General features: G+C 43.0%; 1 protein-coding gene and 1 non-coding gene across 3 annotated transcripts; both read left to right on the top strand.

Moving 5' to 3' along the window:
• Positions 1-660: 660 nt before the first annotated feature.
• Positions 661-47,430, top strand: LGI1 (leucine rich glioma inactivated 1). 2 transcript variants are annotated; one of them, XM_066239428.1, is made up of 8 exons: positions 661-1,162; positions 1,563-1,634; positions 24,958-25,029; positions 25,126-25,197; positions 39,379-39,450; positions 41,973-42,142; positions 43,008-43,172; positions 46,035-47,429. In XM_066239428.1, exons 1-8 carry the CDS (start codon positions 948-950, stop codon positions 46,868-46,870), a joined length of 1,674 nt encoding a protein of 557 aa, XP_066095525.1. In that variant the 5' UTR covers positions 661-947; the 3' UTR covers positions 46,871-47,429. The 2 variants fall into 2 exon arrangements, with proteins under 2 accessions (XP_066095525.1, XP_066095526.1); XM_066239429.1 differs by lacking the exon at positions 39,379-39,450 and having other exon boundaries at positions 689-1,162; positions 46,035-47,430.
• Positions 17,234-17,398, top strand: LOC136311264 (U1 spliceosomal RNA). Its single transcript, XR_010726702.1, has one exon. It is a non-coding gene; the product is annotated as a U1 spliceosomal RNA (small nuclear RNA).
• Positions 47,431-72,089: the final 24,659 nt, after the last annotated feature.

Consider the following 72,089-nt stretch of genomic DNA (forward strand, 5'->3'; position numbering starts at 1 on the left):
GCAGTGTTTCCTCTCACACTATCTCAGCCTCCTGGGCTCAGTAAACCAGGCCCTTTTCAGAGTCCTGAGAAGCCGAAGTTGGCTGCCTCCTGCTGGCAGGGAGTTCCTTCCAGGCTTCGGGTGCTACTGCTAAAGAAGAGAGAGTTCCAGAAGCAGGGAGGATAGATTATGCACAAAGCCAGTCTATGCTTCTATTCCACCCCCCCCCCCATCATGGAAGGAGGGGGACAAGGAAAACCAATAATTCATGACAGTTGATAAGTGTCAGAAAAGTATTTACTCAGATTCGTTCCCAGAAAGTCACATTCTTCCATGTGTTCCTATTTGTCTTTCAACGATGGCAAGATCAGGTGAACTCAGCGAGAGAGACCAAGGTTTTCGCTGAATGCTGCAGAGGGAGAGAGAGTTTCATTTCCCTTCATTTTTCCAGTCAGGGCTAGCTCCAAAGCCAGTTTTTCTGACGAGGTTGTTTGCCACATTAAAAGCAAATTCCCAGAGGTTTCTGAGATTGCCGAGATCCCATGCAAGATGACTGCTGCCACCCACCCGCCCACCCACCCACTAACAAGACATAATGCTGTCCTATTTTTGGTAACAATTAAAGGGCCTCCCGGTGCAAGCAGAAAGCTGTTTATTTTGTTACATCACTTCACTTTGCCTTCGAAGGCTGGCCGGGCTCAGTGTTTTCCTGGTGATGCAAGTCGGCTCTCTCCTCCAGCAGTTGGATCCCTCCCATCTCGCAGCACCTCACAGGTCTCTTCCCCGAGCAGTGCATTGCTGGAGCGAGGAGCAGCTCACGAATCAGCTGCAGGTCCCTGTTTTGAAAAAGCAGAGAGACAGAGGCAAAGGAAGAGGGTGGACTCCTGTGTGACCTGGTCTCAGAGCAAGACAATCATCAGCTGAATTTCAGAAGCCCTGTTCATGTTTGGGGAGATTTTTTCGACTGCATGGAATCAGAAAGAAGCCAAAGGATGGGAAATGCCTGCATCCCTCTGAAAAGAATTGCTTATTTCCTATGTCTCTTATCTGCGCTTTTGCTGACTGAGGGGAAGAAACCAGCGAAGCCAAAATGCCCTGCCGTGTGTACTTGTACCAAAGATAATGCTTTATGTGAGAATGCCAGATCCATTCCACGCACCGTTCCTCCTGACGTTATCTCATTGTAAGGCCCGTAAGCATTTGCTATCTAATTTACGGTTTAAAAATTCCAGCCGGTATATTTGGGGCTTTGTATGTAACTGGTAGAAGGGCACGGAGAGCGAGATTCCTCTTGCACACTTGGCCATTTGACAGTGCTGGCATTTTGCTGCATTTAGAAATTTTGGTTTTTATTAGCTGCTACGAACATGCTTAGATAACTCCCCACCCCTGAACATTAAATTATGAGAAACCTGTAGCAGATTCATTTCCTCTACCTCATCGGGGAGAAACAGTATCAGTATCTTACTTCATAAAATAGTGTCAAAATAGTAACTGTTTTGCTAAACTGGATTAACATAAGGTTTGTTCTCTGTGTGTGTGTCTCTTTGTGTGTGTCTGTTTGTTTGTTTATTTTCTTTCAGATCCTTTGTGAGATCTGGTTTTACTGAAATCTCCGAAGGGAGTTTTTTATTCACACCATCGCTGCAGCTCTTGTGAGAAATATTTATATCATGACTATTTTTAATATAGCATATATTTGGATAAGCCCTCTAGGAAAACAATCTTAATATAAATTTTGTCGAATGTGACTGTATTTCTGAAAAGAAAAAGAATATCAGTAAAGTGAGAGGTACATGGGTTTATGACTTGACGCCAACCATCCATGCAGGTTGATTCTTGCAATGGTCAATTTGCTAAACCTGTAATGCTGTCTACTTTCATGGCTATTAATGAAGTTGTGGGAATGTTGCAACAGTGATTCCAATTTCATTCCATTCCACTATTTTACTTTCATTTTTGACTTGAGAACTTTGGTTATTTTGCCCTGGAGTCTTTGAATTAGTCGATACAGAACCCAGCATAACATATGTGCTCAAGATGTTGTCTCCCGAGGATCTGGGGTAGGCTGCTACTCAGTACGATTTACCATGTGGGGAAAAAAATATCTTGGTTCTTTCTAGGTAATTCCTTAAAAGATTAATTCTGGAGAGATTGTTTTCTAATCTTATCTAATTTATAACTAGTCCCTTTACAAGAAGGGAAAGAAAATATTAATATAGGATAGGCAAAGGATTAGTCTTTGCTGTGTGTTTTGAGTAAGCCATGAGGAAACTACATATTCTGTCTATGTCTTAAAAATAGTCAAAAAAATAATATTTGACTCACATCTCCCCACAGGCACAGTATCACATGTATAATTTTTTTTTCTTCTGACGTGTAATGTTTGGCTATTGGAGTGCTAGTTCTCAGAGCAGGACCACGTAGAGGTCAAGAGGTCCCCCCGTGCTTAGGTGTCAAGCCACAGATTGGGGGTGTAGTTACCATGCTTCTAGGAAGGAATTAGCCAACTGTCGATCAATTGAGTTTTGGTTAACTGCATGATTTAGGACCCACGTTTTTTGTTTTGTTTTGTTTGCTTGCCTTAATTGGCTATTTTGGCTGTGTGGAATTATATACATACGTGGAGGCAAACAGCATGGGTTTGAAATTGGAGAGACCTGTGTATAAATTATCCCCCACCGCTCACTAGAAACTAGACTTGTAATCTTGTGCAAATGACTAAATCTCTCTGAGCCTCAGTCTCCTCATCTGTAAAATGGAGGTGATAGCACAGTGAAAGGTTGTTATCAGAGATAAATAAGATTTTAGTAAATAAAATGTTTGGCATAGGGTCAAATGATTACACATTTTATAAATGATAGGGTTTAAAATTTTTATGTAAAGCTTAAAAGCTAAAAAATCACTTAATCTGTTGTTTTGTCTATACAAACCCCAAAACTGGTTTACTATTTTATTAATTCACAAACTTGATCACAATGTTTTGACATTATGTAACAGTGTTGGCTAATGTCCTTCTACTAGCTAATGTCTTTGAGCAATTAACAATTGAGTAATATTCTTAAGGGTTTTATGTATTTGATTGATGGCTAGTGGTATGATTAGGAGAAGTGTTAACGCATCAAATTTTAATCCAAAAAAGATCGTCTTTTTCACATAAAGTATCAAGGTCTCCAATGCTGGGATCGATCCTTCCATACAATAAGAATTAGTTATATCTGAGAAAGTGATAAATTGTGCTTATGTTATTCATTTTTTAAAGAAATAAATGGCTCATTTAAAAAGCATCCTTTTGATGATCTAAGGCACCTCTTCCCCCCCCCCATAGTTAAATACTGTAGATCAGTCCTTAAAATTCAAGAAGTGTCAGTCGACATATACTATTCATATTCTGACACTAGATGGATTTTAGCTGTGACTCTGAAAACCTGAATTGATCAACCTAATCAGTGAGCACATCTCCACTTTGCTTCTGCTGGGCAAGCACAGATGCTGGACAATGTTATAGAAATAGTTCCCGGCTGCTGCGGGGTAATGTGATTACACGTATTTAGAATCACAGAGAGAAGCCAAGGAACTGGTTTTTAAATAGCCCACACAGAGTGTGTGCCATGCCCCTGTGTCCCATGCTCCGAGTTCCTATGGAACATTCCAACCCTTATTTCTAAAAGCAGTTCGAGTTTCAGAGATAACAAAAGGGAGAGTAATTCTTGCCCTGTGGTCCTTACTTAACTCACATTGTCTCACTTCCACATGGCAGATCTGTGACAGGGCTGATCTTATACAAAATTGTCAGAGGTCAAAGTTTGTCTCTAATGTCCAGGATCCTGTTTCCTAAAGATTTTGCTCCCTGTTCTTCTTGCCCAATGTCCTCTGCTTCCTCCCATCCTCAGGAAAGGGTCTAGTAAATGCTAATAAATGAAGAAATAAATGCTGAGGCTCCAAATGTGAACTGTGCTGTAATGATAACAGTGGTGAAAATGGATAGTTTACAGACAAAAATTTCCTCTGTGGCACAGGGCCACCCAGTGCTCTGAAAACCCCTCACGGGCTGCCACCACCCCCACCCATTAGAACAAAATGACCAAGGGGGCCTTAATTTGCTTTTGCATGACTTTCGCCATCAAATCAGGCCTGGATCACACCAGCGCTGCTTGGGGATTTGCCACGCATTCTATCACAGATTACCAAACTGACCTGTCATACCCTGCAAAGTGACAAACTTCAGAATCAATTCTGCTTGATTGACATACAAAGACAGTTGGTGTCATGCCTGTTGTTAGACAGGGGAAAAGAAATGTCCCATTCCCATCACCCACCCTAACAATCTGATAATTTCATGATGGCCCCAAATGCTTTTTTCAAACCTTCTGTAGAGACACGATGAGAAGTACTTTTCGAAATGCCAGCCTGGGGTACTGAAGGAAACAGCCACAGTTCCTCTTTAAATTACAGTGTCTGGGAAAAGATCCTGGTAGGCCGTGGCTGACAGCGTGTGTTGGAGATCAAGAAAAACAAAAGCCCACATTCTGTGGAGAGAGGAGAGAAAGGATAAAATGATCCGATAAAAATTCATCAGATTAGTTGTATAAAACATGGATTTTTAAAAATATATAACTTATCATTTTAAACAATAACAACAAAAGCTTTCCCAAGGGAAAAATGCAATTACATTGATGTTTTCCACAGGCTGGGTGTGAAACATAACCAATGAGAACAATTACTCATTCTAGTTTGCTTTTCACGATAGGGAGTGATGCTTGTATACATGCAATTTACAGAAAGGACTGTGTTTTCACACATTATAGCCTTGTTCTTTTTAACTACAGACTGAAATTCCCAATGATATAGGCTCATTACAGAAATAAAATTCAAATTCAAGAGTATAAAATGTGGCCACATTGCCATTTGTTTGTAAAATTTTTAATAACCTAAATGCCTCCAACACTTAAGAGAGTTGTATTTGCAGGAAGTAAATTATAAGGTTGGTTTTGGTATGATGCTCAAAAAAATCTGTATGTTAAAACTTCAGTGGCCCTGGCCAGTTGGCTCAGTGGATAGTGCATCGGCCCCACCTGCAGATATCCTGGGTTCAATCCCTAGTCAGGGCACACAGGAGACATGACCAACTGATTTTCTTCTCCTCCCTCTCCTCCTTCTCTCTCTCTCTTCCCCTCCCTCAGCCAAGTGGCTCAATTGGTTTGAGCGTCAGCCCTGAGTGCTGAGGATAGCTTGGTTGGTCCAAGCATCCACCTCAGGCATTAAGGATAGCTCGATTAATTTGAGCATCAGTCCCAAACAGGGGTTGCTGGGTGCATAACAGGGAGCATGTGGGAGTCTGTCTCGCTATCTTCTCTCATCTCACTTAAAAAAGAAAAATCCAGGCCCTGTCCTGTTAGCTTAGTCGGTTAAGAGTGTCTTCCCAAAATGACAAGGCTGTAGGTTCGATCCCTGGTCAGGGCACACACAGAAAGCAATCAAAGAATGCACAACTGAGTGGAACAACAAATGAATGCTTCCCTTCTCCTCCCCCTCTCTCTCCCTTCTTCTCTCTGTTTCTCTAAACAATCAATAAAAATTAAGCCCTGGGTGGATAGCTCAGTTGCTTGGAGCATTATCTCGGAGCATGAAGGTTGCTGGTTCAATTCTCCTCTCAGGGCACATACAGGAGCAGCTTGATGTTCCTGTCTCTCTCAAAGAAATTAATGTAGGCCCTGGCCGGTTGGCTCAATGGTAGAGCATCGGTCTGGCGTGCAGGAGTCCCGGGTTCGATTCCCGGCCAGGGCACACAGGAGAGGCGCCCATCTGCTTCTCCACCCCTCCCCCTCTCCTTCCTCTCTGTCTCTCTCTTCCCCTCCCGCAGCCAAGGCTCCATTGGAGCAAAAGATGGCCCGGGCGCTGGGGATGGCTCCTTGGCCTCTGCCCCAGGCACTAGAGTGGCTCTGGTTGCGACAGAGCGACGCCCCAGATGGCCAGAGCATCGTCCCCTGGTGGGCATGCCGGGTGGATCCCGGTCGGGCACATGCGGGAGTCTGTCTGACTGCTTCCCCGTTTCCAGCTTCAGAAAAATACAAAAAAAAGAAATTAATGTAACCAGAAAATTTTTCTATTCCATTAAGATTTTTTTTGTGTGTGGCAGAGATAGAGAGAGATAGAGACAGGGACAGATAAGGACAGACAGACAGGAAGGGAGAGAGATAAGAAACATCGATTCTTCATTGTGGCACCTTAGTTGTTCATTGATTGCTTTCTCATAGGTGCCTTGACCAGGGGTCTACAGCAGACCGAGTGATCCCTTGCTCAAGCCAGCAACCCTGCGCTCAAGCTGGTGAGCCTTGCTCAAACCAGATGAGCCTGCACTCAAACTGGCAACCTTGGGGTTTCGAGTCTGGGTCCTCCGCGTCCCAATCCGATGCTCTATCCACTGAGCCACCACCTACTCAGGCCCAATAAGATTTTATTATGTTTGAAGCAATAGAACAGATCCCTCTGAAAGAAAAATTATCATTTCTTTTATTAATACACCATCAACATATAAGTACATAGTCTATAAAATATCAAAAACTAAAAATGAAAAGCCTAATAACATGAACAAGATAAATAATAAGTTTATCCTTACTAAGATTTTATGCTTTAGTCTTTCAAAATATATTTTTTAGCAAGAGAGACAAAGACAGAAAGATTGAGAGACAGACAGACAGACAGACAGGAAGGGAGAGATGAGAAGCATCAACTCATAGTTGTGGCACTTTAGTTGTTCATTGATTGCTTCTCTTATGTATCTTGACCAGGGGGCTTCAGCTGAGCCAGTGACCCCTTGCTTGAGCCAACGACCTTGGGCTCCAGCCAGCAACCATGGGGTCATGTCTATGATCCCAGACTCAAGCTGGCGACCCTGCACTCAAGCAGGTGAGCCCTCACTCAAGCCAGCAACCCTGGGGTTTTGAACCTGGGACCTCAGCGTGCAAGGCCGATGCTCTACCCACTGTGCCGCCACCAGTCAGGATAGTCCTTCAAAATATTTTTTGTCCAGAAAAAAATATTCATGGCCTATCTCACCTCTGAAGTGATTGGCCTCTTTTTCTATTTCTCCTCATATTACAAGTGTAAGAAAATATTAGCAATCTTCAATGACTACTCAAGCCAGACTTATCAGCTAAGAGGACTTCTAGAGGAATTATTAGCTGGTTATGGATGAGCATGTTTTTAGTTTGTGCATAGCTGATGCACCCACAATTGACCAAAAAGTAGAAATTTTAGTCATCTAGGATGTTTTGTCCACAATTTTCCCAGTGACCCAATGCCCCGATTTGTTGTAACTGTGCAAACTAGTCCTGTACAATAAATACATATTTTCTCTGAAAATATTTCATTCTCTCAATTGTTCAGGCAAGAAACTTAGGAGTTACCTTCTCCTTCTCCCTCACTGTCCACTTTCCTGGACAAGCCCCCTCTCAAGCAGCAGGAGCATGTGCCGCCTCCTCTTGCCCTGGGGCCCTGGCCCTGGCTGAGGCTGCGTTCACGCGGTCACAGGCAGTTGTGGGAGCTTCCGCGCTGGTCTTTCTACTTCTGGCTCCCACCCTGCTCATCCCTCTCAGGGTGACCTTCCTGAAATATGGATCTCATCATGTCACTTTCATGTTTGGAAGCCTTCAATGGTTCCCTAGAAACAGGAAGTCTGAATACTAAGTTGGTATTAATAGAATTTAGCAGTAACAAAATCAGAAGCCTCTTACTTCAGCAAACACATGTCGGGGTCCTACTGTCCTGCAGGCACAGCGCTGGGCTTTGTGAGGGACACAGAAATAAGTGGCATCCATAGGCCCTGGCCGGTTGGCTCAGCGGTAGAGCATCGGCCTGGCATGCGGGGGACCCGGGTTCGATTCCCGGCCAAGGCACATAGGAGAAGCGCCCATTTGCTTCTCCACCCCCCCCCCTTCCTCTCTGTTTCTCTCTTCCCCTCCTGCAGCCAACGCTCCATTGGAGCAAAGATGGCCCGGGCGCTGGGGATGACTCCTTGGCCACCGCCCCAGGCACTAGAGTGGCTTTGGTCACAGCAGAGCAACGCCCCGGAGGGGCCCCTGGAGGGGCAGAGCATTGCCCCCTGGTGGGCAGAGCGTCGCCCCTGGTGGGTGTACCTGGTGGATCCCCGGTCGGGCGCATGCGGGAGTCTGTCTGACTGTCTCTCCCCGTTTCCAGCTTCAGAAAAATACAAAAAAATAAATAAATAAATGGCATCCCTTCCTCTCCACCTTGATATAACAGGTCCAAGCGAGCAGGGATCCCCAAAAAGGTAAATTATGTTTTTGCCTGTATTGGAAAGTATTGTAAGGTGGTTTTGATATGCTTTCTCATTTTGTTCAAAATAGTATTCAGTTGATTGGTGATTGTGGTAATGCTTGCCAATTATTGACCCCGTAGCTGATAAAGGCTACAAAATGACTGCAGGGGCTTTACAATGACAGCTGTGATATCAAAATGGCTAATCCTAGTGAGCTGGCAATGTGGCAAGTAGCAAAGAACACAGGTTTCTGTGGTCAGATAAACATGGGTTCAAATCCCCACCCTGGTTCTGTGATTTGGGGCAAGCTTAATCAAGTGTCATTATGTGTTACAATATGGGGAATAACCAAGTACCTATTGCACAAGATTACAGTAAAGATTAAGTGAAACCATGTATGTAAAGTCCTTGGCAGTTCCAATAATTTGATAGACATTAGTTTTTATTATAGTACTGTATCTGAAAATGACTTTAATTTGAATGACCATAACATCAAATTAGCATTTGATTGTATAGGCTGGGTTTGCCTACAATCCCAACTTTAAAAGTGTGTTGTTTCACACATAGACCTCCATGAGAATCTGCTAAGAAATGTTGTTTTTTTTTCAAATACCTACTTCGCACAGGAAACACGAACTATTTACCTTTTGTGGGGATGGAGAAAAGGGGAAGCAGAACTTTCTCACTTCTTCATCCTGGAAAAGAAAATAACTGGCAGCACATTTTGTAAAACACAGGAGATTTTTGTTTAAAATAATTAGCATTAACTGGTTTTCAGATGTGGTAAGATGCTAACAGCTCTGAACTAGAAGACATGGGTAGAAACCTAGGTCCGCCGCTAATTGGCTATGTGACCTGGGGTTGGTCACAAAATATCCCTGGGCCTCAGCTGTTATGTGTCTAAAGTACCAGAGCTGGACTAAATTATGGTTCTCAAACTCAAATCCCATTGGTGGTGGGGGGATAAGGTAAATGAAGAAAACAGTTGGAGATGAGACAGTAGAAAATGGTAGTGATTACAGTAAATCAGAGAAGAAATGTCCTGTATCTAAAAATGACATCCGCAGCCCCAATAGATTTTGCTGATGAGGATGTGGTACATGAACGTGGGGCCATATTTTCTTAATTTTCAGGAGAAGGCAGAAATCTGGAAGCAGATTCTGAAGGAGGATAAAGACCAAATGAAACATAAGTTGGCATCTAGAGCTTCACATTTAATTAACTACGGTCTCTCCCTAGTTTAAAATTGCATCATATTCTATTTTACAAACAGAGTTCTTTTAATATAATATAGAAAATGATATTAAGGAAATGGACACAATTTATTGTATCAATTCTAACAAACCAGTAAACTAGATTGTTAATTGAAAAGGCTCCATAATATGAAATTGGCTATTATAAAGTTATTATTAAAATAATAATATAATTCACCATTTCCCAAGCAGGTGCATTGGGACTTTACCAGAACCTACCCATGGTGGCTGATGATAAAACAATGTTTCAGTGTCCCTTCCACAGACAGGACAAGGGTTGGAAAGGAATTGTTGGGCCTGTTTATGGCAAGATGGCAGGCGTTTTTGCCTGTATGCAATGTTATTAAAAAAACAATGAGACTTTTAAAAAATAAACAGGCTAGAATTTATATATTCAGAGATCTCCTTGTAGGAGGTGACAGATTCTTCCCACCTGTGCTTGGACGGCTGAATATTTCCAGATCCTTCCTTGAGAACTCTCTTCACTGCCAGTTTAATAGCCATACAATAAAACCCAGGGGAATTTTTTGTTAGAGGACATTTGTCATTTTTATGTGGCCTGATGCCAAGCACTTTATAGATCTCGTTTTTTATTTCTCCATGGCAATAACCCTATGAGGGGGTATGATTATCTCCGTGTTGCAGATGAAGCACGGAGTCCCAGAAGAGTTGGGTAAACTCCTCAATGTCACACCCCGAGTGAAGTGGCAGATTCGGGTTTTAAACCCATATCCTATCTCAGTGTAACCACTTCTGTCTACTTCCTCCTGAACTTGAATCATTGGGCTTGACTTTGCATAGTTTTGTCCCCCAAATCAATTTCCCTTTCAAAGGGTCAGCCTCTGCCATTAACGAGGGTATTCAGGGGAAGGTGTCCTGATTCCTGGGGACAATTACTGAAAAGGAGCTTCAAAAGCCCTTTGAAAGAGCAGGAGCATTGCTGGCCAGAACATGCGGTTTCCCTAGGATTCGATTCTCATTTGTATGTGTAAGCTCTGGTCCCCTGAGAGAGAGAGAGAGAGAAGAAAAGACTTACTTACTTTAAAGTTACACCTGAGGCCAATGTTTTCTAGCCTGTGTCCTTTCATAGTTGTTCTGAGAGAAAATGGTTCTTTGCTCACATAAACTTGGAAAACTGCACGTTCTATCCCCGCTTGGCTATTCACAGTGCACATTGGCGTGGAATAGGCTCTGGACTCTTTTTGTTGTTGTTGACGTTGTTGTTTCACTTTTCTTAAAATCCCATGGAAAATTGGTTCTGTGGGCCATACTTAGGGAAGCAATGCCTTTGACAGTCATTTGATTTATTAGCTTAATTATTTATGCCTCAGCTGTTTGAGAAAGTCTTGCTGACAGAGATGAGGCAGGTAGAAGGACAGCCATCGTAAGACGATCTTGAGCCATCTGTCTCCATAAGGAGTGACTGACCGTTTCTGTTAGTGTGGGCTCAGTGAGTGTGACATCTGGAATTCAGGCCTCACCACCAGGTTATCCACCTGGGCAAGCAGCTGGGCACACCATTTCTTTGGGGACCTCGCAGGGGACGCTCCATCTTTCCGAGGAAGTAGACTATCACCGGCAGCCTATTCAACAGGAAACAGACCCCTGAGTTTAAATTTACAGTCTCACTGTTCTTGATTGAAGCAGGTTCCATCACAGCTATTCCCAGGCCACTAAACCAGCACTTCCCTGGGTGCATTCCATGGACTATTCATTTTGTATAAAGCTCAAAAGTAGAAGGATACCGTTATCAATAAGATTGGGAAACTGCATATTTAGTTTCTTTTTGGAGAGTCGCATTTTACTTAAGGACGGAAAGATAATGTGTATAAGAACCCTGATTAACATTACTTACCCACCTCTCCCAAATTTATTTTTTTAGGGGTTTTTTTGTTTGTTTGTTTTTTTAGTGAGAGGAGAGGAGATAGACAGACTCCCACATGCACCCCGACCAGGATCCACCCGGTAACTCCTGTCTGGGTCCGATGCTCAAATCAACTGAGCTATTTTCTGCTCCTGGAGCCTATCCTAGAACCAGCTGAGCCACTGGCTGCAGGAGGGGAAGAGGGAGAGAAGAGGAGAGAAAGAGGAAGAGAAGCAGATGGTTGCTTCTCATGTGCGCCCTGACTGGGGATCAGATCAACCCAGGAGTTCTGCATGCTGGCCTACGCTCTATCCACTGATACAACCAGCCAGGGCCAGTTTTTAGGATTTTTTGTTCATGTAAAACCTTTCAACACCATGAAAGTCTGTATTCCGGCCCTGGCCGGTTGGCTCAGCGGTGGAGCGTCAGCCTGGCATGCGGGGGACCCGGGTTCAATTCCCGACCAGGGCACATGGGAGAGGCGCCCATTTGCTTCTCCACACCCCCCCCCTCCTTCCTTTCTCTCTCTTCCCCTCCCGCAGCCGGGGCTCCATTGGAGCGGGGATGGCTCCTTGGCCTCTGCCCCGGACGCTGGAGTGGCTCTGGTCGAGGCAGAGCGATGCCCCGGAGGGGCAGAGCATCACCCCATGGTGGGCGTGCCGGGTGGATCCCGGTCGGGCGCATGAGGAAGTCTGTCTGGCTGTCTCTCCCCGTTTCCAGCTTCAGAAAAAAAAAAAGAAAAAGAAAAAAAAGAAAGTCTGTATTCCAGGGAACACACATGGAACTACTGGGCAAGGCTCTTCCAGATTTGCAGCAGATTCTGGGTTGATCTGATAGGACTAAAAAGAGGAAGCACAGCCTTGCCCACGGCTGTTAGCAGCCATGGTGGGAAGAGCATGCCTGAGCACAGAACCCCAGCTCTGCCAGTTACAAGCTTAAAATGACTTTACCCCTCTCACATCAGTGTTCTTTATATTGTAAGTGGAGAATATCAAACCTACCTTGGTGTTCATTTGAGGATTAAAATGAGTTTATTGATGGCAAGCTGCTATAGATGAGGCTTCATACAGAATAGATTTTAGATGAAATTTAAGTCCCTTCTTCTTAGTGTTTCAGAACCACTTACTGAATTTGTCAAGAGCCTGGGGAGATGGGCTGTGTTAGGCCAACTCCTAGAAAGGAAAAGCGTGACAGTCCTGGGATGAGAGGTAATAGACTAGAAAACCAAAGGAGTGGGGCCATGCTCAAATCTACGCTGGTGGGCACGCCAAGAACATCCCTAAAGGAATCTTTTTTTCTTTTTTTTTTTTTTTTTTGTATTTTTCTGAAGCTGGAAACGGGGAGAGACAGACAGACTCCCGCTTGCGCCGGACCGGGATCCACCCGGCACGCCCACCAGAGGCGACGCTCCGCCCACCAGGGGACGATGCTCTGCCCCTCCGGGGTGTCGCTCTGCTGCGACCAGAGCCACTCTAGCGCCTGGGGCAGAGGCCAAGGAGCCATCCCCAGCGCCCGGGCCATCTTTGCTCCAATGGAGCCTTGGCTGCGGGAGGGGAAGAGAGAGACAGAGAGGAAGGAGGGGCGGTGGAGAAGCAAATGGGCGCTTCTCCTATGTGCCCTGGCTGGGAATTGAACCCGGGTCCCCCACACGTCAGGCCGACGCTCTACCGCTGAGCCAACCGGCCAGGGCCCCTAAAGGAATCTTTGTAGATCTAACACCTCCGTTCTCATCTTGGCCCTGCTGCTAACAAAAGATGTGACCTTGGGTTAGTCACTTAACTTCTGTGGGTCTCACTTTCTTCACCTATAAAAAGAGGGATTGAACTAGATATCTCTCTGGGGGCCCCCACTTCAGATTTATGTGGAGCTGAAGTAAGGTTATTTATTCCCCATCGACCCAGATTGAAGAGGTGTTGGTCCACTTGAGGATCAGCTGAATTATCCTGAAGTATTTTTTCAAGGATTAGAGTCAAAAAGAACTGTGAGATGATGTGCTCCTGCCTGATGCTTCCCATTTTAGTACTTTCCTATCTTGAGAGCATATTTTAAAATATTCAAATGTCAATTATTCAAGTTATTCACACAACACCTGAACTTAGAATGTGCGTATTTAACGTGAGTCATCAGCCTATTATTAATCATTCATCCAGCTCTATTCTTTTGGGAAAAAGGAGAATATTAGTAACAACCAGAGTCTGAATCATTAAGCAGAGGCAGCTCTAAAGAAGTTGGCAAGCCCTCAGCTGTGCACCCAAATATTCCAACAGCTGTAACGTGTGCATCTTGCTCTTATCTACATATATATGCATATATAAACATACAGACACACATATGTAGCTGGAAGTGTGCTCACTCATGTTTATACACACTGCCTATGGCTGCCTCATTCCCGGTGATACCTATAACATCTCTTGGGCAGGTGACAACCTCGGGGAACCTGCTTCCCTAGCAGTAAAATGGAAGTCCTTCACTATATCTAGGGACTCATCCAACCCTGACATTCAATGTCAGTCTTTGCTTAGGTATCCTTTGGTAGAAGCATTGGAGACATGCTCATGTACATTATCTCATGTAATTCTTAGAATCTTCTAGGAAATCTTTTTGTTATTATAATACTTATTTTAACAGATGATGAAATATTGTAGATTCACCTACTTAATGCATCATGTGCATAATAAGTACCAGCTATAAGCTGAGAAACTAGATTCTTTATTCTATAGCTAGTCAATGTAGTCTTCAAGTGACAACCTGGTGCTCACTCTTCTTCATCCAGAATGGTCCTCACCAAGATGGGGGGAAAGTATTGTATGGGAGAGCCCCCTAAATTATCTCCCCTTCTTAGCCAAGAGAACCTGCTTTGGGTTGGAAGACAAGATGCAAAGCACCCATGAGTCAATGACAATTCTGATGGTAATCAAGATGTCAGAGGTGACTAGACAGAGTCTAAAGAAGTGGGTGTCATTAGAGCCATGAGCCCCTGCTGTGAGCAGATGAGCAGTTTGGTTTGAGGCAAAGAGAGATTTTCTCAGCAGGGTTACTACTCCCATGCAGCCATCTGCAGGCCTGCCTCCCCGCCATTCCCACTCCCACGCAGAGCCCATAATTACTATTCCATGAATAAAGCCCACAATGCTACAAGCATAGAATCATACGTCTTTCAAGTTGGAAGTGACCTAAAAATTTATCTAGTCTAGACCTCTTATTTTACAATATAGGAAAAAGAAGTTGCTTGTGAACGGCCACACAGAGGATTCATAACCACACGGGAATTAAGACACAGGCTTCCCAATTCCCTCTTCAGAGTGCTCCTTCCTGGTCCCTAGAAGAGGTGAGAAACAGAGCAGGAAACCACTTTAGCGCCCAGGCAGCCTTGGCATTGGCCTACGTGCCTGCCCAGTACCTTCACTTCTGTGGATCTCCGCCCATCTCTGTCTCTCAGCTGCACGTTGGGCAGCCTTTGCCCTGACCTCTAATGAGGCTGGATCCTTATTCTCTGATCCTCTGCTCCTTTCTCTGCCCCTGTCATTGCCTCCTCACGCTCCCTCAGACCTCTGTGCTCTGCACTGAACCCGTCACCTGCTTTTCTGCTCCTTTTGAATTAAATGCTGCTGGTCCTAGCCTCTCAGGCCAACCAGGAAGCCCCATAGCAACCTTATGGCCTTGTTAATTTATTGCTTCTGAAAACATGTGATTTATCAAGGTGGGTTTTTTTGTTGTTGTTGTTTTATAAATTTTTATTTATTTATCCCAATTTAATGTTAATAAAATCATGAAAAAAAAATTTTTAAAAACCCACCACCAAAATAAATAAATAAATAAATAAATAAATTAATAAAAACCTACCACCAATGGGGAATTTTAAGAATATTATTCTAAATACTTATTGAAATCAAATATGTAATTGTAAAAGATTATTACTTTTCTAGACTTACAGGATGCTTTATATAGAGGTAAAGTCCTATTTCTAAATATAAATACTTTCATTTTAAAATCAGAAAGAATAGGCCTGACCTGTGGTGGCGCAGTGGATAAAGCGTCGACCTGGAAATGCTGAGGTCGCCGGTTCGAAACCCTGGGCTTGCCTGGTCAAGGCACATATGGGAGTTGATGCTTCCAGCTCCTCCCCCCCTTCTCTCTCTCTGTCTCTCTCTCCTCTCTGTCTCTCCTCTCTAAAAAATGAATAAATAAAATAAAAATAAAAAAAAAAACTTTAAAATCAGAAAGAATAAATATATATGAATCAAGCACAAAACTAAATAAATATCCTAAGTAAACCAGAATAAAATAAGTAATATACAGTTAAAATAATAAATTAAGAAGCAGTGGGAATACTAAATAAATCCAAGATTTGGTTCTTGAAAAAACTCAGTAAAATAACAGGCGTTTGAAAAAAGAAACATTAACAAATAAGGAAGGGCCTGACCAGGCAGTGGTGCAGTGGGTAGAGCGTTGGACTGGGATGCTGAGGACCCAGGTTCGAGACCCTGAGGTTACCAGCTTGAGTGCGGGTTCATCTGGCTTGATCAAAATACAAAATGCTCACCAGCTTAGACACAAGGTCGCTGGCTCAAGCAAGAGGTTACTCGGTCTGCTGAAGGCCCGCAGTCAAGGCACATATGAGAAAGCAATCAATGAACAACTAAGGTGTCGCAATGAAAAACTGATGATTGATGCTTCTCATCTCTCTCCGTTCCTGTCTGTCTGTCCCTATCTATCCCTTTCTCTGACTCTCTCTCTGTCCCTGTAAAAGAAAAAAAAAATAATAAGGAAGGCATTAATTATTCAACAAAACACTTTGGATAAATTTGGGTAGATATTTAAGGAAATAATCAAGGCAGCATCTCACCTCACATCGTAGGTAAAAGTAAGCCCCAAATGGATTAAAAGTCAAAATTTAAAAAATAAATGGAAAGGGGGAGAGGTATGGGTTATATTTTATTGATCTCTAGGTAGTAAAGAACATTTTAAGAATAAAAGCAAAGAAAGAATATATAGTTTGTTAAAGATGTAAAACTTCCATGTGTTAAAAATTATGAATGAAAAAACAAATTGTAATTGGTAAAGTAAAAACTCTTTCCATAAAATAAGATAAAAAAATAATAAGTAATGTCATTAAAAATAAAAAAGTAGGCCTGACCTGTGGTGGCACAGTGGATAAAGCATCGACCTGGAAATGCTGAGGTTGCCAGTTCTAAACCCTGGGCTTGCCTGGTCAAGGCACATATGGGAGTTGATGCTTCCAGCTCTTCCCTCCTTCTCTCTCTTTGTCTCTTCTCTCTCTCCCTCTCCTCTCTAAAATGAATAAATAGAGAATAAAAAAATAAAAATTAAAAAAAAAAAAGTAGCCTAACCAGGTGATGACGCAGTGGATAGAGTGTCAAACTGGGATGCGGAGGACCCAGGTTCGAAACCCCGAGGTCGCCAGCTTGAGCGCGGGTTCATCTGGTTTGAGCAAGGCTCACCAGCTTGGACCCAAAGTCTCTGGCTCGAGCAAGGGGTTACTAGGTCTGCTGAAGGCCCACAGTCAAGGCACATATGAGAAAGCAATCAATGAACAACTAAGGTGTCGCAACGAAAAACTGATGATTGATGCTTCTCGTCTCTCTCCGTTCCTGTCTGTCTGTCCCTATCTATCCCTCTGTCTGACTCTCTCTGTCTTTGTAAAATAAAAAAATAAATAAGTGCTTATAAAGCAAAAAAATTGATCAAAAGGAGATAATTTCATAGAAAAAGAAACAAAAACGTTAATGCTAGACGTTGGTGGTAAAATACGCATTCTTACACTCAGAATTGAACATATACCGTAATTTGGTACAAGTTAGCAATAAAGAACTAGAGACTTAAAAAATCATCTCTATACCTACCTGGGAGGGGGAGTACCATGATCATTCAGGTGGTCTCCCCAGGGTGAAGCTCAACCCATTGCACTTCGGGAGTGCAGACCCCTGCAATTTCCCCAAATGTGGGAAACTCGTTTGCTTAGTTTATGGTAGTGGGGGACTGTGTTCGCCCTTACCCCTGAAAAAAACTCATCTCTAACCTAATAATGCTACAGCCTAAGTCTTTACTAAGGAAATAATTAGAGCTAGGGAAAAATATTTGTATGAAAAAATGGTTATGAGATTGTTTATAATAATAAAAGTTGGAATCAACAATAAAAAAATAAATCATGATAAGACACAAAACTCATCTGTTAAAATTATATTATATTAATTTATTGTCATGAGAAATTGTTTATGATTAAACAAATGTATGAAAAAGAGGACACAGAACAATATAAAAATTATCCCAATTTAACAAATATATACCGTATTTTTTGCTCCATAAGAAGCACTTTTCCCCCCCAGAAGTGGAGGAGAAAATGCCTATGTGTCTTATTGAGTGAAAAATATGATATTGTATTAAATATTTTAACACACCATTTGGTTCAGAATATTTTCTTTCTTATTTTCCTCCTTAAAACCCTAGGTGTGTCTTATGGTCAGGTGCGTCTTATGGAGCGAAAAATACAGTACATATTATGTATGCATGTCAATATCTTTATTCTTTAAGCTTTTCCTGTGCTTTCCAGAATTTCTACAATGAGCTTATAGTATTCATAAGCAGAATACACTAAACTGCATTCAAACTTATTAAACCCTTTACTTGGGGGAAAAAAAATACAGGTTGACATTATCTTAATGTGACTCTGAGACTACTTGTATCAATTCCTCAAAGAAAGAGATTATTATTTAATTAGGTTTCTTAAATCCTTATGAGCTGAGCAGCGTGGTTGTCTGACAGTGTGGATATTATGTCATTGTGTGATCTGGGTCCTAAACTAAGAGGCCACTGGTGTGTGAAATGGGCAATAGACCAGGAGTCTTGGGCTTCATGACCTTGAACAAAACTTTAAACAGTCTTCTGAGCCTCACTTCCCTTCTGTTAAAAAAAAAAAATATTAACACCTGTTCTAACCACTGACAGAGTTGTTCCAAAGACCGAATCAGATAACCCAGCAGGAGTCTGTGAAAGGTAATTGTGATGAACATATCAGTCATCATTTAAAGAATGAGCTGTTGCCTGCCTGGAATTGATTGTTGATGGGTACAGTTTTCCTAAATCTCCTTCTTGATAGGGAAACATACATAATTTTTTGGTTGCAGAGGGAAAAATCCTCCTCATTCCTCCCACGGTCTCTTTTCTTACTGAATTTGTGAGGCTGATGGCTAAGAGATGTAAGTGCAGAGCCCTTGGGGGGTTTGGGGGAATTACCAATAATAGGTCAAGGCATATCCTGTGTCCACCTCCACCAAAATTCTAAGAAAAAATGCTTAGCTTTTCCTTCCCTAAGAACACCGGAAGTGACAGAGGCCTTAAATTTTCCCACCGGATTAGGGGCAGAGGGGAAATTCTATACCATCTCTGCACAAACCCACAAGATGACTGTTTGGCAGGTGTATGGGGTCCAGATCTATAATGTGTAGCTCAGGGTACAAGTTCATTCAGAAAGTACATTGATCCCCACCAACCCCTCAGTTATGAAATCCAAGTCATATTATCACGGACTCTTGCTACATGTAATTATGTGGAAAGGACAGTCCCAGCACCTCCATACCTCAGCAACTGCTCCAGCCACACTTGCTTCAGGGAGCAGAGTCCCCCTTGGTCACCCCAGGTAAAGGGTGACTATAGTAACTGGAAAGCTTACCATATGCAGCCCTGGCTGCATCTAAGAGCCTCCTGGGGAGCTTTTAACTATCCCCATGGCCAGGTCACACCCCAGGTATAGAATGCAACCAGAATTCCTGAGGTTGGCCCTGGCCGGTTGGCTCAGTGGGGGACCCGGGTTCGATTCCCGGCCAGGGCACATAGGAGAGGCGCCCATTTGCTTCTCCACCCCCCCCCCTTCCTCTCTGTCTCTCTCTTCCCCTCCCGCAGCCAAGGCTCCATTGGAGCAAAAGATGGCCCGGGCGCTGGGGATGGCTCCTTGGCCTCTGCCCCAGGCGCTAGAGTGGCTCTGGTCGCAGCAGAGCGACGCCCCGGAGGGGCAGAGCATCGCCCCCTGGTGGGCAGAGCGTCGTGCCGGGTGGATCCCGGTCGGGCGCATGCGGGAGTCTGTCTGACTGTCTCTCCCCGTTTCCAGCTTCAAAAAGAAAAAAAAAAAATTCCTGAGGTTGAGAACCAGGTATCAATATTTTTCAAGCTCCCCAGGTCATTCCAAGTGCGACCAAGACTGGGAAGCACTGGCTTAGGATCTAACACAGATCTAGAGGTTAAGTCTAACACTGATCTGCTCCAGCCTTCCTACATACTTCCTTTTTGCACACACACTTCCTCCACATTGTACTCTCTCCTAAGTGTGTCTTGCACACACTTCTGCCTGCCATGGATTTAACTCAATCCTAGAGCATCCTTTCTCCTCCAGCTCCTCTGCCAGCTGGCTCCATCTCTGCTGATTCCAAAGCCCCAAGAAGGGACTCATGTTTAGCCTTACTCACCTTTTAGTGCCAGGCTATTTGGGGCTATACCATGCTGACTGACCTCAAAATTAGTTACTCTGGGTAAGAAGCGGAGTCCTTCTTGCCCCAATAATCTGAGGAAAGAGACAGAGGTTGTATGGTATAAAACACAGCCACCCCAGGCTACCCCAAGTCTATTGTATGTGAAGATGGGGTGGGTGGGCACAATTTCTCTTAACAGGGACTGTGGGATTCTTTAACATATCTGGCACAAAAACAAATCATAATATTAAAATCAAACAAATTCAGAGGAATTCAGAAAATGTGAAAGATCAGAGTTTCACCCACAAAGTCTTTTTGAGCTTTACATAGGATAATAAAATGGATAGCCCACTCAACTGATTTAGAATGTATGTGCCTGACCAGGCGGTGGCGCAGTGGATAGAGAGTCGGACTGGAACACGGAGGACCCAGGTTCAAAACCCCGAGGTCGCCACTTGAGCACCGGCTCATCTGGTTTGAGCAAGGCTCACCAGCTTGAGCCCAAGGTCGCTGGCTTGAGCAAAGGGTCACTCAGTCTGCTGTAGCCCCCCAGTCAAGGCACATATGAGAAAGCAATCAACAAATAACTAAGGTGTCGCAACAAAGAATTGATGCTTCTCATCTTTCTCCCTTCCTGTCTGTCTGTCCCTATCTGTCCCTCTCTCTGTCTCTCTGTCACACACACACAAAAAGAATGTATGTATGATTTTGCAAATCCTTGTCCATGGAATCCTGTTCACAGAAAACTATAACTGAATTTAGAATTGAAGGACTGGTATTCATTCTCACCTCAGCCAAAGGGAAATTTTTTTGCTTTCATTAGAAAATTTTTATTGAAATATACATAAAGAAAAACTCACATATCCTAAGTGTACATCTCAACTTTTAAAAGTTAAGACTTCAGACCCCAGCCTGACCACTCATTGGCACAGTGGATTGAGTGTCGACCTGGGATGCTGAGGACACAGGTTCGAAACCCCTAGGTCGCAGGCCTGAGCACAGGCTCACCAGCTTAAGTGTGGGGTCACTGGCTTGAGTGTGGGATCATAGACATGATCTCATGGTCGCTGGTTTGAGCCCAAAGGTCACTGACTTGAGCCCAGGGTTGGTGGCTTAAGTAAGGGGTCACTGGCTTAGCTAGAGCCCCTGGTCAAGGCACATATGAGAAAGTAATCAAGGAGCAGGTAAAGTGCCACAACTATGAGTTGATGCTTCTCATCTCTCTTCTTTTCTGTCTATCTGTCCTTCTTTGTCTGTCTGTCTATCTCTCTCTCTCTCTCTCTCTTTCTCTCTCTAAAAAAAAAAGGGGGGCCCTGACTGGTTGGTTCAGTGGTAGAGCGTCGGCCTGGCGTGCAGAAGTCCCTGGTTCGATTCCCGGCCAGGGCACACAGGAGAAGCGCCCATTTGCTTCTCCCCCCTCCCCCCCTCCTTCCTCTCTGTCTCTCTCTTCCCCTCCTGCAGCCAAGGCTCCATTGGAGCAAAGATGGTCCGGGCGCTGGGGATGGCTCCTTGGCCTCTGCCCCAGGCACTAGAGTGGCTCTGGTCGTGACAGAGTGACGCCCTGGAGTGGCAGAGCATCCCCCCCTGGTGGGCATGCCGGGTGGATCCCAGTCGGGCGCATGCGGGAGTCTGTCTGACTGTCTCTCCCCATTTCTAGCTTCAGAAAAATACAAAAAAAAAAAAAAAAAGGTCAGACCCTGGCCAGTTTGCTCAGTGGATAAAACGTTGGCCCCGTGTGTAGATGTCTTGCGTTTGATTCCCAGTCAGGGCACACAAGAGAAGTGACCATCTGCTTCTCCCCTCACCCTCCCTCTTCCCCTTCTCTACTCTTTCCCTCCTGCAGCCAGTGGCTCAGTTTATTTGAGCATCAGACACAGGTTGCCAGGTGGATCCCAGTCAGGGTGCATGCGGGAGTCTGTTTCACTGTCTCCCCTCCTTTCAGTAAAAAATAATTAAGACTTCATATTTTTAGAGACGTTTTACACTCACAGAACAATTGAAAAGGCATAGAGATTTCTTATATACCCCTTGCCCATGCATAGCCTCACCTATTACCAATATCCCCCAGCACAGTGGTACGTTTGTTAAAATTGATTATCACTCAGAGACTCTAGTCTACTTTAGGGTTCACTCTTTATGCTGTCTATTCTGAGTGTGGACAAATGTACAGTGACATAGATCCATCATTATGGTATCATACAGAGTATTTTCACTGCCCTAAAAATCCTCTGTGCTCTGCCTATTTACTCACCCCCAACCATGATTTTTTTTTATAAAGTGAAATCCTTGTAACCAACACCCAGAAACCAAACATCACTACCCCCAAAGACTGCCCTGTGTCTCCTTATGTGACTACCTGCCTAGTAAGGTAACCACTGTCCTGACTTCTGCCGGCATAAATCAGTTTTGCTGGGTTTTGTTTTTTATATACGTATAGTCATATGGGAGATATTTTATTATCTTCTGGTTTCTTTCCCTTGAATTAAATTTGTGAAAGTCATCCATATTTGTGGGTGTAGTGGAAGTTTTAACCAGAATTTTTAATCCTTGAAATCTAGTTCAATGAACAGAACCTGTACTTAGGGATGGGGACACAAAAGCAAATAAGGATAAGCCTTTGCTCTAGGGAACATTCAGTCTAGTAATGTAGCAATGCCCTGAATTCAATGTAAAGTGAATTCCTTTTCGTTTCACAAATATTTATTCAGTGTCCACTATGGTGCCAGCAGTATTACAGGTGCTAGGGATAAGCAACGAACAAGCAGATAAAAATTCTAGTGGAAATCCTCTGTTTCATTTCCCTGACATGTGTGGGCAAGTTCTGCCCACTAATATCCATTTCCCACTCTGTTTTGCATCTGATTCAACATAAGGGAAACTAGTGAGAGCAGCTATTTCTTCTGGTGACTTGAAGTGCATGATTATGAAGTCGCTGGTCCACCCACGGGACAGTTGGCAAACCAGTTAGTATGGGAAGTATTTTTCTGTATCTATTTCTGCCTTATCCCATTCTCTCCATCCCTGATGCTGTCTCTACAGAATGAAACAAAACTCTAAAGAGCCTCAGGAAGTCTTTGGATGTTAGCTTATCTTAGAGTAAGGCTGCATAACCTTCTTGGTTTCCAAAACATAGAGTAAGAAGAGGCAATTGCTAAAGTTGCGACTCGAATTATAAACATTTGAATTTGTTTCAATAAGTGTGGGCATCTGATATGCATGGCTATTCATCAGTGTTGACTTTTCAGAGCCTGGTGAATTAGTTGAGTATATAAAGCTATGATTTTGGAGGCAAGATGGATAGTAGAGAATACAACATTGCTTCAGGATTGATAGCTTAGGAAGAAATGCAAGAGATCATCTAGATTTGTTTGGTTGGTTCGTGTTTTCCTCCATCTTTATGGAAAATTTCAAGTATATAAAAAAGTAGAGATAATAAAATTCACTCACATGTACTCATCTTCTAGCTTCAAATATTATCACCTCATTCTCAATTAACCTCTAACTCACTGCTCTCTCCTCTCCTGATTTTTTTTAATTTTATTTATTTATTTTTTTTACAGGGACAGAGAGAGGGATAGATAGGGACAGACAGACAGGAACAGAGAGAGATGAGAAGCATCAATCATCAGTTTTTCATTGGGACTCCTTAGTTGTTCATTGATTGCTTTCTCATATGTGCCTTGACCGCGGGCCTTCAGCAGACCGAGTAACCCCTTGCTCGAGCCAGTGACCTTGGGTCCAAGCTGGTGAGCTTTTTTTGGCTCAAGCCAGATTAGCCTGCGCTCAAGCTGGCAACCTCAGGGTCTCGAACCTGGGTCCTTCCGCATCCCAGTCTGACGCTCTATTCACTGCGCCACCACCTGGTCAGGCTCCTCCCCTGATTTTTTTGAAGCAATCCCAGATATCAAATAAGTTATTCATAAATGTTCAGAAAGTGAGTTCTCCTAGTTTGAACCTCCTTAGATAATAGGCTTTGAGAGATGAGGTCACTAAGCTAGTTAGTAGCAATTATTTTTAATCCCTGGACTTCAAAAGTAAAAGTTTAAAAGTTTATAACAGAGCCTATTGGACTTCTCATGGTACAATTAAACAGCATGTATGAGATGTAAATTGGCAAACATCTGGTTTGGTCCATGACCATGGTCATATTTTGGACAACAGTTACAGGTGGAATATGAGATCCCCCACACAAGAACCTTAATATGTAGACTGAACATCATTTGAACCCATTCTAAATTTATCATCAGTACCTTTAAAACCTTGTTTTCAGCTTGTATCAACACTTTCCCTAACGAGTTCCATAAATTAATGCTCTAAAACAAAAACTTGCTTGGTATTATTCAGGCTATGATCACCTCTTTCAAGCCTCCCGTTCAGAAAACTGGCAAGTTCTCCAAAGAGTTCAACAGTGTGTGGGGACTGCCGGTTAATGCTCCCTTTCATCAGTAATTTCAAAACTAAATTCTGGTGGATTTTGAAATTGAAAATAAATTTGCCCAAGTTAGTATTCTTTTCAACTATTTAGTGATAAAATGGACCCAAGACTTTTCCTAAGCCTCATTATTTTACATCTTCAGCCTGTTTTATTTTCAGAGGAGATTAAGTTGACGTTCACTAAGCCAGAGCGAATGGCGTATCCACCATGAGATGTCACAGCACAGTGGGGCATAGAGCCACTTTTCTAGGTCTTCCAGGCTCAAAATCCCGAAGCACCGTTGTTTGGGCTGTTCCAGAATGTTCCAGAATTTATAGAACAAAAGGAAAGATTCTATTAGTGTATTTTATGGAAATGTGTAAAATGTTGATTTGGCTGTCATATTGCCCAAATTGTATCTCAAAATGTTACCCAGGGATTGTAACACCCAACAATGTGAATAGTGGTGCACCAAGCTCTCCTTCCTAGATAAGCATTTGGTGAGGAGGTAATTGGGGATTTTTAAAAAGCTACAAAAATTACTTGAATAAATAACACTGTAGAAGGCGGATATCCAGACATTTCTTCGGACACAACTCCCACTCGTTTCTCTGAGAGATAAAGCAGCATAAATTGACAATCTGTCGTTTTAACCATTTTCATTGTGTACTTTTTCTGGGCAGGTTATTCACATCGAACTCCTTTGATGTGATCAGTGATGATGCTTTTATTGGTCTTCCACATTTAGAATATTTGTAAGTAAAAAAAAATAGCTTTTTAAATGATGATTTAGGATAAGTGTTCTCAGATTCCTACAACTGCCTGACATAAAATATTATATCCTATTGCAGATTCATAGAAAACAACAACATCAAGTCCATTTCAAGACATACTTTCCGGGGACTAAAGTCTTTAATTCACTTGTAAGTATGAATATTGCTATTACTTTTTAAGTTTGCTAATAACCTGTGGTTAAAGTGCGCACTTTGTGGGTTTCCATGAAAATTTAAGAACCCCAAATGGTTTTTCTCCATGTACACTTGCCATCCCTCTCTCTATCAGCCAGTGTGTGTCCAGGAAATTGATTGCTATTAATATAATGAGTCTAAACCAGTGATGGGCAATCTTTTGAGCTTGGTGTGTCAAAATTCACCAAAAAACCGAGCATAACTCGGGTGGTGTGTCACTTCGAGAAAAACGGCCTAACCGGAAGTCCCAGAACCAGACGCTTTGTGCCAGAGTTCTGTTGTTTTGGCCTACAGACCTCCAGCACAGAGTGTCTACACTACAGCAAATGTTTTATCCTTGGCTACTGCACCTGGCCGTGCAGGAGCCGAGGATGAAACGGCCTCCTCAGCATGCAGCCCCATACTTCTCTGGTATGCGGCCGCATGCGGCTGTGTGTCATTGAAAATGGCTACGCGTGTCATAGGTTTGCCATCACGGGTCTAAACCAATGATACTTAGGAAAACCACCTACTACAGGGTAATTGTGTAATTGAAATAACTTTCTTATTATCTAAATCAGGGGTAGTCAACCTTTTTATACCTACCGCCCACTTTTGTATCTCTGTTAGCAGTAAAATTTTCTAACCGCCCACCGGTTCCACAGTAATGGTGATTTATAAAGTAAGGAAATTACTTTACTTTATAAAATTTATAAAGCAGAGTTACAGCAAGTTAAAGCATATAATAATAATTACTTACCAAGTACTTTATGTCGGATTTTCGCTAAGTTTGGCAGAATAAATCTTTATAAAACAACTTACTATAGTTAAATCTATCTTTTTATTTATACTTTGGTTGCTCCGCTACCACCCACCATGAAAGCTAGAATGCCCACTAGTGGGCAGTAGGGACCAGGTTGACTACCACTGATCTAAATTATTACTCACTTTATATATAATTATGAGTTGACTATATAGCTTAATTTGATATTTGCTGTTTTTCTTTTTCTGTATATACTGACTTATATACATTTAAACATATATCATAACCACAGGCAATGTATACATAGTATTTGACAAGTTGTTTATGAATTAAAATATTTAATTATTTAGTGAGTGATTAGAGTCAGTTGTTCTTAACAGAAGGCAATTTTCCTTCCAAGGGAACATTCAAGCAATACCTAGAGACATGTCTGGTTGTAGTCAAGACTGGGGGGTGTAAGTGCATCTAGTAGGTGGAGGGCAGCAAAACTTCTTAACATCCAACAATGCACAGAACAGCCCTGTACAACAAAGAATTATCCAGCCTAAAATGGCATAGTGCTGAGCTGTTTGAGAAACCCTGATCAGCATGAACCAAATAACTTGTTTTTACTTGCCTCTCCTGCTCCCCTGCAGACACACACACACACACACACACACACACACGTGCACACACAAACTCACATACATACAGATGTATTTTTAAGCAAACTAGAAGGGCATGGGAAGAAAAGGCACTAACATTTATTAAGTGCCTACTATGATGTCAGTCATTACGCTTTACATGAATTTTCATTTAATCTTAACAATCCTTCCAGGTAGGCACAACAACCCCCATTTTAGAAATGGGGAAGCAGAGGCTTGGAGGGGATATATGACTAGCAAACTGAGTAGTTATGGGATTATGATAATATCAATTCAATAGTTGAACGGCAATGCCTATTCATCCATTCAAGAACTATTTCTCAGTATCTACTGTGCGTCTCATTAGTGTTTGATAAGATGCAGGAGATTTAAGTGTCATTCTTCCAGCTTGAACCTGTCCCCTCACAGTACCTTGTTCCCAGCTCTGTTCTAGGCCCCGGGGGCAGCAGGGAACAAAGCAAACAACAATGTCTGCCCCATGAGCCTACATTCTAGTGTGTCCACCTGGTCATCATGCTACTGCTCCCAGGCCCTATCTCTACTGCTGCTTGGATTTTTATCAAGGGGGTACTGATGCCCCAATGTATTTTATAAAACCATTATATCTTCCAAGGCTTCTGTATATAGTCATTATGATAAAAAAACAAACAAACAATGTTTGCAGTGCTGGGTTGCATGTTAATGACATAATGTGATGCAAAAATGGTTTTGTTGGTGTGAATGTTATGCTGTTTTGTCACAGAGCCAAATGCTGCCAAACCTAACCTCTCAGACAAAAGTAAATAAAAGCCTGACCAGGTGGTGGGGCAGTGGATAGAGTGTTGAACTGGGATGCTGAGGACCCAGGTTTGAGACCCCGAGGTTGCCAGCTTGAACGCGAGCTCATCTGGCTTGAGCAAAAAGCTCACCAGCTGAGACCCAAGGTCGCTAGCTCCAGCAAGAGGCTGCTCGGTCTGCTGAAGGCCCGCAGTCAAGGCACATATGAGAAAGCAATCAATGAACAACTAAGGTGTCGCAACAAAAAACTAATGATTGATGCTTCTCGTCTCTCTCTGTTCCTGTCTGTCTGTCCCTATCTATCCCTCTCCCTGACTCTCTCTCTCTGTCCCTATATATAAAAAAAAAGTAAATAAAAGAAACAAATATATGGAAGGAGAAATGGCAGTCCACAACCTCCACTTGGAGATCTACTTGATTCACATAAATCCTGTTCAACATAGGCTCTGTCCAATGCTCAGAATCCTGAGGAGCTGAAGGAAGTATGTGAGAATCAGGTGTCCTCTTGGGGAGCCCCTGATACAAGCATTGCCATGCCCCATAGTTCACTCGAGTCTGTCTACCTCATCTGGCAGGAAGGAAAGAAGGGAAGAAAGGGGGCAAAGGGGGAAAGAAAGAGAAGAGGAGAGGAGAAGGAAGATAAGGGAGGGAGGAAAGAAGAGGAGGAAAGGAGTCAAGAAAAAAAATCTATACACACTCTAGTAAAGAACATCTACTTGTTTGACTAGAATTTGTTATATCTATCAAATAAAATGGAATTTAAGTTTGGGTCATAATGAGGCCCCTTCTTTGAAGGTATCAAGACTACAAGACTAGGGACACTAGTACAGCATGTACTTAATATTCAGAAAAGTTTAAGTTCATGAGACCACCAAAGGCAGCTGTAAAAGAAAGAGTCCTGAATTTTAAAGGTCAAATGGACAGTGAGTGGGAAGTTTCACCTGTCTGGTCAGGGGCTGGCAGTGGGAAAGAGGTATTAATGAGAACAGGTTAAATTGACTGAGAGAATATGACCCTTAGATCTCTTGCATCTTTATCTGACACATATGGGTTGACTCATATGGCGTTGCTAGTATTAGCCTGTTTTTGTCTATAAAAATGGCAATGCCATATGGCTCATCCAAAAAAGTCTCTAGGATGTGCCACCCAGAGATGAATAAGACACAGATCCCACAAGAGGAATTAGACAAACAAATATTTTCTCACTGAGTGCGTTTGTCTCTAATTATTTATTTATGTTCCTTCCTAATTTCCTCCTTCCTTCCTTGCTTCCTTCCTTTTTTTTTTGTTTGTTTGTTTTTCTTCTTTCTTTTTTTCCTTTCAAAGAAAGATGGGCAGGGAGAATATAAAACCCAAATGTTCCTTTGACTGCTCAGTACATCAAGTTCATTTTCCATTAATTATCACTTATAAATCATCTGACATTTGTTCGAGCCATTCATTTCCTTTTTAAGATTTTTCTCCACCTCAGCCTAAGTCTTCCCAAAGGCAAATATTCCAGGAGTGAGGAATGATCCTCTCACCCTCTAACCTACAGATGCTACGGGAAGAGTTTACAAAGCATTTTCATGTTCTTTTTTTTTTCTTTCTATTTTTTTTAATTCAAATTTTTTTTATTTATTTATTTTTACAGGGACAGAGAGAGAATCAGAGAGAGGGATAGACAGGGACAGACAGACAGGAACGGAGAGAGATGAGAAGCATCAATCATTAGTTTTTCGTTGCGCGTTGCAACACCTTAGTTGTTCATTGATTGCTTTCTCATATGTGCCTTGACCGCAGGCCCTCAGCAGACCGAGTAACCCCTTGCTGGAGCCAGCGACCTTTGGTTCAAACTGGTGGGCTTTTGCTCAAACCAGATGAGCCCGCGCTCAAGCTGGTGACCTCGGGGTCTCGAACCTGGGTCTTCCGCATCCCAGTCCTATGCTCTATCCACTGCGCCACCGCCTGGTCAGGCGCATTTTCATGTTCTTGACCTCGCATAGTCTCCAAACAACCTTAAGAAAGAGACAGAGCGATAGCACTGTCCCAGTTGACAGATGAGGACATGAAGATGGCCCCCTGAGTTTAAGGTGCTCCTGCTTTAGTAAGCAGTAAACCTGGAGGCGTCTGGTGGCCCCTTTGCCATGTCAGTTGTAGCGGGACCAGAAAGCCTGTATTGAGCTTGCAGGATCCTTCCACGGGATGTGATATGAGGAGCAAACATGGCTACAAACAAAAGAAAAGATCCGAAGACAGGAGTCCTACCCTCGCTCTTAGTTTTCAAATGCAAATATTTGGGATTACACATATACTTTTAAATCCAGTGGTTCCCACACTGGCCTAAACACTAAAGCTGCTCCAGGTGGCCTAGCTGAGTGTTTATATAAATTCAGATAGCTCCTAAAGAAACAATGAACAACAACAACAAAAATCAATGAACTAATCTCACATTCTTACACATTTACTTCAATAGACTTATCTTCTTGCCTGACCTGCGGTGGCGCAGTGGATAAAGCGTCGACCTGGAAATGCTGAGGTCGCCGGTTCGAAACCCTGGGCTTGCCTGGTCAAGGCACATATGGGAGTTGATGCTTCCAGCTCCTCCCCCCATCTCTCACTGTGTCTCTCTCTCCTCTCTCTCCCTTTCTGTCTCTCCCTCTCCCTCTCCCTCTCTCTCTCCTCTCTAAAAAAAAAATAATAATAAATAAATAAATAAATAAATAGACTTAATCTTCTAAAGAGACATTTACAAACAACTTAACAAACTATAGAAATGATCCCTGAAAGTATAGTCTTCTACAAACAACTTAAAAGTTAGTATATGGTCCCCTGCCCTTTAAACTAACTCTCAATAAAGGAAGAATTCCTTATATTTAAGTTCTTATAAAGCAAGTCCAGTCCTGGGACCTTCTCTCAATTATTTTATTTTGGAAACTTTCCTAATGTGATATATGATTAACTTAAATGTTTAAATAGTTTATATATTTCAGCAAGGTTTGATTTTTTTTTTTTCTGCTATGTATACTTTTGAAATCTGGGAAAAAATAAAAAAATAGTTAATGGCCAATGATGACAAAATCCCTCAACATTACATTCTGTTAATATCCATGAGCTTTTTAGTAATGATTCCCTTGGGCATCTCATAAGTGTCACCATGGCTGAGGCTCAATGGAGGCAAGATTTCTGCATGCATGTATAAAAATATTTGGGGAAAACTGTCTTCAATATATACATGCTGTGGAGCACCTGGTTGCTCAGCACTGTGGGAGGACAAGAGCCATAAATAGAAGTCTTGGAACTAAGGTGCCTGTGTGTGCCCAATCAGGCAACATGTCTTCCTTTCAGCCTTCACAATGACAGGCACATAGAGAAGCAGTGCAGTGTAGTGATTAAGAGGGTGATCTCTGCCACCAGATTGCATAGGTTCAAAGCCTGGCTTTCCTCCTTACCAACTGTAGAACATCAGAGGTCACTTAGCCTCATTGTGCTTCAGATTTCTTCTGTGTACAATGAGAGCGATAATAATCATCTGTAGAAATGGGGGCTGAGATAGAAATGTTCTTAGGAGCACCTAGATCAGGGGTCTCCAAACTATGGCCTGCGGGCTGCATGCGGCCCCCACTGCACTTCCAGAAGGGGCATCTCTTTCATTGGTGGTCAGTGAGAGGAGCACTGTATGTGGCGGCGTTGCTCACGTACAGTACTACTTCCGGTGACGTGGGACGCACGCATCACGGCTCCGGAAGCACGTCATATCACTTGTTATGGCTAGCAGTGACAAATATGGAACTGGACATTGACTATCTCATTAGCCAAAAGCAGGCCCATAGTTCCCATTGAAATACTGGTCAGTTTGTTGATTTAAATTTACTTGTTCTTTATTTTAAATATTGTATTTGTTTCCATTTTGTTTTTTTACTTTAAAATAAGATATGTGCAGTGTGCAGAGGGATTTGCTTATAGTTTTTTTTTATAGTCCAGCCGTTCAACGGTCTGAGGGACAGTGAACTGGGCCCCTGTGTAAAAAGTTTGTGGACCCCTGACCTAGATCCTAAGGTTCTCATGAGAGGAAATGAGTTCATCTTTGCAAAGTGCTTAGAGCACTGCCTAACCTTTATTGGTCCTCAATCAGGATTCCAAATGCTGCAGTGTATTTATGTCCTTTAAACATTTTGTATGGAATTAAAATAACTGCACTTGAAGCACTATAAATTTAGTGAGACACCAACTCAAACTGCGGATCCGCACTGCAGGGCGTCTGGGAGCATCCCAGATGGCCGTAGGCGATGCTTTCTTAGCAGCAGAGCCCAGTGGAACTGAAACAAACATGCTGTCTGAGCCAGTCGGGGCTGCTTTAGAGAGAAGACGTTCCAGTAGTTTTCACAATTGGAACCCAAGGTTTTCTCAGCTGGGCTCAGGGCAACTAGATGTTCAGTTGGGTTGGGTATTTTAAAGAATGTTTCTTAGGTAGACTCTTAATCAGAACCTAGAGCAAAGTGCTTAGTTGAAGGCACACTTTAAAGAGCTTCCACAATTGCTTTGGAATTATTGCCATGGTGAGGCTAAGAAGGAGGGACACTTTGTGAGTAGCAGGTCCATGTGACATGAGGGTGTGTGGCCATAGCAATTCACAGGGCTCTACTTTCTCCCCAGCTCGGTGCCTTGGTACCAAGGGCCTAAGAGAAACAATAGAAGCATCCTCTGCTCTCTTTGTCTAGATTGGTGCCCTTCCTCTTCTCCTCTCCAGCCTGCCCCATTCATTCATTCATTCATTTCAAAGTATCCATTGAGGGCTTATCTTGTGCCAGGCACTGGGGATGCAGTGGTAAAAAAAAAAAAAAAAAAAAAATCCTTCTGGTATCACTACAGAATCACCCTTTAGAAAAATAACATTGATGAAATATTTCTCAAACCTCTCCCTGCCTTGTCTTTATTCTTTTTCCAATTAACGTCACCCACCCATCCCCTTCAGATATTCCATGCCCCCTTAATCCTTATAAAAACCTGTGGCCAAACTCTCTGATGCTATCTGTGTGGCTTAAAATTATTACCTCTCCTAGTATCATTTTATTAGTATTAAAGACAAAACCATATGCCTCTTATGGTGAAAAGTATAAAGATGCGATCTAAGAGCTAAAATAGAACTTGGAGATCATTCTGACCAATTAATCATTCACTCTGTAGAAAGGGAAACAGCCAGAGCTCCAACCCAGATATGCCATTTGCACCCCACTCTGCTGCTGAGTCCGGGGAACCCTGAGGCTGGGCCGAGTGGCAATGGGCCCGCTGGGCAATAGCCTGGTTTCCTTCAATCATACCATGTGGAAAGCCTTTCCTAACAACTCTACTGTCTACCTCTATGTCCTTGCCTTTCTCTCCCTTGTTTTTCTAACTTTTCTTCATCTTACTCCTGATAATACTTGTATTCAGTTTTTTGGGGGGTTTTTTGTGGGTTTTTTTTGCATTTTTTTTTCTGAAGCTGGAAACAGGGAGAGACAGTCTCCCGCATGCGCCCGACCGGGATCCACCTGGCACGCCCACCAGGGGCGATGCTCTGCCCACCAGGGGGCGATGCTCTGCCCCTCCTGGGCGTCGCTCTGCCGCGACCAGAGACATTCTAGCGCCTGGGGCAGAGGCCAACGAGCCATCCCCAGCGCCCGGGCCATCTTTGCTCCAATGGAGCCTTGGCTGCGGGAGGGGAAGAGAGAGACAGAGAGGAAGGCGCGGCGGAGGGGTGGAGAAGCAAATGGACGCTTCTCCTGTGTGCCCTGGCCGGGAATCGAACCCGGGTCCTCCGCACGCTAGGCCGACGCTCTACCGCTGAGCCAACCAGCCAGGGCTGTATTCAGTTTTAATATCCAGCACCCATTTGATCCCTGTCCAGCAAAAGGACTTTTGCAGTCAGGGGCTCTCCCACACCAACTCAGGCTTACACTGCAGGAGCAAGAAGAAGATCTAAGGGTGTAGGGACCAGTAGAACAGTTCTCTGGAAACACCTGTTTTCTACTTTAATGTCCCATTGAGATGGGCTTTGTATTAATGATGAAAAGAAAATATGACAAAATCTTAACAGCGGTTGCCTCTGCCTGGATAATTATTGTTTTTTCTCCTTTAACATTTTTTCTCTTGTGCTTTTCAAATATTATTGAAGTAAGGAAATACTAATAGTAGTTATTGCACATGTTCGTGCATATATGTATGCATATATATGTAGAAGGGGGCAGGTGGAGGGAAGCAGGAAACAGGAAATTTGATGAATTTGATTTTCCGTTTTGCTTTCCGGTGGCAAAACTCAATGTAGAGATCGAATCTGAATAATCAAATAATCCCAATATCGACCCCAAAATAACACTCATCCTAACCCCAGAAATGCTCTCTCAGTATCTCCAGCTGTTGCTATAACGTAATAGGCGCCAGATCTCGTTCTATTCACCTCTTTTTGCATAAGGACCAAATTTAGCAGGCTGCAGGGATCAAAGAGTTTGCCTCTTTCTCATCCCTGTAGCCCTGCCCAGAAGCCTTGGCAGTTCTCCCCTGCATGGACTCTCTCTTAAGCCCCCGGATGCCTATGATGGTTGGTGGAGGCTCCAGACCCTCCTGGAAGCTGACTTTAGGCTGGCACAAGGAGCCCACAAGGATGGCTCCAAGCTTGGCCTGACTGCAGTTCTAAACTTTCCCGGGGGATGAGGGCCTGGGGCCATGTGGGAGTCTTGTGGGAAAGAAGGCAACTCCATTCTGAATCCCCTCCCATGAAAGAGGTTGATTATCTCTGACCACCCAGGCACCCAAATACTGACTGTGACATTCATTCACATTCCAGCCTGGACCTTTGGAGCTTTACGAGTGCAGTCAAATGATTGACTGAATCCGCACTGCACAGAACCATTACATATACAGAGGGGTCCTTTTAAACATTCAACTTTATTCTTTATTTCTTCTGAATTTAAAATAATAATACATGCTTAATGATAAAAATTCTCACAATAGGCCCTGGCCGGTTGGCTCAGCGGTAGAGCGTCAGCCTGGCATGAGGGAGTCCCGGGTTCGATTCCCAGCCAGAGCACACAGGAGAAGCGCCTATCTGCTTCTTCACCCCTTCCCCTCTCCTTCCTCTCTGTCTCTCTCTTCCCCTCCCGCAGCCAAGGCTCCATTGGAGCAAAGTTGGCCCAGGTGCTGAGGATGGCTCTGTGGCCTCTCCCTCAGGCACTAGAATGGCTCTGGTTGCAACAGAGCGACGCCCCAGATGGGCAGAGCATTACCCCCTGGTGGGCATGCCAGGTGGATCCCGGTCGGGCGCATGCGGGAGTCTGTCTGACTGCCTCCCCGTTTCCAGCTTCGGAAAAATAAAAAAAAAAAAAAAAAAAAAAAAAAGAAAGAAATTCTCACAATTCAGGCATTTATGTAGCAAAAGAGAAAGATTCCAACTATCCCAAGATGTGCGCTCCATCAATGGTTGTTATATCTCCTTTCAGACCTTTCTTTATGCATCTATAGACATATATCCTCCCTCCCTGGGGGGATTACAGTCTAGATACTATTCTCCAACTCCTTTTTTTTTCTTATGCATCATTTGATGTCAAATTGTAGAGGTCTACCTCATTTTTTAAAATCTCCTGCAATGTTAAGTATGGACTATCCATTTATTTACACAATCCCTTATTGATGGACATATAGGTTGTTTCCAGTTTTTGCTGCTAGAGGCAAGGCTAGAATAAATAAATGTCCCTGGGCCCTGGCCGGTTGGCTCAGCGGTAGAGCATCGGCCTGGCGTGCGGGGGACCCGGGTTCGATTCCCGGCCAGGGCACATAGGTGAAGTGCCCATTTGCTTCTCCCCCCTTCCCCCTCCTTCCTCTCTGTCTCTCTCTTCCCCTCCTGCAGCCAAGGCTCCATTGGAGCAAAGATGGCCCGGGCGCTGGGGATGGCTCCTTGGCCTCTGCCCCAGGCGCTAGAGTGGCTCTGGTCGCTGCGGAGCGACACCCCGGAGGGGCAGAGCATCACCCCCTGGTGGGCAGAGCATCGCCCCTGGTGGGCGTGCCGGGTGGATCCCGGTCGGGCGCATGCGGGAATCTGTCTGACTGTCTCTCCCCGTTTCCAGCTTCAGAAAGAAAAAAAATAAATAATAAATAAATAAATAAATAAATAAATAAATAAATGTCCCTGGTTGGGCAGTGGATCTCTAACAATTCCAACCTTTGTTGCCTTAGGAATTGCTAAAAACTCCTAACTGGCCACAGTAAAGATATGTGTGGGGACATGTCACATTCCTGAACTTCGCAGGCTCTGATGATCCCCTTCTGTGTGTCTGATGCACCTCTCACCCGAACCTATAAACCAGACCAGAAGATTGCTTTTCATCAGGGTGCTGTTACATATTTTTGCAGAATACTTCCCAGGCTCTGTTGGCATTCCTTTCTTAAGACATTCTCTGCTCAGGTCCCTGCTGCCTGCTCTCTTCTTTTCCAAACGCAGCCTAATGTCACTGAGGCTTCCAAGACACATAGGAAAGTTCTCTAAACTCCAATTCATTGGGCATCCAGAAGTCTCCCTTTCATTTCTGAATCTTACTTCCTCTTGTTTCTACTCCTTTTATGACTTAAGGCAGCTTTCTTATGCCCACCCTTCCCCAGACCTACATATGAGTTTCCATCTTGTCTCCTTGAGGAATAGTCCATTGTGAGTCAGTGTCTGATTGAATTTTGGTGATGAAGCAGGGAAGAGGTCTGATTGAGTGTGGTAAATCCATCCCCCATTTTTCCCTCTGACACTCCTCATATTGTCCTGCCTCCCCCGTCCTCTGACCCCTTGGGCAAGAGCCTCCGTGATGTCCTCAGGAAGCATAATACCTCATTTTACAGCACATCAGACCAGCCTGCCTTCATCATCTCCCAAATCTGTTAATTACAAATCCTTCATCTTAAAAAAATGACCATCTCTCTAATCCTGAACCCCCAGAGTTTCACGTCTCTCTCTGTCTCTGACCATCTCAGCAGCTGCTTCTGCCTTAACTTTCACCCTGGATATGTGAGGCCTAGAGCTCTACTGCTTCTGGCAGAAAGTGGCACTCCCAGATAACCCCGTGGTTTAAAAGAACCAACTTGGGCAGTAATGTAAACGTGGTGCCTCTTCTTATGCAACCTGAGAGGCAGCAGTAATTCAAGACTTGCTGTTTCGTTTCATGCTTATTGTTCTATGACTGGGCCTCCTCCAAGCTGGTGCCTTGCAGCCAGGTGCAGTTTGGGCTGGTTTCTGGGGAAGGGATGTCCATTGGGGAGATGTTAGCATGAGAACTTTATGACACATTATGCTAAATAATAAATTGAGACATAACTTGGCAGTGACTCTGGATGGTTCAAGACACCAGGAAATCTCTTCATTCAACCACTGGGCAGTAAGATGAATTATGGAGACATTCTCTTGAATAGTCTTCTTTAGCAGCATTTTTCCATTACTATATATATATAAGTGGACAGTTGTAGCAGTTCATTTGGATGGTCAGTTTTCTCAATCTTGTTTATTGGGCAATGGACAAGCAGAAGCCCCCTTTTCCCCCTATTCCTTCTCTCAGATACACTTAGAGTAAGGTGACCAACTTTTTTACAATGAAAAGGAGGACAAAAATAAATTGAAGAAAACAATATCATAAATAAAATAAACATTTTATTCATTGCAACAATAATACACTATAATATGATAAATGCATAATAAAAACATTTATAATATTTTATATTGTAATTATGCTTACATGCCTATTAATTTTTAACAATAATTGTAAGAAAAAAGTACTCATTTAGATACAAATACGTCACATCACACACAATGGATTGATTCTGCATCGATCAAATAGGACATTTACAGATTAGTCTTCCAATATCAAAAAGGAGAACATGTAGGAGGACACTTTTTGAGGGAGGATGGAACTTACAAAAGAAGGGCTGTCCTCCCTAGAGGAGGACGATTGGTCACCTTAACTTAGAGAGTAATCCAAAACCCAGATACCATCTTCAGTTATCTCATTTACTTCTTCTAATAATCTTATATCATGAAGTATTATTCCTCCATTTACAAATGAACTAACTGAGTCTTAGAGAAGATGCATAACTAAATCAGACCAGCAGTAAACAGTGAACTCAGAATTCAAACCAAGCCCAGAACGACTCCACATTTATACCCTCCACCATAAAACAGACTGTCACTGATATGGGAACATTCTGACTCAGTTCTCACTCTTATGTGCCAAGGTTCATGGAGAAATGTTTTCCAATCTAGCTGTAATTTCCAAAACTCAGAAAAACAACATAATTAACTTAAAAATAGGTTTTGAAAGTCTTGAATGTTTATACTTGGGAAATCTCATATTAATTAGAGGAGGTGGAAGACATAGAAGATTTTTGAGAGTGTTTTAAAGAGAATTTAAATTTTCAAGCATTTTGGTGACCAACAGCATAGGTTTTCTTGTTTTCGTTTTTTATTTTTATTGTGAAAAAAAGAAACCACTCTTGAGAAAAGTATATAAAACATGAATAGCCCGACCAGGCGGTGGCGCAGTGGATAGAGCGTTGGACTGGGATGTGGAAGGACCCAGGTTCGAGACCCCGAGGTTGCAAGCTTGAGCACGGGCTCATCTGGCTTGAGCAAAAAGCTCACCAGCTTGGACTCAGGGGCGCTGGCTCCAGCAAGGGGTTACTCAGTCTGCTGAAGGCCCGCGGTCAAGGCACATATGAGAAAGCAATCAGTGAACAACTAAGAAGTCGCAACGCGCAACGAAAAACTAATGATTGATGCTTCTCATCTCTCAGTTCCTATCTGTCTATCCCTCTCTCTCTCTCTCTGTCTCTGTAAAAAAAAAAAAAAAAAAAAAAAAAAAAAAAAAAAAACATGAATACATACAAGGCTGGTTAAAAAATAGAAAACTGTCCTGGTTAGCTAGCTCAGTTTGTTGGAGCATTGTCCTGATATGCTAAAAGTTGCCAAGGTTGTAGGTCATTCCTTGGTCAAGGCACATACAAGAATCAACCAAGAATGCATGAATAATTGGAACAACATAAATTAGTTTCTCTCTCTCTCTCTCCTTCTTCTCTCTCTACAATCAATCAATAAAAATTCTTTAAATAAAAAATTACCAGTACCTAGAACCCTTCCTCATCAGACAGGATCCACTCTTTATGTCCATGTTTCTGCAGTATGGACACATTTCCCTTTTCTTGATACTGTCAGGACTGTCTCATACTGTCTGACCTTGACTAGAATCATTCTAGTGATTCATGGAAGAACAATAGAAGGAGAAATAGAAAACAATTGTTGGTGGTAATAGGGTAAGAACTGGAAGAAAGAGAAAGGAGGTGATTAAAGAGGAAGGATGGGTGGGTGGATGGATGGATGGATATTCGTTAGAAATCTATCTTCTGAGATGAAATGAATGGAACTCAAGGGGGAAAATGTAGAAAGAGGGGTGTGTACTTTGGAAAGAAGAAAGGATGTGCTGGTAAAGGGATAGATTAGACAAGCCCCCTAAACTCTGGAGCTATTAGTACTTTCAGTTGGAGGTTTAGCTGCTCTTTGGAGCAAGGGAGGAGAGAAGGACGAGAAGGGGAAGCCTGAGTGTGAGGGCACAGGGCATTTGGAGATGGGCACTGTCACCCATTTAGCCAGTCTTTGGTAGACAGTCCTTAGACCAAATGTTTGAGAATCTCTTATCTCTTATCTACCTAAACAGAAAAATAATTCCCGGGCACCATTTTGTTGCTGGTATTTTTCTTGGGGGGATGGGAGGTTAACCATGATACATGAAGTATCAATGAGTGAGTGTTGAAGCAAGGAGGCAAAGAATGAAAATACAGTCACAGGGATCTGATTAGTAGCTTAGCAGAAGAAGAAACTGCAAGTGATTTGGTATAGTTTGGGAAGAACAAAAGGAATGCATAACTCAGCTTTATAAAATACATTTATTTAGTTTATGACTACAGTTTACATCACTCTTTTTTCCCTCCCAGGAGCCTTGCAAACAACAATCTCCAGACGCTACCAAAAGATATTTTCAAAGGCCTGGATTCTTTAACAAATGTGTAAGAGGACCTACAAAATCACTCTTGATTAATTATTTTGCAATAGTTAACAAAGAAGCCTGGTATTGATAACTATAAAAATTTTAATTGGCTTTAAAATTGAATTCGAACTTTAGAATTTAAGTTGGCTTGAATTTAAAATTTACGTGGACTAATGTTTGTCTTCTATGGTATTCACCACTGAAAATTCTGAAAATATCGTGCCCAGGCGTTCCTTTGACAAAATGTGTGTCTGTCAGGGAGGGGGTCATGATAAGGGATTTCGAGGAGTGGGAAGAGGAGGCCCAGATAAAAATCTCAAGATGCCTTTTTTTCCCATGAGGTCCAGGCAATGGGGCTACAAAGGAAAAACATAAAGGAGTCTGGGAAACTGACAGAGTAGAGATGAAAGGTTACACCCATGGGTTGGTCAGTCAATAGAGAAATGAAGCAGGAAGTGGGGGGAGGGAGGAAAGTTTGCCTTTTCTCTTATTCGACTGAACAACAGCTCTAGGCTTAATCCCCAGGAATTTGGCTTAAGCCCCAGGAAGGGAATGAACTTAATTATTTTTGACCCCTTTTCAAACAAAAGAGCTTTCAAACTTTGACTTTTAAGCCTCAGAGTGAAAGATCTTTGTAAGGAATGTGTGTATCTTGCTGTAAGCAAAGCAAGTAATATATGCCTAACCCTCTCCAAAGCAATTTAGCTTCATTAAGTGCTTTCCAGAACATTAGAAAGGTATTTAAATGCCATAAGGTAGAACACAAAAGCAAATGAATGGATATATGAAAACAAAAGTTTCCTTATTATTCAGGTACTTTGCTATATAGACTAGTCAAAACAACTTTTCTCCAATAACAAAAAATCTGAGTCAAGTATTTTCTCCTAAACTCAGTATTTAACTTCAAATCAGAAGCTAATGAAAAACTTTCTTTGTTCCTTGTAGTATTCCCCCAGCCCCTCCTCCATGCCTGTTACCCCAATTCCTGAATAATGGTTTATTTCCAAGAGAGTGCTAGATCAGGACACTTCCAAGAAAGTCTTGAACAGACCATGGTTATCTGCTCTGGTTTACAATAGCCCAGAAAAGTTGGTACTTCTTATTCTGGATCAGAATATTCTTGGGAGATGAGGTCAGTACTGGGCATGTCTTAGAAGTTGGATGACACTCCGTGGCCTAGTTGGGGATACAGCTTTTTTGGGGGACCCTTTGACTTATACCTTGTGTCAGCCTGTACCTCACACTAACAAAAAATAAAAAATAAAATAAAATAAACCCAGTAAATTGTCTCAATCTCTCCAGGGAATCCCATGAAGGGTCTGCTGGCCTCTTAGGCCTACTTAAATATGCCCAAATCAAGAATTTCCTAAGAAGTACAAGGATCTATGGCATCTTTCCTTTTAGTGGATTTCTTGGTTTTCTTGACTGTCTCCTAAAAATAATTTTAAAGCTTCAACATTTAAGAATGATTTATGTTCTCGGTGAAGAGTAGGTAATACCTATCTTAGGAATTCTGTGTGATGAAGAAAGGTTCTAGGAAGGAGATGGAATTTATGAACAAAAGCAATGCAAATAAACAGAACGTGGTGAGTTGGGATCATATGTGGAAATTTAAACTGTCTAGCTGTATAGTTTATTATGAACATGAAATATTGCATGTCTGTGTTATCTCTGCAGCAGCAAAGTCATTTCCTATTAAAATTGAATTTGTAAACCATGAAATAAGGTCAGGATTAATTATGTCTGTGAGGAAGAAGAAAAGCAAATAACTCACTTGACTTCATTAACTATGATACAATAATCACTACATACTCCCTCTCCTCTAGACCTGCGCTGTCCGATATGGTAACCACACCACACGTGCGGTCACAGAGCACTTGAAATGTGTTCCTTGTGTGTAATTGAGTAAAAAACTAAATTTAATTTTGAAAACTGATTCTTGGTTTAATTATTGGAAAACTTTTAAACCTGTTTGCAATAACTTGGGTATGTGAATCTGTTTTTGTCTTAACTGAAATTTTATTAATTCTAAGATCAGATCAGGTATTTCTGATGAAAATTCAGTGTCCCAATTGAGATATGCAATAAATACAAAATACGCATTGACTTCAATGACTTAGTATAAAAAAAAAGAATATAAAGTATTTTATTAATAATTTTATAATGACTATACATCAAAATGACAGTATTTTGTATGTGTTGGGATAAATAAAACATACTATGAAAATTAACTTCATCTGTCTCTTTTTACTTTTTTAATGTGCCTATAGGAAATTTTAGATACATATGTCCACGTTTTATTTCTATGGACAGCACAGCTCTAGACCCAGCTACCTTTGAATCCAATAAGAAATAAGTCATGAGGTTCCTTTGACCAGGGTGGCCTGCAAGGGAGCCCTGTGGTAGCTGTGGCCCAGAGTGAATCAGTCAGGTTCAAGGTAGATTATGAGGCATTCTGCACATGTTAACTACCGAAATAGAAGTCATATTGTGAAGGTAGGACTCGCAGAGAGGAAAAAGCAGCTGAAGTTTGTCTTCCAGGGACCTGAGAGGGAATTCATTTCATTGTGACTGTAAACTGAAGTGGCTAGTGGAATGGCTAGGCCACACCAACGCAACTGTTGAAGACATCTACTGCGAAGGCCCTCCAGAGTACAAGAAGCGCAAAATCAATAGCCTCTCCCCCAAGGATTTTGATTGTATCATTACAGGTAATGTGTTCCAAATCATTCCACCTCGTACCATTGAAAGAAGGGCTACATTTTTTGTGTGTGTGTGCAGGAACTGATTTATTTTATGTCTTAAAAACAAACTAAGGTCCTGGCCAGGTGCTTCAGTGGATAGAGTATCAACTGGGCACACTAAGGTCGTGTGTTTGATCCCCAGTCAGGACACATATGAGAAGCAGTCAATGAGCGCACAACTAAATGGAACAACTAAGTGGAACAATGAGTCAATGCTTTCTCTCTCTTTCTCTCAAATCAATAAAAAAAATTTTTAAAACTAGGCAATTTAATTTTTAAAATATTATGAACCAGCCCTGGCCGGTTGGCTCAGTGGTAGAGTGTCGGCCTGGCGTGCAGAAGTCCTGGGTTCGATTCCTGGCCAGGGCACACAGGAGAAGCGCCCATCTGCTTCTCCACCCCTCCCCCTCTCCTTCCTCTCTGTCTCTCTCTTCCCCTCCCGCAGCCGAGGCTCCATTGGAGCAAAGATGGCCCGGGCGCTGGGGATGGCTCCTTGGCCTCTGCCCCAGGCGCTAGAGTGGCTCTGGTCATGGCAGAGCGACGCCCCGGAGGGGCAGAGCATCGCCCCCTGGTGGGCAGAGCTTCGCCCCTGGTGGGCGTGCCGGGTGGATCCCAGTCGGGCGCATGCGGGAGTCTGTCTGACTGTCTCTCCCCGTTTCCAGCTTCAGAAAAATACAAAAAAAAAAAGAAGATATTATGAACCATTAAAACTTCATGCATTTAAAAACAGAGTAAAATTGCCATTTTACTATTTTTCAAAGATGAATGCATTTGTCATGGACATTTGAGATCTAGCCAAGGGAGTACTCATCATTATTTTCTATTTTTGCAGAATTTGCAAAGTCTCAAGACTTGCCTTATCAATCATTGTCCATAGACACTTTTTCTTATATGAACGATGAATATGTAGTCATTGCTCAGCCTTTCACTGGAAAATGCATTTTTCTTGAATGGGACCACGTAGAAAAGACCTTCCGGAATTATGACAACATTACAGGTATGAGAAGCCGGGTCATATTTTGAGTGGAAAGTTAAGCTGCTTGGGCCAAGGGCAACAGGAATAGATGAGTGACATTGGGCAGCTTTAGAGACATTTGAATATCAACTCAACCATTTATTAATTAACCCAAAATTGCTCCCTAAATCTTAATTTCTTCACCTGTAAAATGAAAATAATAATATCCAACTCACAGGATTTTTAGAGATAATGCAGTCATATATTCAAGAAACAGCATAGAACCTAATTTAGGAAATATGCAGTAACAGGTGGATAATTTTTTTTCAAAGAAAAGGTATTGGACTAAGAACCATGACTTCTAATCCAGGTTCTGCCACAAACTGGGTAAGCCACTCACTCTCACTGGGCCCCTATTTTTCTTAACTTTAAAATAAGGAGGTTTAAACTTCATTGCATAAACCTTACTTTTGCAAAATGTTCATGTAAGCCTGTGACAAAAAGTTTTGTAGTCCAATAAATCTGTGAACCATATCCTCCTGTTGAAGATTCATAATAATACATACTAGAGGCTCTGAGAGAGAAAAAAAAAAAAAGCAACACAAGCTCTGAGGACACTTGCAGTGACAAACAAACCTCCTTATAGTATTTTTTTTGCATTTAAATTGAACCATGGAAACCAATGTTTTTTCCATGAAAACTTTTACTTAGGTTCTTTTCTCATTTCAACAACTTAAAAAATTTTAAGTCATAAATTAGAACACGGGCCCGACCAGGCAGTGGCACAGTGGATAGAACATCGACTGGGATGCAGAGGACCCAGGTTCGAGACCCCAAGGTCGCCAGCTTGAGTGCGGGCTCATCTGGTTTGAGGAAAAGCTCACCAGCTTGAACCCAAGGTCACTGCCTCCAGCAAGGGGTTACTCGGTTTGCTGAAGGCCCGCGGTCAAGGCACATATGAGAAAGCAATCAATGAACAACTAAGGTGTTGCAACGCGCAATGAAAAACTAATGATTGATGCTTCTTATCTCTCTCCGTTTCTGTCTGTCTGTCCCTGTCTGTCCCTCTCTCTGACTCACTCTCTGTCTCTGTAAAAAATAAATAAATAAAAAATTTTAAAAATAAATAAATAAATTAGAACACGGGACACCCTCAGAAATGTTTGCATTACCTTTCGCTTCTAACATCTTTTGAATTGCTCTTAAAAGCTCCTAGACAAGCCAGAGAGGATCACAATAAGATTTCATTGGTGGCCATCAGCCCCATTGCTCAAAGCATCAGTAGAGGTCTGGGGCTTGCTTGAGACTGAGATAGCCACATGAAGGAATGCCCTCCAAACGGAGACCCTTTTAGAATCTCCTTCTTAAGGAGGAAGACTATTTTTCCCTTTCTCCCTCAGCCCCCCGACTTTTCCAGTGGATTACAGCAGGGCTCTGTGTAGTTTAAACCAGGCTTTTCTTACTTGTGTTCAGTCCACCAATTGCTTTGAATGAATCTTTATATGAGTTCTTGAAAGAGAAATGAATCATCTATTTGCAGACATCAGAACACATCATCTAGTATAAAATGACACAGATGTCACATATGCGGCCACCATCTCTTCCCTCTCCAGCAGACAGAAGTCGCTAATCATTCTTGCAGTGCAAGAAACTGCGGTGCTCTTTTTTGCAGAGTGCAGACGTGGCCACAGAAACCTTCTCAACACAGCTCCGCAGGCAGTCACTATTATCACTCGGTCCATCAATATGGGTACATAGCTGAAATCTAGTGGCCGTCCCTGATCTGGTCCCAACCCTCTTTGTACAGAACAAAAAAGCTGAATCCCAAAGAAGTTAAGTAATTTTCCCAAGGTCACACAATCCGGTGAGTCCTGGAAAGGGTCACAAGTAGAATAATTTTGCCTATAAATGGAGCCAATTAGGAGAAAGAGTCGATACAGAACTTACTGCCTCAGAACCGCCCAAACTGCATCAGAAAAGTGCTGAGGCCTAGATTTGCCCTTGTCTCTTCTCCGATTTCCTAGAGTCAGGCTCCCTCTAGGAGATTGGACTCTATGAATAAATATTAAAGTCTTACCGAAAGGATACTGAGCTAGCCCGCTGACAGACCTCATGTTGTTCTCTGAGATTTCCCAGAGTAACATTCATGAGCATTGTGTATGTTCTTTTCCTTCTCTTCTGTTCTGCCATCAGTGACCTGAAGATTCAGAAAAATGACACGCGGCATCACTTTTCTTTCTCAGGGGAAAGTCAGGTTATTCTAGAGCAAGAGCAGTTCATACTGAGAGCAAACCATTTACAGGTAGAGCTGTGGGCTGTCCTGGCCACCTCTCAGAACTTCTAGAACTTTGTGGGGTTCAAGCCCAAGATGGAAGCTCTGGAATATCTAACTGCCCACCCCACTGCCATGCTGCAGGCCTGGGTTCGAATCCCACCTCTGCCTTTTCCTAGAAGCACCGAACTTCTCTGAGCTTCAGTCTGCTCATCTGCAAAAGGGAAGACAATATTTATCATTTAAGCTTATAGGAAAATCTTTTCCTTTTTTTGGCATTTTATTTTTATTTATGTTTTCATTTTTATTGAATTTATTGTGGTGACTGGCTAATAAAATTGTATAGGTTTCGGGTTCACAATTCTACAATACATCATCTGTCTGTTAGGACATTTTCATGAGATGATTTGGTAAAGCGCATAGTAGGTGCTCACTAAGTGGCCGTTTTCACTGCAGTTACAAAGATGAACTCATGATGTGTAAGGAAAGCATTTCTGCAAGAAATGAGAGAAGAAAACTCAGGCTCTAGCTATGTTGTCCTGAACATCTAGTACACGTTGGATGTGACATGACAATGTTTGCATGCTCCAAAGAGGATGACCATCCAACTAATTTCTCATTTGTCTTTCCAGGCACGTCCACTGTAGTGTGCAAGCCTATAGTCATTGAAACTCAACTCTACGTTATTGTGGCCCAGCTGTTTGGCGGCTCTCACATCTATAAGCGAGACAGTTTTGCAAATAAATTCATAAAAATCCAGGATATCGAAATTCTCAAAATCCGAAAACCCAATGACATTGAAACATTCAAGATTGAAAACAGCTGGTACTTTGTTGTCGCTGACAGTTCAAAAGCTGGTTTTACTACCATTTACAAATGGAATGGAAACGGATTCTACTCCCATCAATCTTTACACGCGTGGTACAGGGACACTGATGTGGAATATCTAGAAATAGCCAGAACACCTCAGGCACTCAGAACACCTCATTTAATCCTGTCCAGTAGTTCCCAGCGTCCTGTAATTTATCAGTGGAACAAAGCATCACAATTATTCATTAATCAAACTGACATCCCTAACATGGAGGACATATATGCTGTAAAACACTTCTCAGTGAAAGGGGACGTGTACATTTGCTTGACAAGATTCATTGGTGATTCCAAAGTAATGAAATGGGGAGGCTCCTCCTTTCAGGATATTCAGAGGATGCCGTCACGAGGATCTATGGTATTCCAGCCTCTTCAGATAAATAACTATCAATATGCAATACTTGGAAGTGATTATTCTTTTACTCAAGTGTATAACTGGGATGCAGAGAAAGCCAGATTTGTGAAATTTCAGGAATTAAATGTTCAGGCACCAAGATCATTCACACATGTATCCATTAATAAACGCAATTTTCTTTTTGCTTCCAGTTTTAAGGGAAATACACAGATTTACAAACATGTCATAGTTGACCTAAGCGCATGACACACAAATCCTGTGGCTGCTATCAGAAACTTTCTACAGTACATGGTCCGGATGAACTCAATGCATGATGACTCTTCTTATCACACTCGCAAATGAATGCCTTTCGAACACTGAGACTGCTAGAACCAAGCACTACCAGTATCTCCATCTTTAACTGTCCAGTCCAGTGGTATGGGAAGTTACCTTTTATAAGAAAAAATTTAATTGTGTAACTCTTCTTTGCAGTGAAGATGTGTAAATAAGCACTTAATGGTATCTGTTACTTCAAAAAGAAATATTAATATGTACTTTTCCATTTATTTATTCATGTGTTCAGAAACAACTGCCAAATAAAATGTTTACATTTTCTTTCATATCCCAAAGGTAATTATTTATGGGAGTTTCTTCTTAGTGCTGGTGTGTTGAGGAAATCATTTTATACAATAAGGATATATTTGAATCGAGGGTTGATTTATGAATAATAGTGAAGGTGAAACAGACATTGAGTGCTCATGATTTATGAACAGGCTCATCAGCTGATTTTGAACATTCAAGGGTGTTTCCAAAGGTGGTAGTTTTCAGGAACACTTTGAGGCAGAGTAGCGACAAAGTAAAATAAGGGTAGAGTAGTTTGCTTATTACATGAAGACTAATTTGAAATAAAGAACAATAACACCCGGCTTGACCTGTGGTGGCGCAGTGGATAAAGTGTCGACCTGGAAATGCTGAGGTCGCTGGTTTGAAACCCTGGGCTTGCCTGGTCAAGGCACATATGGGAGTTGATGCTTCCTGCTCCTCCCTCCCCTTCTCTCTCTCTGTCTCTCTTCTCTCTCTCTCTGTCTCTCCCTCTCCTTCTCTAAAATGAATAAATAAAAAATAATAATAAAATAAAGCATTAAAAAATAAATAAATAAATAAATAATAAGAACAATAACACCCATCCTTTCTTGTCCAATAGCTCTAGCTACAGCGATCATTCAAACAACTAATAGGAGAAGCTAAAGCCAAGATTTTGGATTTTAAAAACCCTATTCAGAGACTTTCTAAATGTCTGCTCTAGAATCATCTGACAGCTGCTGACAGCTGACAGAGGTTGATTGCTTATAGCACTTGCTTCAACTATACCTGAAATAAAGGACTCTCGATCTGACCAAGGATGCTTCACTTCTAGAGACCAATTTTTTTTTTTTCAGAGACAGAGAGTCAGAGAGAGGGATAGACAGGGACAGACAGACAGGAACGGAGAGATGAGAAGCATCAATCATTAGTTTTTCGTTGCGCGTTGCGACTGTTTAGTTGTTCATTGATTGCTTTCTCATATGTGCCTTGACCTCAGGCCTTCAGCAGACTGAGTAACCCCTTGCTGGAGCCAGCGACCTTGGGCTCAAACTGGTGAGCTTTTTGCTCAAACCAAATGAGCCTGCGCTCAAGCTGGTGACCTCGGGGTCTCGAACCTGGGTCCTTTCGCATCCCAGTCCAATGCTCTATCCACTGCACCAACGCCTGGTCAGGCTAGAGACTAATGTTGATACATTACTGACATGCTACAGAGTGCCCAGGAAACTCACATTTGATTTCCTAAATCTCTGCTCCTGGATCACCAGCGTTGTTTGCACTTAGTACAATGCCTATGCACTCAGTAGGCTCTCAAAAATTCTTTCAAAGGTGCACATGTGTCTTTCTATTATAATAAAAAACTTTATGCCCTGGCAAGATAGCTCAGATAGCTCATCGTCCTGGAGCACAGAGGTTTCCATTTCTATCCCCGGTCAGGGTACATACAGGGACAGATGTTCCTCTCTCTCTCTCCTGCTCTCTCCCTTCCTGTCTCTAAAAAATCAATAAAATAAAACATTAAAAAATTATTTTAAAAAAACTTTATGAGGCCCTTTGATCTAATCAGTCAAGTTTTTATTGAGTAACTAATAAAAACAAGGTATCGTTCCTACAGTGAGGGGAGGAGAGTTGAGGAAGAGTCTTTGCCCTCTAGGACCTTAGAAGACTCACTGGAGGCTTAGGACATAACAGAGCAAGCAGTAAGTGCCAAGTACCATCTGAATATTCCAATTATAAGTATCATGAAAGCATCAGAGATGTCTTCTTGCAAGAAGTGGTCCTTGTTTGAACTTAAGGGAAGATATGATTTTAAAAGGGGATCATGCCTGACCTGTGGTGGCGCAGTGGATAAAGCGTCGACCTGAAAATGCTGAGGTTGCCGGTTCGAAACCCTGGGCTTGCCTGGTCAAGGCACATATGGGAGTTGATGCTTCCAGCTCCTCCCCCCTGTCTCTCTCTTCTCTCTCTCTCTCTCTCTCTCTAAAATGAATAAATTTTAAAAAATTAAAAAAAAAGAAAAAAACAGCCTGACCAGGCGGTGGTGCAGTGGATAGAGCGACGGACTGGGATGCGGAAGGATCCAGGTTCGAGACCCCAAGGTCGTCAGCTTGAGCGCGGGTTTGGTTTGAGCAAAAAGCTCACCGGCTTGGACCCAAGGTCGCTGGCTCCAGCAAGGGGTTACTCGGTCTGCTGAAGGCCCGCGGTCAAGGCACATATGAGAAAGCAATCAATGAACAACTAAGGTGTTGCAATGCGCAATGAAAAACTAATGATTGATGCTTCTCATCTCTCTCCATTCCTGTCTGTCTGTCCCTGTCTATCTCTACCTCTGTAAAAACAAACAAACAAACAAAAAAAACAAAGGGAATCATGGCAAAAAAAAAGGGGGGTGGTGGGAAATCCTGGCAGAGAAGATATTCCTGGCACTTGGTTCTATGTGCTGCCTTTGCAGAAGGGATCAGCGCTTCCCCCAGCCCACTGTTCCCCAGAGTCTCTGACCGGATGACTGTGGGGCGGTGGGGTAAGGGAGGATGGCAGCCCCTCTGCCAGCACATACCTGGCAAACGTGAGGCATCAAAGATACACACAATAGTCACATAGTCCAATAGAAGCAACACCTTGGGGAATTATGCACAGGAACCAGACTCCTTTACAATATGGTAAAGATATTAACTCTGACAGCAAGGTTATGGGGGAGGAGAAGAAGCTTTACCACTTCCCATCCGGCACATAGAGAGAACTGGCCTTTGAATGTCTTACTTTTTTCAGTTCCCATTCCTATAAGCAGCATATGTGCTGTTGGAGAACACCTGCTTTGTAGAGACAAGGTTTGTGTCCAGCCCTGCCACGTACTGGCTTTGTCCACAGATGACTTACTTAACCTCTTTGAGCCTCAGTTTCTTCATCTGTAAAGAGACAATAATGCCTACTCCAAGGACAATGGGAGAATTAAGTGAGATCATGTGCATGTGGCAGATTGAACTTTTCAAATATGGTAGAACAATATCTCCCATCCCACCTGTGCTGTGAGAACCTTGCCCCTATCCCATCAAGAGGCGGTGCCTAATCCCCCTCTGGTTAAATCTGGAAGGGTTTGTAACCAATAAAATGTGGAGGAAATGATGTGGTTTGACTTTGGATGCTGAGTCATAAAACAATGAAGCTTTTGTCTTGTGAACCTGAACTGCCACATAAGAAGTCCTAGTGGCCTGAAGCCACCATTCTGTGAGGAAGGCCAGGCTTTGGTCGACAACCTCAGCTGAGGTCCCAGCCAACAGCCAGCATCAACCACCAGTCATGTGAGTGATGTTTCCGGATGGTTCCAGCTCCCAGCTGTCAAAGCATCACCAGCCATCACATCTGCTCAGCTGAGGCTCTGGATATTACAGAGCAGAGATACACCATCCCCACGATCCCCTGCCCAAATTCCTGACCCATACAATTGAAATGCGTAATAAAATGGTTGTTTTAAACAGCTAAATTTCGAGTGCTTTGTTATACCGTCGTAGCAGGACTGGGGATGGCACTTGAAACGCTTAATAGAGAACTGGTACAAATGTGCAGTCACTAAACGTTAATGGGTTCCACACCCAGACCACTGCAAGCTTTCAGGTCACACTCTACCTTTCTTGTCTTAATGCAATTCACTGTCGTTTTACTTTTAAAAGCTCTCTCCTGTTTTCAATGTGTTAGTGTCCTTACTCTGTTTCAGTCACTGTGCTGAGTTCAGGGATGCGGAGATGAGAAACTTCGGTTCTGCCCTGTTGGTTTTCATAGGAGCTCTGACCAAGTTGGCGGTCCAGCTCTCCACTTCACATCAATCTGAGACCCAGAGCCGCGAAGCAAGCAGGGTGCGGTAGGCTGCAGTCCGGGTCTCCTGACGCTTGGCCCAGTCTCAGGTCCATACCATGGTGCTACCTTTCAAAACCTCCCCTTCCATTTCAAACCTGGGGTTGTGGGTGGGGAAACCGGTAAGGAGTGAGGAGGCTGACTGAGAAAATAAAGTTTAAAAAAGACCGAGGATGCCTGACCAGATGGTGGTGTAGTGGATAGAGCGTCGGACTGGGATGCGGAGGACCCAGGTTCGAGACCCCGAGGTTGCCAGCTTGAGCGCGGGCTCATCTGGTTTGAGCAGAGCTCACCACCTTCGTCCCAAGGTCGCTGGCTTGAGCAAGGGGTTACTCGGTCTGCTGAAGGCCCATGGTCAAGGCACATATGAGAAAGCAATCAATGGACAACTAAGGTGCCGCAACAAAAAAAAAACTGATGATTGATGCTCCTCATCTCTCTCCGTTCTTGTCTGTCTGTCCCTATCTGTCCCTTGCTCTGACTCTCTCTCTTTGTCTTTGAAAAAAATAAAAATAAAAAAATAATAAAATAAAATATAGGCTTTTTAAAAAGACCGAGGAGAAGGACAGATGGAAGGTCCACTTTTGCAGGAATCGACCAGTGTTTTCTGTGAGTCGCCTTCTCTCCTGTATCCTCATCCACCCGACACTGTATTACTCTCCAGACACAGATGACTGGACCGGGAGTGAACTCCTGATAGAGGTGATCAACCCAGAGGCTGGGCTGGGCTCAGCCTGAGCCAATGCAGTTCTCCCTCCTGTTTATTTGGCAATAAGGCAGCAGAGGCTGTGTCCTTAGCCATAGGATCCAGGTGTGTAAGGTGATGGATGGTCTTAAATTGGGTTCCCTCGAAGCAGCGAGACTTACTGAGGGAGTGCTCTCTCTACACCTGAGAAGCAGTGAGAGGAGCACAGGGGCACAGGGCGGGCAAGATGCTACACCAGGGGTCGGGAGCCTGTGGCTCGTGAGCCAGATGTGGCTCTTTTGATGGCTGCATCTGGCTCACAGACAAATCTTTAATTAAAAAATAATGTTAAGCCTGACCTGTGGTGGCGCAGTGGATAAAGCGTCGATCTGGAAATGCTGAGGTCACTGGTTCGAAATCCTGGGCTTGCCTGGTCAAGGCACATATGGGAGTTGATGCTTCCAGCTCCTCTCTCCTCTCTCTCTCTCTCTCTCTCTCTCTCTCTCTCTCTCCCCTCTGTAAAATGAATAAATAAAATTGAAAAAAAAATTTAAAAAAAAATAATGTTAAGGCCTGACCTATGGTGGCGCAGTGGGATAAAGCATCGACCTGGAACACTGAGGTCGCCGGTTCGAAACCTTGGGCTTGCCTGGTCAAGGCACATATGGGAGTTGATGCTTCCTGCTCCTCCCCCTTCTCTCTCTCTCTCTCTCTCTCTGTCTCTCTCTCTCACTCCTCTCTCTCTAAAAAAAAAAAAAAATCAATAAATAAAATATTTTTAAAAAAATGTTAAAAATATAAAACATTCTCATGTATTACAATTCATTCATTTCCTACTGCTCATGTTCATGGTTGCGGGTGGCTGGAGCCAATCACAGCTGTCCTCCGGGACAACACCAAATTTTTATTGGATAGTGCGTAACGTACACGGGTCGTTTTATGGCTCTCACGGAATTACATTTAAAAATATGTGGTGTTCATAGCTCTCTCAGCCAAAAAGAATCCCGACCCCTGTGCTACACAGAAACACCATTTCAGAAGCCTGGCTTCAGTCTGACCCTATGGGCACGAATTGTATCAGAATGCGTTCCACCTTTAGACAAGAAGAATGGATTTTTATAGCCCCTCATATGATAGCCAATGTCCAAAAAGTGTGAGGCATAACCTCTCGGGCATCTCCAGCAGAGAAAGTTCTAGTCTACTAAGGGCAATGTTCCAAGGAAGGATACAAATGTGCGCTTTATCATCTGGCCCTCAAGCCAGCTGCAGGATGGGTGCATCACCTAGCAGAGGGGACATGGGTGGGGTGCCAAGAGCACAAGCCACAGTGACGGTGCCTGAGGAGCTGACGACACAGCTCTGATGTATCTATCTAAAACCCGGGCCACAGAACTAAAGATTGGGAACTGACTTCATTAGTCCATGGAGACCCGAAGGGCAGGGAGCCCGATACTAACACTTTAGGAAAGTCCGTGCCCTTCGGAATTTTTGTCCCTAGAGAGGACTCCACATCCATGGCCAACACCACTCAGAGATGCCCCGGAGAGAGCATCTTCCCCAGCCGAAGCTTTTTACAATAAATCCCAGCGAAACTGTGTCCCAGAAGTCAGTCCTCCTAATAGTGCTAGATCTGGGACAGCTGTCCTTTGTACTTCAGTCTCCTGATCTTTTCTACCCAATACATAATTAATAATTCTTTAAAAATAAAAATAAATCCTGACCTGTGGTGGCGCAGTGGATAAAGCGTCAACCTGGAAACGCTGAGGTTGCCAGTTCAAAACCCTGCGCTTGCCTGGTCAAGGCACATATGGGAGTTGATGCTTCCTGCTCCTCCCCCCCCTCCCCTCTCTATAATGAATAAATAAAATCTTAAAAAAAAAAAAACCTTTAAAAAAATAAAATAAAAATAAAATTAATAAGGAAATACTTTTAATATTTTAATTTAATTATAATAATAGGTGACATTCATTAAGCACTTACTGTGAGCCAGGCACTATGCTAAGTGCTTTATCTATATTATCATTCCATCCTCTGTAATTTTATAATAATAGTATTGTTTTACAGTGAGAAAGCTGAATCTTAGAAGAACTAAGTAACTTGTGTACAGTCATATAGTTAATTAAGAAGCAAAGTCAAGATTCACTCCTCTAGTGTCCACCAGTAGCACCTTTCTATGAAATGCTTAAAGACAAGTATATCTATAAATAATTCAGAACTCCGTAAACTGCCAGGTGGATAACCCACCCAGGAGCCTGGAGTATTCCCAGTAGCCTAAGACTATTGATTGATGTTTACAGCTATGGACACAATGAGCTCAATTTCACTGCAGACACTTATTAAAAACCTAGTATTTGCAAAGCATTGTGGTAGATGATACAGAGAAAACAAAAAGGAGCAAGAAGTTCCTATCCTTGAAGGACATACACACCACTAGGGCTTATTTCCAAATTTTTTATTTGCAGCATGCAAAAAAAAAATTTAAAAGCCAAGTAAGCTCTATTAGAATTCTAAAGCAGAAGTGAAACATGACCCGTGTTTTCCTGCTTTTTGTCTGTAGGCCTATCTTGTTCACTGTATTCTTTTTTTTTTTATTATTCATTTTAGAGAGGAGAGACAGAGAGGAGAGAGACAGAGAGAGAGAAGGGGGGAGGAGCTGGCAGCATCAACTCCCACATGTGCCTTGACCAGGCAAGCCCAGGGTTTCGAACTAGCGACCTTAGCATTTCCAGGTTGACGCTTTATCCACTGTGCCACCACAGGTCAGGCAGGCCTATCTTGTTGATGCCTACAATATTTTTCTTTGTGCCAGTGGACATAGTGGTGAAAAGCATGTGTTTTAGACTCAGCAGACCTGGATTTGCATCTCATTGTGCTACCCACTAGTTCTATGACCTTGGGCAAGTTAATCAGTTTCATCGCAGCATTCTTCACGGTGGCCAAGACATAGAAACAACCATAGTGTCCCTCCATAGAGGATTGGATAAAGAGGATGTGGTGCATATATACAATGGAATACTACTCAGCCATAAGAAACAATGACATATTGTCATTTATGACAACATGGATGGACCTTGAGAACATTATACTAAGTGAAATAAGTAAATCAGAAAAAGCTAAGAACTGCATGATTTCACACATAGGTGGGATATAAAAATGAGACTCATGGACACAGATAAAAGTGAAGTGGTTACCATAGGCAAGGAGTGGGGAGAGGGGAGTAGAGAGTGACAAATATACAGTGACGGAGAAAATGATCTGACTTTGGGTGGCTGGCACATAACACAATCAACAGTTCAAATGCTATAGAAACATTTACCCGAAACCGACGTACTCTTATTGATCAATGTCACCCCATTAAATGTAATTCCTAAATAAATAAAAAAAAGAAGCCAATCTGAAAAAAAAAAAAGTGAATAATTATCATTATGGAGTAGGATCATAGATTTAATATAAGCCTTCCAGCTATTCCGGGAGGAGGTTACTATTAATACCCACATTCTGCTGGTGAGGTTAGTAACTTGCAGACATACACACAGCCAGCAAGTCTGACCTGGAAGCCTGTATCTCATCACTCTCCATTCTGCTAAGTTGGGGAACAATATTGCAAAAGAGGTGTATTGTTGTATAGAAGCTGTAAACATTAATCAGGCTAGGCAGGGGCGTCCTATGCACCGTTTTATCCTTCTCTGTAAGAGCTGAGGTTGCCCATAGACTTCCAGAGGAGGTGAGACAAAAATCCAGGTGACCCTGCCATCAGAGTGGGCTGAGCCCACCAGATAGGGCCAGCTTAGTCCAGCAGCACCCCCAGCTCCAGCATGGAAGATAGCAGGAGTCATGCATTCTTCCCGAGGAACACTGAGGGACTTCTGCCCCCAGGAAATTACCTATGCTTTCATAAAACTTGCTCTTCTTATAATGTACTCAACGTTTGTATCAGCGGAGGGAACATTGTGTGAAAAATGTTCAAAGTTCTATCTGGCTTTTGTGTCAATAAAAGCCAATCATCCCTGAACGATAAAATGAAACTATTTGACCCCACTGTCAGCAAAATCAAGTCACATTAAGTGAAGACACATTTTGGGTGTAAGCTGCTGAAGTCCAATTGAACTAGTTTAAACATAAAAATTAACCAAGCTTCAGAAATACCTGGGCCAGATATTCCAGTGATATTTTCTTGATCTGTCTTTCTCTGACCCTTGGCTTTTTTTTTTTTTCTCTACATTGACTTCTTTGTAAGTCAGCTTCTCCTTTCACAGCGGAGAGATACCCACCAGCTGCTCCAGCATTTCATCGTGCCAGTTTAGAAACACAGTGCCTCTTTCCCAGAAGTTCTGGCCAAAGTTCAGGGCTCATGCTCACGGCCCAGTGTCTGTCTGTGAGGCAATTGTTTCGGCAAAGGACAGAGGCTCTGACTGGCCAAGCCTGGGTCATGTGCCCACCCCTGGAACCCATGGATGAGAACCACGTGGAATGACAGCGAGGGTGATTCCCTAAAGTAAAAACGGAGTGCTCTTTAAAAGAAGAAAAGGCTACTAGACAGGAAAAACAGCAGCAGTCATCATCAGCAAGAGGTGTGGTCTCTATTGAGAACCTCTCCTTAGAGAGTCAGAGTTACCAAGGGAGAGGCCACACCCTCAGATGTGTCTAGCATCCCTTCACTAAAAGGTTTTTAAAAAGCCTTTCCTGCTTTTATTCTGCAAAACTTGACAAAATATAATCTCCTGTCTTTGTCTATTATTCATGATGATGATTCACTGTTACGATTTCTATATACATTTTTTTAATGGTGTTCTCTCAAATAATTCTGTTTTAAAATATTTAAAATAGATATCCTTTGTTTCAAAATGATGTTCTCCCAAGTGAAGTCAAGTTGCAAATTTTGAGTTAGTGGTGACCCATGCCTGGAAGATGAAACCCACAGTTTCTAGATCACTTTCTTTTTTTAAGGTATTTTTCCACTTATTTATTTGTTTTTTAGAGAGAGAGAGAGAGAGAGAGAAGGGGACAGATAGGAAAGGAGAGAGAGGAGAAGTATCAACTCATAGTTGTGGCACCTTAGTTGCTCATTGATTGCTTCTCATATGTGCCTTGCCCGGGGGCCTTCAGCCACGCTAGTGACCTGTTTGTTGTTCAAGCCAGCGAGGTTGGGCTCAAGACAATGACCACAGGGTCATGTCTGTGATCCCACGCTCAAGCCAGCGACTCTGCGCTCAAGCCGGCAACCCCTGAGCTCAAACTGGTGAGCCCGTTGCCTGACCTGTGGTGGCGCAGTGGATAAAGCGTCAACCTGGAAATGCTGAGGTCGCCGGTTCGAAACCCTGGGCTTACCTGGTCAGGGCACATATGGGAGTTGATGCTTCCAGCTCCTCCCCCCTTCTCTCTCTCTCTGTCTCTCTATCCTCTCTCTTCCTCTCTAAAAATGAATAAATAAAATAAAAAAAATTAAAAAAAACAAAACAAAACAAAAAAAAACAACTGGTGAGCCCACACTTAAACCTTTGACCTCGGAGATTTTGAACCTGGATCCTCAACGTCTCAGTCCGACGCTCTATCCACTGTGCCACTGTCTGGTCAGGCTAGATTTTATTTATTGACTTTAGAGAGAAGAAAGAGAAAGATAGAGAGGCAAGGGGGTGGGTAGGAAGCATCAATTCATTGTTGTTTCTTGTATGTGCCTTGACTGGGCAAGCCTGGGATTTTGAACCAGCAACCTCAGTTTTCAAGGTTGACACCTTATCCACTGTGCCACCACAGGTCACGCCCTACATCATCTTCTGTTCTCCTGGCTGTGCCTCCCTTTCAGATCAATTACCAACTGGCAAAGGTAGCTCTCTCTTTAGGTATCTAGTCACTGCTGAAAATTATCATAGGCCAGCCTCGGCAGAGAAGAGTAGGACTATTGTCAGTAATGGTTCCCCAATCGTGGTGCCCCCCAGAATCGCTTAGAAAGTAAACTACACAGGTTCCTGAGACCCCACCTCAGACTACTGAAACTGAATCTTCAAAGGATGGGACCTGGGAAGTTTTATTACTTAACATCCCTTAGGTGATTCTGATGTTGATAGCCCCTCACCAGTCCACTTACAGGGATTTGGGGGCCCTGCTCTAAATAAACACATGGGACTGACCAGCAGAATGTCAAAAGCCCTAAGCCTATGATAACAAAAGTTGGCCAAAAGTTTTGAATATGCTGTATTACCTTGGGCCAGACATTTGAGGATTTTTTTTTTGTCCTAAGTTTTCTCTGTAAGATGCTGGAACTGGATCAGGTCATCCTAAAGTTCTTTTCAGTTCTGAAAATTCTGTAAGCACTTCTCTGTTATAATAAGAAAAAAAAATTAGTTTGGAAATTTGGAGATCTTGGCCCAATACAACCACCTTCATAGTTTTGTGACCTTGAAAAGTTCTTTGACACTTTCATTCCCTGGGCTACAATTTCCTTTCTTTAGAAATTGGAGTACATGAGTTCCTTTTTTTTTTTTTTTTTTTACAGAGACAGAGAGAGGGATAAATAGGGACAGACAGGAACAGAGAGAGAAGAGAAGCATCAATCATTAGTCTTTTTTTTTTTAAGATTTTATTTATTCATTATAGAGAGGGGAGAGAGAGAGAGAGAGAGAGAGAGAGAGAGAGAGAGAGAGAGTGAGAGAGAGAAGGGGGGAGGAGCAGGAAGCATCAACTCCCATATGTGCCTTGACCAGGCAAGCCCAGGGTTTCGAACCGGCGACCTCAGCATTTCCAGGTCGACGCTTTATCCACTGCGCTACCACAGGTCAGGCCATGAGTTCTTTACATTTATAATTCTAAGATCGCTCTGAGATAACAATTAAAGCTTAGATAATCCTTCAGAATATTCTGTTGAGATGTTAAGTATGAACAAGCTGAGGATGATCACAATTTCCTGTTGACTTGTGATTGCTGGGTTGCAGATCTGCCAGCAGCATTTGGTATGTTACTGTTTAATGGGTATGACATTTCACTACACCAAATGGGAATGGAATATTTTTAGTACAAAATCTACCAAGGTTCAGTAGAGGGCTTATTCTCTGAATGGAGTGTGAACAGCAGAGATAATATTTTAAAAGATGAAATATAAAAATCCCTTCACCTCCACTACCACAAAATTGTCACATCTGCATTCATTTTCATCACAAAGCTTGATGAATTTAACCCCTTTCTATATTTTCTAAAAGATGATATTCCATCTACTTTAATAATTCTGCTGGCTGACACATGGGGCCTGTCTTTACATGGTCTACATATTTATGTTTAATAGGCCCAAAACACTGTTAATAATTGAAAGTAATAATAGCTATGACTAATTGAGCACTTAGTATGTGCAGGACGTGTGCCGAATATTTTACATATATTTAGTTATTCAACCCTTGTAATGATACTTTTTAAATTTTTTTTCCATTGATTTGAGAGAGAGAGGAAGTGAGGGAGGGGGTAAAGAGAGAGAGAGAGAGAAGCATCAACTCATTGTTTCACTTAGTTGTTTGTTTAGTTGAGTACCCATTGATTGCTTCTCATACATGCCCTGACCAGGGGATGAACCCGCAACCCCTGGTGCACCGGGTCAATGTTTTATCCACGGAGCCACCCAACCAGGGCCATATTGATACTATTATTACCACTATATTCTACAGAAGAAACTGAAATTCAGAGAAATTCAGAAGTCTGTCCATGGCATGTTGCTGAAAGATAGCAGAGATAGGATTCACACCCAGGTCTGTGTGAAATCAGTGCCCTAGTAATTAACCACTATATTTACATTGATTGTATCGGTCAAGATAGGCTGAGTTATTTTGTAACCTTTTGATAGTGCTCAAATATTACTGATTTTAAAAAACAAAGACTTAAGCCCTGGCCGGTTGGCTCAGTGGTTGAGTGTCGGCCTGGCATGCAGGAGTCCTGGGTTCAATTCCCGGCCGGGGCACACAGGAGAAGCACCCATCTGCTTCTCCACCTCTCTACCCCTCCCCCTCTCCTTCCTCTCTGTCTCTGTCTTCCCCTCCCGCAGCTGAGGCTCCATTGGAGCAAAGATGGCCAGGGCGCTGGGGAGGGCTCCATGGCCTCTGCCTCAGGCACTAGAATGGCTCTGGTTGCAACAGAGCGACGCCCCGGAGGGGCAGAGCATCGCCCCGTGGTGGGCATGCCGGGTGGATCCTGGTCAGGCGCATGCGGGAGTCTGTCTGACTGCTTCCCCGTTTCCAACTTCAGAAAAATAAAAAAAAACAAAAAAACCCCAAAGACTTTCTTATTCATGCTACTGAAAGCACTGTTCCAAATCATAATCTTTCTACACGGATTTATGAATTGACGGACTAGCCACTCTGTGGGACATTACTAAGTAAAACTGTATCAGAGGGGAAAAGCTGTGGCAAAGCATATACTGGCTGCCACTACTTACTATTTTTATTGTCATTCCTTTACCTGATTTTTTAAACAATTATTTTCTATAATATTTGGATAACTTTTTAAGGAAAGTTTTCCTAGAAATGGAGATTAAAAAGGACATCATCTTGGAGAGATCACTGTTGGTTTGATGAGGATTTCACTGTCTCATCCTCCTAATCTGAGGCCAATATGCCCTGTCATCAACCATGATATGAGCCAGATGTTCATGTTTACAATATTTACACCGGTTTGAGGGCGAAGTACAGACCACTTTTAAAAACACCTATTTGCTAAAAGGTTGTTCCATGGCAAAGAAGAAAGGCTATGTGGGAGGTGGACCCTCCCAAAAGAACATCTCAGATTCTGCACTGCCAGCCTGCATTGGTGTGCTTTGAAGGCCCAGAAGGGCCAGCCCAAGACTCTGAAGAGGTCTACATTATAAAATAAAATTTGGCATATATTACTGGTCCCTAATAATCCAGCATGTTGAGGTATATGAGCTTAGACTCTTTTATCTTGAGGATATTCAGTTTTACCTTCATCAGTATCTTTCCAAATCTCACCTTTACTTTTAGTTTAAAGGGTCAACCTGATGCTGATATTTGAGATTTCTGCAATGCTCAGCTAGCACCTCAAGGATGCTGTAACTGATGAATCATAACAATAATTATTATTATGCTATAGCTAGTGGCTTTGTGTTTAGAGGCCCCCAACTAGGACCATCACAATATGTGGGGGTCAGGTCAATAGATATCAGCATCTGACAACAAATTCAATGCCAGTCAGGGCATCATTGATAAGCTCAGACATTTTCTGGCCATATCTCAGGGCTCTTCCCAGAAATAACCCATTACCCATTGTGATAGATGCCAGAATAATTCATCCAAGCATGTTAAATAAACTCTACCTGGAGCCTGACCAGGCGGTGGCACAGTGGATAGAGCATCAGACTGGGATGCAGAGGACCCAGGTTCGAGACCCCGAGGTCGCCAGCTTGAGCACGGGTTCATCTGGTTTGAGCAAAAACTTACCAGCTTAGACCCAAGGTCGCTGGCTCGAGCAAGGGGTTACTCAGTCTGCTGAGGGCCTGCGGTCAAGGCACATATGAGAGAGCAATCAATGAACAACTAAGGTGTCGCAATGCGCAACGAAAAACTAATGATTGATGCTTCTCATCTCTCAGTTCCTGTCTGTCTGTCCCTGTCTATCCCTCTCTCTGACTCTGTAAAAAAACAACAACAAACAAACCTCTACCTGGAAGCTTCATCATGGCCTCATGCCCTGGTCCTTAATAATAAGAGGGTTTGGTACCTGCTGAGGACCGCTGAGGAAGGAAAGTTGGGAGATGAGAATTTCAGCCTTTTGGAGAGAGGGACATGACCCAATGGCTAACAGGCAGAAAAAGTCCACTGTGGCCAGCAGAGGGCAGCAGAACCATGCTGCCACTGTAGGTGGCCGCAGGGACAGGCAATGAGGCAACTGCTATGGACAATCTAGTTCCAGGAGACCAGATACCCAAAGGATGGTCCCCAGAAAAGGTATGGCTAAAGTGGAAAAAGAGGTTCGGGGAAAGAGATTTCCTTCCCAGAGAGTGGCCAGTGAGGCTGTTCTGGACATCCAAAGAACTGAGTTCAGCGGCTACTGAGGTTCAAGAACTGTAATGATGATTAAAGTTTTGCTGAATAGGCCTGACCTGTGGTGGCGCAGTGGATAAAGCGTCGACCTGGAAATGCTGAGGTTGCCGGTTCGAAACCCTGGGCTTGCCTGGTCAAGGCACATATGGGAGTTGATGCTTCCTGCTCCTCCCCCCTTCTCTCTCTCTTCCTCTCTCTCTCTCCTTTCTAAAATGAATAAAAAATAAAAAAACAAACAAAGTTTTGCTGAATAAGCTTTTCCAGTCTTGCTTCCACCAGATGAAGAAGGCAGCAGGTGCCTGAGGAAGAGTGTGAAACTGAGGGAAATATTTAGTGATAGCATCATGCTTTCGTATTATGAGTAGACTTTCTCAGTGGGAAAGCGGCACCCAGAAACCGTCCTTCCTAGAGGTTGTGCCCTTCCCTGAAATCAGTCTGCTGGCCTGGCTCCCGAGAGATTGGATGAATCCATCAAAGCCTGATCATCACAAGAGGAACAGTCCGAATAGCAATTTGAATCATGCAAAGCTGAACACTAGAACACGGACTCCTAATGAGTCAGCCAAGATATAAACAGTTAATTAACTCCAGCCTGAGACAACTGTCCCTCCTTCCCTGCGTGTCCCAGCAGATTTACCATTGGGTCGCCTGCGACAACAATGTCTACCACCTCACAACAAAGGAGGGGTAGTATAAACACCAGGCTCTCATCTTCCCACTAGATCTCCGGCCCTGCAGCCCCTTCTCTGGAAGATCAGTGTTCTCACTTAGGTGTCGGTGAGCATGCCAAGGGTGATACACACACCCTTGGCTTGAGAGCAACATAAATTGCCTCCTTTTCTTTTTGGTTAAATCAGAGATGATTAGTTGAATATTACTGCCCTTGAAAACAGCAAGACTCATTGAGTGATGTGTGTAGTGTCAAGTACCAAGTTATTGCTAGTTGAAGGACTATCCTAACAGGTCTGAGAAAATGTTCAGATGTTCAAAGTAATCTAATTTTGTTATACAAAAATATAAGTCTGCTTCACCAGGCAGTGGCACAGTGGATAGAGTGTCAGACTGGGACATGGAAGACCCAGGTTCGAAACCCCAAGGTCACCAGCTTGAGCGTAGGCTCATCTGGTTTGAACAAGACTCACTAGCCTGAGCCCAAGGTCGCTGGCTTGAGCAAGGGGTCACTCGGTCTGCTGTAGCCCCCCTCCCCATCAAGGCACATATGAGAAAGCAATGAACAACTAAGGTGCCTCAACAAAGAATTAATGCTTCTCATCTCTCTCCCTTCCTGTCTCTCTGTCCCTATCTGTCCCTCTCTCTGTCTCTATCTCTGTCTCTCTCTCACACACACACACACACACACACACACACACACAAAATAAATAAATAAAAAATAAATAAATAAAGTAAGTCTAACCAGGCAAAATTGTTACTGTTAGTGAATTTCCAGCTCTTCTGCTGGTCTTATAAGCTAAAGAAGGTAATGCTTTTATCTACTCGGTTGTTTCCGGCCCCACTGTCGTCCCAGCAGTCCTGTTTTGAGGACTCTCATGAAGCAGAATTAGGAAGAAAGCAACACTAGGAAACTCACAGATTGTGCTGACAATAGCTGCCTGAATCTGTGTTTCTACAGAGAGAGGCCCAGAAGCAGCTGTGCAGGGAAGTGGGTGGGCGAGGACATGAGGACTCCAAGAAGTGATAGACTATGACATTAAAGCAATCTTGCTTGACTATGTTCATCTGATGCAAGTCTTCTTTGAGAATGAACCCTATGAATCAGCTTCAATAGAATTTTAGAGGAGACTAACATAATTCTGCCTCTTCCTTTGAATGAGCATTTGCACAATTTGAGTAGGTTATCCTGCAGCTCATGAGGAACATGGAAAATGACCTAACTCACAGAATCCCGGGGTTACCCAAAACCAAGCAAACCAAGAGCCTACCACGTACCAGAACTGCTGCTTCTGATCGTTGCTTCCTGTTATTATCTCTAAAGCTGCTTTAAGATTGTTGGAGTTGCCTGACCTGTGGTGGCACAGTGGATAAAGCATCAACCTGGAATGCTGAGGTCACCGGTTCAAAACCCTGGGCTTGTCTGGTCAAGGCACATATGGGAGTTGATGCTTCCTGCTCCTCCCCCCTTTCTCTCTCTCTCTCTCCTCTAAAATGAATAAATAAAAATAAAAAAAATAAATGAAACCTAAGAAGTGATATCTCAATAGAACTAGAAAAAAAAAAAAAGATTGTTGGAGTCATTTTTAACTCCATTTTTCTTGGAAAATTTCTTCTTCTGGGGGGCCTTTGGCTTTACCACTTCATTACATGGCTCTATCTTGTTGAAGAGAGAAGAGTTTGCCACCCCCAAATACACCTCTTTGGGATATTATTGTAAGCTGGTTACTCTTAGGAAAAGAAACAACCTTTGACCTCCACCCTAACTGCCTGAAAGGGCTTTAGATAAAGAACCAGCTCCTGGAAGGGAGATGGCATCAGAGAGGGTTTATATGACTTCAATGTAAACCAGCGTGTGGTAAACAGGAAGGAACCTTGCAAGGCCCTTTGCTCTAAATCCTCTCTGTGTTGCATTGTTAAAGACGGCCCAGCAAACGGTTATCTACTACGAAACAATTGCTTTTCTGTCCCCATGTGAACTGCCGCCCTGCCCTTGGAAGTCCCAAATTGAAAAGCCCACTCTCCTTAGCTCCGCAACCGCATGGCACCTCACCTGCCGGATGTGCCTCCGGGTCACGTACTGACGGCACCCCCACACCTCCGCCCCACATGGACATCCAGAATCAAGTTTGAATGTTTTCTCCTGTTAATCTGCCTTTATTAACTGGTGTATTAGCCCATCCAGAAGAACTCAGAAAGGTGAGAGGAAAATTATTTTTTTGCGCCCCCCTCACTGTCCTATAGAATCTCTACTGTGGCCTGAACTCTTCAGGCTGATGTTTTCTTAGTTGATATCTTTTCCATGTGACAGAACCGGTGTTCTTGGTTCAGTTCTTTTTTCTGTCCCAAAGGGACCATTTTCAATCCCAGAATTGGAGGCGTTTAAAGAAGAAAAGAATTGCCCAGAGTTATTATAGCCACAAGGCCAAAGGGCGCTTGTTAACTGTTGAATGTGGATTTAGGTTGACACTAGAGTCAGAGGCATGAGGTCAGGAATGACTTGCCTAAAGAACAAAAGGAAGGAGGTGCCCTTAGCGTTAGCGGATGACTGTCTCCTGGTTATAGATAGAAAGAATTTTGATATCTGAGCTGCCGGGATGCACTCTCCTCTCTCCCTCTCTCTCCCTCTCTCTCTCTCTCTCTCTCTTTCTCTCTCTTTCACCCACTCTCTCTGTCTTTTCATCGATGGAGGGTAAAGACAGAGATAACTGAGAAGAGAAGGAATTCACTGGGAAAATTACCTCAGAAGCAGGCTATAGAAGACAGCACCACAAAAACATGTCCCCAAGTAACCATGGTGACGAGCTAAGGAAAAAAGGGGTGGGAGAGAAGCAGCCAAGAGCCAGTGTAGAGAGAGGCCAGGAGGAAATGCCAGGGGGGAGGGGATTCCCAGGTCAAGGGGGTTGAGGGACAGGGGCTCTGAGTCTCTTAAGCCAAATTCAGGTCTTTAAAGGAAGAAAATTAATGTGTGCTTGTAATTAATTAGACAGGCGGGAAGTATGTGATGTTACATATTCTTTTTACATTTAATAAGGTTTTAAAGGCTTTCTTAAGAGTTCAGCTATTTTAACAAAGCAAGATTAGAAGTGAGCAGTGGAAAGTGTGGGTTAGTTCAGGGTGCACGTGGGGAGGGTCGGAAGGGGAAGGAAGATGGACGCAGCAACCTGGGAGCCCAGAGACCGACTGCGGGAGGAGCATGCACAGCACCCAGCCGCCTCCTGGTGGCAGGAGAGTCACTGGCTGAGGCTGGAGTGGCAAAGCCAGAGCCAAGGGGCAGGACGGCCAGAGTTAGCAAGTAAAATACAAAATACCGAGTTCATTCTGTCAGACAAACAGCAAATATTTTAGTGTGTTTGTTCCATGACTAACCTACTTAGGGGGCATTTATTGGTTGGCTATCTTCTTGTTCTCTCATCGCTTATATATTTAAAACAAAAAGGAGGAAAAGGAAAGGTAGCAGGAAGGAAAGAAGGAAGGGTGGGAGAAAGGAAGGAAAGGAGGGAGGGAGGGAAGGAGGGAGAGAGGGAGGTCTTGAACCCCAAATGGTGAGTTTCTCTCTGATTACCTATCCAGACTCCATCCTTCTTGCTCCTCTCTCTCTTCACCGTCTTAGGACACCCCCTAACTATTCCCTACAGCAGTGGTCCCCAACCCCCCGGGCCGCGGACCGGTACCAGTCCATGGGCCATTTGGTACCGGTCTGCAGAGAAAGAATAAATAACTTACATTATTTCATTTTATTTATATTTAAGTCTGAATGATGTTTTATTTTTTAAAAATGACCAGATTCCCTCTGTTACATTCATCTAAGACTCACTCTTGACACTTGTCTCGTAAGTTTGACAATTATATATAAAAATACCACAGTTTTTACGTCGGTCGCATAATTTTATTTTGTGCATTTATCCATCCCACCCTAAAGGCCGGTCCATGAAAATATTTTCTGACATTGAACCGGCCTGTGGCCCAAAAAAGGTTAGGGACCACTGCCCTACAGTATATCTTTAAAATATCAAGTCAGAACAAAGCCACACACAATCAAACCAAACCTCTCTAGTTCCTTCACCCTCAACGGTCTTGTCCTGGGCGCTGTTTGTGTGTGGTGTCACCCTCTCCCGCCTCAGCCGCGAACCTCCACACCCACCTCGCTGTGTATCTTTCCTGCTGCTGTCAGATCTATACCTGTCAGTTGACTCCACCTCTAAGCCCCCTGCTGGCATTTTTTTAGGCTCTTATCTGTGATTAATACATAATTCTTAAAGTGTCCGCTAATTAAGTGACAGGTGTCAATAAATCCTGTCACAGTAACATTTCAAAGAAGCATTCTATAAGATGAATCAATGTCCACTGCTTAGCACCTGGTGTTTGCTCTATGATGGCTTTTTGTCGCACATTCCACCTCAGGTCCAGGTGAAGCTGCCCCCAGCCCTCAGCTCCTGTCTCCAGGCATAAACACAACAAAAAAGACTAGAAACAAGACAAGAAACTGGTACACAGAGCGCCTTAAAACTTTGATCAGCCTGACCAGGCAGTGGCGCAGTGGATAGAGCGTCAGACTGGGATGTGGAAGACCCAGGTTTGAGACCCCAAGGTTGCCAGTTTGAGCGCAGGCTCATCTGGCTTGAGCAAAAAGCTCACCAGCTTGGACCCAAGGTCGCTGGCTCGAGCAAGGGGTTACTCGGTCTGCTAAAGGCCCGCGGTCAAGGCACATATGAGAAAGCAATCAATGAACAACTAAGGTGTTGCAATGCGCAACGAAAAACAAATGATTGAGGCTTCTCATCTCTCCGTTCCTGTCTGTCTGTCCCTGTCTATCCCTCACTCTGACACTCTGTCTCTGTAAAAAAAAACAAAAAAACAAAAAACAACCTTTGATCAGATTAAAACCTGCCTTTGCTCTCCTGTGACATTTAAAATAAAATACAAAATGTTCACGATGACCTGTAAGTTCTGTAGGGTTTCCCCACCCGCACAGCTCACTCTGTCCCTCACCCACTGAAATCCAGCCCCGCAGACCTCCTTTCTATTCCTGGAAAATGCCAGGCCTCGTCCTGCCTCGGGACCTGCACTCGCTTTCCCTTCTGCCTGGAGTGCTTCCCTTGCCCAGGTCTTTGGATGAACAGATCCCTCTGATCCTTTAGGACTCAGTTCTGGGATGTTAGATATACTATAGCTCGAGACTTACGCTCTTTACTATAGGACGTCACGCCTCAGTAAATAATCAAATATAAAGTGAGCTGCCTACAGTACTTCACCACCACATCACCCCTTTTATTATTTCCAGACAACGATCACAATCTAATATTCACGTTGATTTGTCCACGTGTTCACTGTTTGTCTTCCCCCTAGATCAGGACTTGACAAACGATGGCTCACTGGCCGACTGCTATCACCATCAGTTTTATCAATTAAGTTTTATTGGACCTCAGCCACACTCACTCGCTTAGGATTGTCTATGGCTGCTTTTGCGCTCCAGTGGCGGAGCTGAGTAGTCAGGACAGAGACTGCAAGTGCCCGACTGGACCTAAAATGTTTGCTAGCTGCCCCTTTCCAATAAAAAAGTTTGACAACCCTGCCTTCGTTTGTAAGTTTCATGAACACAACAACTGTATCAGCCTGACCAGGTGGTGGCGCAGTGGATAGAGCTTCGGACTAGGATGCGGAAGAACCCAGGTTCGAGACCCCGAGGTCGCCAGCTTTAGCGCGGGCTCATCTGGTTTGAGCAAAAAGCTCACCAGCTTGGACCCAAGGTCGCTGGCTCCAGCAAGGGGTTACTCGGTCTGCTGTAGGCCCGCAGTCAAGGCACATATGAGAAAGCAATCAATGAACAACTAAGAAGTCGCAACATGCAACAAAAAACTAATGATTGATGCTTCTCATCTCTCTCCGTTCCTGTCTGTCTGTTCCTGTCTATCTCTGCCTCTGTAAAAAAAAAGAAAAAGAAAAAGAACAACAACAACAACAACAAAAAGAAGTATCAAGTGTCCACCTGCATTTTCAGGGGCCAGATAGTGCCTGGCACAAGCCCAGCAACCCTTCAATAAATGCTGGCTCCCCATTATGCCTCCAGCCAAGTGACCCCAGTGCCATCTCCTTGTCTTCCCTTGCCGTCACCAGGGCTGGATTCCTGGGCGGTTGCCTGCAGACCATAGGCCAGGGGTCCCCAAACTTTTTACACAGGGGGCCAGTTCACTGTCCCTCAGACCGTTGGAGGGCCGGACTATAAAAAAAACTATGAACAAATTCCTATGCACACTGCACATATCTTATTTTAAAGTAAAAAAACAAAACGAGAACAAATACAATATTTAAAATAAAGAACAAGTAAATTTAAATCAACAAACTGACCGGTATTTCAATGGGAACTATGCTCCTCTCACCACCAATGAAAAAGGTGCCCCTTCCGGAAGTGCAGTGGGGGCCGGACAAATGGCCTCAGGGGGCCGCATGTAGCCCGCGGGCCGTAGTTTGGGGACCCCTGCCATAGGCTCTTGCCATCTGCCGTCCCCTCCTCGACCTGCTTCCTTGCTCGGTGTCAACTGGTGCCACGGATGCCCTGGTGCTGAAGAGCAACCTGACCACATTGAATAAGCCCACACACCAGCTTCCTCTGGGGCCTGGGGCCTACCAGACCATCTTTTATGATCGATCATTTTGTGGCACGCCAATCCATTCTTTTTAATTACAAAAACGATGCCTATTTAAAATTTCATTGCTATCATTCAGCTTCTTGACAACACATTCACTCAGGTATTTTTCTGTTACTAAAAATGATTCAGGCCTGACCTGTGGTGGCGCAGTGGGTAAAAGCGTCGACCTGGAATGCTGAGGTCGCCGGTTCGAAACCCCGGGCTTGCCTGGTCAAGGTACATATGGGAGTTGACGCTTCCTGCTCCTCCCCCCTTCTCTCTCTCTGTCTCCTCTCTCTAAAATAAATAAATTAAAAAATGATTCATATACATACCGTAATATTTTGAAAATATAGAAAAGTAACCAAAAAAACCATTTTTACCTTTTTGGTATAGTTTCTTTCCATTCTTCTTTCTATCTTTCTATGGCTTTTTTTGGATTTTTTTTTTTAAGCACACTTGTATAAAACAACAAAAAATGTTAAGCACAATTTTCTCTCTAGAAATTGTAATAAGTACTTTTATAATATGCATTCTTTGTAAATTATTATTTTTAGTAGCTGCACAATACTACATTAAGTAAATATATTTATGAAATATTTCCCTATTGTTGGGAAATATTTCCAACATAGGAAGATTTTTATTTATTTATTTTTAATTTTTTTAATTAATTCATTTTAGAGAGGAGAGAGAGAGAGAGAGACCTGCAGAGAGAGAAGGGAGGAGGAGCAGGAAGCATCATCTCCCATATGTGCCTTGACCAGGCAAGCCCTGGGTTTCGAACCGGCGACCTCAGTGTTCCAGGTCAACGCTTTATCCACTGCGCCACCACAGGTCAGGCAGGAAGATTTTTATAATAAAAAATAATCATGAGTGGCCTGACCTGTGGTGGCGCAGTGGATAAAGCGTCGAACTGGAAATGCTGAGGTCGCCGGTTCGAAACCCTGGGCTTGCCTGGTCAAGGCACATATGGGAGTTGATGCTTCCAGCTCCTCCCCCCTGTCTCTCTCTCCTCTCTGTCTCTCTCTGTCTCCTCTCTAAAATGAATAAATAAAAATTTAAAAATGTCTGCATTTATTTTTTAAAAAATAATAATAATCATGAGTATCTTTGTGCATAAAGTTTTTTTCTGTACCTTTTGGATTACTTCTTTAAGTAAGCAGAATTACTGTATAAAAGGATATTTTCTTTGAGTTCATATACATACTGTCTTTCTCACTTTATACAAAGGCATGAAAAACTCTGGATAAAGGTCTCAAAGTAAATACACTCATAATCCTCTTTCCTGTAGTCCAAATCCATAAGGATGAGTTACAAAATATTAAAATACACATTTAGCCCTGCCCGGGTTGGTTAGAGCATCATCCTGGTGTGCTAAGGTTGTGGGTTTGACCCCCAGTCAGGGCACATACAGAAAAATCAATGTTTCTCTTTCTCTCTCCTTTCCTCTCTCTATAAAGCCAATATAAAAAAATAAAATAAATACATATTTATATGCTCCTTTTAAAATAAGAAATTCTTAACAGCTCAAAGCAAGAGTAAAACTTAAAATACAATAAGCAAAATGTAAAGCCACAGGGATAAATGGTAGGACTGTAGCCAGGCAAGCAGGACCGGAGTTAAATACTGTCTATAACAGGAAACTACACTGGGCTTCGTACCCAAGAACAGTAGGTGATATAACTCTATCCATGCACCTAGAATTGTGGCAGAGATAAACTACTTGTTCAAGTCCGGTGTCCACAGCGAAGCCCCTTTTGGGGCTAAACCAGGTAAATTATGGAGAACTGTCATCCCAGAAATGAAGAGCACTGAGCTGAGATGCAAGCATACGGCATGGGTGGGCTCTGGTCAACCTAGGAGACCAAGGTAAAGCAGCTAAGAAACTCCCTCACAGGTAAGTGTGGGAGAAAATTCCCACACAATATGAGCTTTCCAGGCAGTTAAAAACCACACTTAGTACGATGAGGGTAGTCACAAAAGAGAAATTTTTATCCTACAGCGACAGAAATACAAGAAGAATCTAAGAAAGACTTTGGAATAAAGTTCCGTCTAAAATCCTCAAGGAAATAAAAGATAACATCAATAAAATCAGAATAAGTCTAACCTGGTGGCAGCCCATTAGACAAATCTTTGACCTGCAACGCTGAGGACTCAGGTTCAAAACCCCAAGGTTGCCAGCTTGAGCATGGGATAGCCAGCTTGAGTGTGGGATCATAGACATGACCCCATGGTCACTGGCTTGAGCAAGAGGTCACTGGCTCGGCTGAAGATCCCTAGTCAAGGCATTTATGAGAAAGCAATCAATGAAACTAAGGTGCCACAACTACAAGTTGATGCTTCTCATCTCTCTCCCTTCCTGTCTGTCTGTCCCTGTCTGTCCCTCCCTCTCTTTCTCTCTCTCCCTAAAAAAATATAAAATAAAATAAAATCAGAATAAGAGATTATAAAACTAGAATAGAAAAAAAAACTAGGATAGATAAATAATTTAAAAAAAAAACAAAAAAGTTATCCACCTCCCAACATAAAACAAAAATAAAACCGTCCTTTAAAGGAACTGTGTACTTCATTACACTGACAGAAGAGGGTGATCTTGAACTAGGAATGATAAATTACTGTAACTCCATGAAATGAAAAGAAGCATCAGAAACCTACACAAAGCTACTTGAAGGAAGAAAAAAAAATGAGAATCAAAGCATCTTAGCTGGAGAAAATTCTTACCAAAAACAACCACAAAGCAAGCACAATACACATGTATGGCCAGTAGCCACAGCCACCATCACAGCCGCCTGGCCCATGCAGGTTCGCATTGGATTCGGACAGATGGTAATGAAACAACAGAGCCACGAACTGGTGGGCCATTACCTTTCATCCTAGCTTTCACCTGGCGGGCAAGCAATATTCACAGAGGGAAGACACTTCGCTTTCCATTCAGGGCTCCCAAAACCACTGATTTATCTGAGTTTCCTAGAATCAAAGTGTAAGGTATTTTTTCCCGCCGAGAAGGAAGGAACAGGCTAGAGCCACAAAGTGTGGAA

This window comes from Saccopteryx bilineata, chromosome 7 (assembly GCF_036850765.1).
Source record: "Saccopteryx bilineata isolate mSacBil1 chromosome 7, mSacBil1_pri_phased_curated, whole genome shotgun sequence".
NCBI lineage: Eukaryota > Metazoa > Chordata > Mammalia > Chiroptera > Emballonuridae > Saccopteryx > Saccopteryx bilineata.

What these genes read in the sequence shown, in the direction of transcription:
- LGI1 (XM_066239428.1), top strand. Translation starts at nt 948, where the DNA reads ATGGAATCAGAAAGAAGCCAAAGGATGGGAAATGCCTGCATCCCTCTG. An exon ending in CTAAAGTCTTTAATTCACTT is followed by an intron (nt 25,198 to 39,378) that starts GTAAGTATGAAT and finishes TTTCCCTCCCAG; the next exon opens with GAGCCTTGCAAACAACAATC. An exon ending in TTTTGATTGTATCATTACAG is followed by an intron (nt 42,143 to 43,007) that starts GTAATGTGTTCC and finishes CTATTTTTGCAG; the next exon opens with AATTTGCAAAGTCTCAAGAC.